Raw genomic sequence first — 72,089 nt, 5'->3', positions numbered from 1 at the left:
ACAAAAGTTTGTGTTTTTCATGGTAAAGCCGGGAGTCGCACCCTAAGAAATGCTAAGAAAAGGAAACAGGCAGTCTCATCCTGTGATTTCCAAATAAACTTTTAAAGACTTTGGAAGGTACAATTTTTAAAGGAAAGACTTTTCAGTTGCAATAGCCTGGGCCTTCTCAGCAGCAAGATTTGAGGTTCTGACTTTAAATGTTGATATAGAAGAATGTCTTTCAGATTACAATAATACCACTGATTGATCAAAACTAATTGTTCCTGCCTGAGCAGATCAGATAGGATCTTTCCAGCTGGGGAGAAGGGCAGTATATGTGGGAAAGGAAGAGAGATAAGACCTCTGGGAAGAGACCCCAAGATATGCCCCAGTTCTTTGGGTTTAGTTCTAAGATAAGTACTAATAGAACTCCCCCAAAAAGGTTGGGGGCTTTAAAATTGAGAGGACTTGCCTCAAAGAAGGACAAGTCTAATGGATTTCCAGGCAACCCTGAAATATAGCCATTATGTATACTAAAATGACCAAGGAAACCATGAAGTGATTGAATTTACCTGGAATACTATATATAGTTTTCTGTTATCAAGGGCAATAGGTCCTTGAGATAAAATCAATTTAGTTAGGTAAAAATAATTATACCTGATTATTTCAGTAAGTGCCTATTATAACTGATAAATGTCAAACTGGGCATATCAATTTATCAATCAGACTGTATTGTATATATTACATATGTCAATATTCATCAAATCTTAAATTTTATATAAAGTGTACATATATATACATATAAAATATATATGTATACGTATGTACATACATGTATGTATATATGTAAAATATAATCCCCTAGGGACTATACTGGGATTGGAATAATAAAGTGATAACAGCCTTTACTGTGTTAATGTCAGTGGCCATAGGATTTTGGATAAATCAGGATTGCCAAGGGTCACTTCAAAGTTAGAGAGCCTGGGAAAGAGGAAGTAATTCAAGTGAAGCAAGGAACATCCGATACCTAACTTAATGCCTTTTTAATGATTTATTCATTAATTATGTCTTTACTTCCAAAAACAGTATGAGTCATTTCACAATAGAGACACAGATTTTAAAAAGTTATCTCATTTTGATACAATAAATTTAAAAATCAAGACATTATGTGAAAATTTTTGTACGCTTTCCCTTTCCCCCACTACACCCCAACACGTGTGTGTACCCACGTACATGCACACATGCTCAGCCAAATCCTGGCAAAAGAAAATGAAAATATTTCACATGCACATTATTTCTGAAGTTCCCCCAAAATGATGAATATCGGAGCTTTCACTTCGTTAAAAATGTTAGCACTCCTGTTATGAGGGTATAAAATTTGTTTCTGAGCCCTAAACCTGGAAAGAATTTGTCCTTTGGTCTTTTAGATATACTGGACATTGACTAGCAATGAATAACATTTTTACCCTTCAAAAGATGGAAATATTCCTAATGTGATTGCTGCTTTATAGAGGTCATTAAACTGATGGCATAATCATAAATTGTTAATCTTTAAGGAAATTCTATGTGATCAGAGACAGAGAGATAAGATTAAGGTTTGTAGCTTCTGGGAGTATTAAAGATAACACTTGGAGACTGGAGAAGAGTGAATGGCTGACATATCTCTTCCAGTCCTGCTTTTCAAAGTGCTGTCTAGAGACTGGGAACATGGATGCTTAGGAACTAACTAGAAATGCAGGATCTCAGCCTCATCCTACACATACTGAAACAATCTTTCCTTTATTCTAATAAGATGTCCATTTAAACACAATAAAGTACGCACGTTTAAAATTCTAAATTTGATGAATATCGACATACCTATACACCCATGAAACCATCACCACTGTCAAGAGAGCGAACATATCCATCACCCCAAAAAGTTTCCTTGTGTCTTTTGCATTTTCCCCACTCCATGCACAGCAATAGTTACTTCATTTGTTTCCTTTTGCATTGCATGTACAAGGTCACTCATCGATAGACATTTGGATTGTTGTCAAGTTTTTTGCTATTGCGCAGGAAAACTAGTATGAACACTTCTGAACAAGTCTGTGTGTGGGTATATGTTTTAATTTCTCTTAGCTGTACACCTACAGCGGAATTACTGTGTTTATATGTTTTAAAGGTCAGATTCTTGACATCTAGTTTGCCTATAGAATAAATGACATGCATTTAAACTTTCCCTTTGAATCTATACGCTTTGATAAATGTAAATAATTGTATCATTACTACCACAAACAAAATATATAATATTTTTTGCCAAACTGAAAAAAAGTCCCCATGTGCCTTTTTCTAGTTAATCTTTTTTTTTCCTTATTCTAAACTCCTAGAAACCACAGATGTATCCTTTAGTTTTATCCTTTCCAGAATGTCATATGAATGGGATCATGCAGTATATTTTGAATCTGGCTTTTTTCATTTAGCATAATGCATTGGAGATTCACCTCTGTTGCCGTGTGCATCAGTAATTTATGTCTTACGATTGCTGAGATATATTCCATTGTATGAATATAAAACCACACTTGATTCATCCATTCAGCACATGATAGATCTTTTAGATGTTTCCAGTTTGGGGCAACTATGAATAAAGTGACTCTGAGTCGTCACCTACAGACGTTTGGGGAAACACACATTTTCATTTCTTTTGGGTAAATTCTTCGAAGTGGGATTGTGGGAATCTTCTGCAAAGTGCGTGTTTTGTAAAGTGGTCTTAATTGCTTCATGTTCCCACAATTTGGGCATGAGAGTTGAGTAACTCTACATTTTCATCGTAACACTCTGTGTCATCAGTCTTTTTAATTTGGGTGTTCTAATGTTCATACAGTGGCTCTCATGGTTTTGATTCACATGTCACTGAGGATTAATGTTATTCCTCTTCTCCTGTGCTTTTTCATTAGCATATCTGTTTTTCATTAATAGATCTTCTTTTATGAAGTGTTTGCTAAATCTGTTGCTTATTTTTTTTTATTGGATTGTTTGTCTTCTGATGATTATATTCAAATTTTTTTGATATATTTTGTAAAGTAGTTCTTTGTTTGATGTATATGTCCTGAATATTTTTTCTCAGGCTGTAGCCTTTTATTTTTGTTTAACAGCGTATTTCAATAAGCAAAAAGTTCAGTTTTGATCAAGTTCAATTTATCAAAGTTTTATTTCTTTGGTTTATGCTTTTCATGTGGTGTATAAGTAGTCTCAGCCTGCTCAAATCCAAAGGTTTTTTTCTCTATGCTCTCTTCTAGACATTTTGTAGTTTGTTTTACATTTATTTAGGTCTATGAACAACTTCAAGGTGACTTTTGTGTGTGGTATGATATTAGATTGAAATTGTTTTTCCCTTATATTCATCTGGTTGTCTGGACATCATTTGTTGTAAGGACTTTCCTATCCACAGTGAATTGCCTTGGCACCTTTGTAAAAAGTTAATTGGCCGTCTATGTATGTCTATTTCTAGTTGTCTATTCCATTTACGTACATCTTTTATTTCCCAAATACTGAACTCTTAATTACCATAGATTTATAATAAGTCTTAAAATTAGTAGGGGGGATTTCCAACTTGGTTCTTCTTTAGGGAAAAAAAAAACCTTTAGCCCTTGCAGGTCATTCATATTTCTGTATAAATTTTAGCGTCAACTTGTCAATTCCTACAAAACAGAAATAAGCAAAAGACTCCCAGAATTTTGACGGGGATTGCACTGATTCTACAGATAAACTTGGGGAGAATTGATATCTTATAAACGGCGAGCCTTCTGATTTATGAACAAGGTACATCTCCCTATTGATTAAGGAGTTTTACAATTTCTTCAGCAATGTTTTAATTTTCATTGTAGAGTTTGTGAACAAATTTTATTAGAGTAATATCTAAGTATTTTTTGGTACTATTGTAAATAATTATTTAGAAACTTTATTTTCTAAATATTTGCTGCTAGTATATATATAGATGTAACTGATTTGTTTATATTAACTTTGTATTTTGCAATCTTGACAAGTTCCCTTATTAATTCTGGAAGTTGAAACTGTAGTAGCTTTCAAATTTTCTATATTAACAATCATATTATCTGCAGTCAGGCCTGATTTACTTCTTCCTCTCTGAACTTCATGATTTCTTTTCTCATCTATGAATACAAGTAGCAAAAGTGGACATCCTTGCCTCAAATTCCAATTTTATGGAGAAATTATTCAGTTTTTCTTTATTAATTTTGATGTTAGATATCAGCTATAGGTTCTTCATTGATATTATTTTTTGAATTAAGTCCCCAATCCTATGTTACTGAGTTGTTTTTTTTAAATCGTGCTTAGGTGCATCTAGTAACAAGATCATATCATTCTCCTTTATTCTGTTATATGTAATTAATTTAAATTGATTAACTATTGAGTGTTAAGCTCACTTTGCATTACTGAGATAAAACACATTTAGTCATGTTGCATTATATTTTTATATATTGTATTTTATTTGTGCCTGTGTTCATGATTTCATTGGTTTGTTAAAGACAGTGTCTTTGATTTTGGAGACAGGTTGTGCTGGCTTAATAAAATGTTTTGGTTTTCATCCTTTTCTATTTTCTGAAGTTTTGTGTAAGAATTCTTCCTTGAACGTTTGGTAGAATTCACAAGTGAAATCATCCGGGTCTGGAATTTTGTATGTGTTAAGCTTTTGATAACTGATTATATTTCTTTACTAGATACATAAGATTTGCTATTCTTGTGTCATCTTCTGAATTTTGAATATTTCAAATAATTGGTACATTCACCAACACTTTTATTTTCTGGACTAAAATTATTTATAATATTAGTGTATTTTAGTATTTTTAAAATTTTATTTCAGGGAGAGAGAGAGAACACATGTGCAAGCAGGGGAGAGGGGCAGAGGAGCAGACGGGCGGGGGGGCGGGAGAGAGAGATACATAGAGAGAAAGAGAGAGAGAGAGAGAGAGAGAGAGAGAAAGAGAAAAAGAAAGAATCTAAAGCAGGCTCTGTGCTCGGCACAGAGCACTATGGGATGTAGATCCCATGACCCTGGGATCATGACCTGAACCAAAGTCAAGAGTCAGTTGCTCAACTGAATGAGCCACCTAGGTGCCCCCACTTCGTTTTAGTCTTGATCTCTAAAGATCTGTAGTGATTATCTAAAGTGATAGTAATGCCTTTATTTCTCATACTCCTGATTTGTGTTTTTTTTTTCTTTTTTAAAAATTTCTTTTAATGTTTATTTATTTTTGAGAGAGAGAGAGAGAGAGAGAGAGAGAGAGCGAGTGAGCATGAGCAGGGGAGGAGCAGAGAGAGGAGACACAGAATCCGAAGCAGGCTCCAGGCTCTGAGCTGTCAGCACAGAGCCCAACGCTGGGCTCGAACTCACAGACTGTGAGATCGTGACCTGAGCTGAAGTCCGACGCCTAACCGACTGAGCCTCCCAGGTGCCCCTGTGTTTTTTTCTTTTTATGGATCAATCTAGCTATGGGGTTTGTCAATTTTGTAGATCTTTGTAAAGGACCAGCTTTTGGTTTTATTAATTTTCTCCATTATTTGTCTCCTTTCTATTTTGTTAATTTATACTCTTTATTATTTCTTCCTACTTGTTTACTTTCCTCTTTGAAAAAAAATTAATGTTTATTTATTTTTGAGAGAGAGACAGTGTGAGCCAGGGAGTGTCAGAGAGAGAGAAAGAGAGAGAGGGAGAGAGAGGGAGAGGGAGACACAGAATCGAAACAGGCTCCAGGCTCTGAGCTGTCATCACAGAGCCCTGACGTGGGGCTCAAACCCACGAACTGTGAGATCATGACCTGAGCCGAAGTCGGATGCTTAACCGACTGAGTCACCCAAACGCCCCTCCCTGATCATTCTTACATCTCACGTTTTCTGGTTCACCTCTGTTGCTTATTTTTTCCTTGTAAAAGAATTGCGTTTTCCTGGTTATTATTATGATGTGTTATTTTGAGTTTTATCCTGGACAATATAAATGTTATGTTGTGTAGGCTCCCTGAGGATGGTTGATGATTTTGTTTTTGGTGTCAGTTAATCTGATCAGATTCAAACTAAGCTCTACCTCATCTCGATGGGCTGGTCAGTGGGTTCTTTAAGCCTTCCTTGTGCTGCTTTGAATCAGTCCTGAATGTACATTGTTGAGGGATTAATCTGAGACATGTGAATGTTTATACATAGTATTTTGGGTTCCCCTCTTACTTTCCAGAGGTTGGGCATGGTTACCCAGAGTCCTCATTTTAGTTTCTATAGCCAGAAAAATGACAGGGTTTCTATCAGTGTTTTAATAGCTGGTGCTGTGCTGTCTGATACTATGATGCATTCTTGGGGCAAAGCTGAAAAGAAAATTAAAAAAAAAAAAACTCACAATCCACTCTGTTGCTTCTTTCAGTTTTGACTTCCCCCCCTAATCTGCTTTTTTCTCTTCATCATCATCTGATAGTAGTATATTTTTATTGTCATTTTTTTGGTGTTTTGTGCAGTTCATGGCTATCTATGGAAAGATTAGTTTCTGGAAAGATTCAATTGTCATATCAAAACTAAAGTCTATCTTTTAATAAAGTCTCTAGTCATTTTATATATACATTAAAGTTTGAGAAGCACTTTGATTATATCAAGAATTATTAACCTTGGTTTCACATAAAAATCACCTAAGACCTTTTAAAAATTCTAATTCTCAGGACATAGATCAATTACATCAGAATTTGGGAGAGAGTTGTCTAATTATTGGTATAGTTTGAATATTCCCATGTGATTCCAATATATAGTCAAATTTGAGAGGCACTGCCTTATAGTATATTTATGTATCAGTTGCCTCAAGAGTTTCATGTGAAGGGGAACAAAAGTTGCCACCCCCAAAAATAATCGGTTTGGCATAAGAATTATTTTTAAGAAACAGTAAACATAGGAAAAGCCCTGAAAATTAAGTAGAAGTTACCCTTTTATAAGAGACATTCACATTTAAATCTCCATTTGTGGGGCGCCTGGGTGGCGCAGTCGGTTAAGCGTCCGACTTCAGCCAGGTCACGATCTCGCGGTCCGTGCGTTCGAGCCCCGCGTCGGGCTCTGGGCTGATGGCTCGGAGCCTGGAGCCTGTTTCCGATTCTGTGTCTCCCTCTCTCTCTGCCCCTCCCCCATTCATGCTCTGCCTCTCTCTGTCCCAAAAATAAATAAACGTTGAAAAAAAATTTAGAAAAAATAAATCTCCATTTGTAAGGGTGTCTCCCTTTCTGTACAAGGAGGGAGGGATGACTCTAAATCTCTAGAATCTCTTATCACGGAGAAGACCCCCCCAACTTAAATCTGCATAGCAACCTACCCTTGTTTACTCTGTTTTACCTGCTAGCCTCTCAAAACTAGCACCCCAAGTCCCCCAGATTTTTCTTTTGTCTTTAGCTATAGACGGTATTTAGGGTGGTGGCTTGGGTCACTTGGGGGATTTTTCAGTTTTCCTAGGTGTCTCCCATGCATGCAGGAGGTACACGTTGTTAAACTTGCTTGTTTCTGTCCTGTTCGTCTGTCTCCTTATTACATCTCATCTGTCTGAAATCTCAGCAAAGATCCTAGCAAAGTAGAGGGAAAATTATTTTTCTCATCTACATACAACAGAGTTCTATTTTAAGGTCAGAAGAAGTTATGTGAGAGTTAATCTGTCTAGATGTCTGGAAAGTAAATCTTAATCTAGAAGAGTGTTTCACAAATATTGTATGGCACGGTGGCCACTTGTGTAAGGAATCCCCCGTGCCTATAAATTCCAAATACTGGGGTGTTATCCCAAGCTAAAAAAATCAGAATATTTAGAGGTGGAGCCCAGGAAAGGACAGTTTAATAAGTTCTCCTAGGTAAATTATAGGCACATTAACGTCTGAGTGGTCAAGATTATGTCTTATTGTGAAAATAAATAGGCTTGAATTGTACTTTTATATTGCATGAGATCGATCTTAAATTTTTACCACACTGGGCAGCATTTTTACTTCGACAATTACCTCGTAGACTTATTGTGCAGCAAGTTGGGAATTGTGAGACTGCTCATACTGCTGGACTTGTCTGCAAGTTGTCATGCTGTGGTTTTTCCAATGATGTGCTCATCTGTTTGGTTACTGCTATCTTTTATCTGTAAGAGTATGCCAACTGGTTCTGACTAGGAAGTATTACATCAAATGCTTTGTGTATAAAGGTCATTCTATTAATGAAATTTAGTTGTGTTTATTAGCACTTTATATTTTGAATGTGAACATGTTCTGCAGAATTACTAGTATTTCAAATACTTCATGTAGAAATCGGGTACTTATTAATTTCAAATGTGATATATCAATTGGAGAATTTAGTTGCTTTCATTTTGACTCCAAGTACTGAGACAAATGGTGACTTTTACCTTTAACTATTTGTTCATTCATTCCATGAAATTTGATTTAGCAAATATTAAGAGTCAAGGGGCTACAAAGAAGAGAACAGATACAGAGTATTCCATCAGGGAACTTACTGTCCATCTTCCAACAAGCTTTTAAGCCCCAGAAAGATAGGAACTGTGATATTCACCAGCACTTGCATATTGCTTGATACATTGAGAGTGGTCAAGAAATGTTGCATAAATGGATGAACAGTAGTGAAAATAATATAGTTATAAATAATAATCATCATTTTTTTCTTTAAGTTTATTTATTTATTTGGAGAGAGAGAGGGAGCAAGGGAGGGACAAAGAGAGAGGGAGAGAGAGTCCCAAGTAGGCTCTTCGCTGTCAGCACGGAGCCCAATGTGGGGCTCTATCTCACAAACCATGAGATCATGAGCTGAGCAGAAATCAGGAGTCAGACACTTAACCAACTGAGCCACCCAGGTGCCCCTAGTTATCATTTCTTGAATAATGTGTCTATACTTTAAGAGAGCACACATACTGAGCAAGGAAGATTTAGAGAGGATAAAAATTACTTCTGAGTAGAAATGTCAGAAAACATTTTGTGAAGAGATAACCTAGAAACTAGAACTTGGAGGAAAATAGCCCTCTTTCCACCTACCCGTTCACTTATCCTTAAGGAAGGTGAGGTCACTTATCGTGAGTTTTTGGGATAAGGAGTAGGACATGTACAGATTTTACCCTTTCTCCTTAGCTTTGCTGGTAGCATAGAGGAGGAAACATAGTTTTTCCTCTACCCTTCGAGGTTCTTTCCTAAGACCCCCTGTAATAAAAGATGAGCAGGAAAGAAAGAAACAGAAGTTTAATAGCATGCATACTTCCTGTATACATGGGAGAGACCCAGGAAAACTGAGTAACTCTGAAATTGTCCAAGCCATCACCTTAAATACCTTCTTCAGCTAAAGGCATAAGATTTGGGGGGTTGGGAGAGGTCTGTTATTGGGAGATGACCAGGAAAACCATAGTGCATAAAGGTGAGGTTGTTATGTAAATTTAGGTTGGGGGCCTTCTCCATTGATAAAAGTTTCTGGAGATTTATAGTCATCTTTCTCTTTGTTTTTTTTTTTTCTTGTTGTTTATGGGTTTTTTTAAATTTTATTTTGGTTTTATTTTATTTTTTTTTTGAGAAAGTGAGAGAGAGGGTGCAAGTAAGCAAGGGACATAGAGAGAAGGAGAGAGAGAGAAGCGGGGCTCATCTGACACGAGGCTCCAGCTCACCCAGTGCAGGGCTTGAGCTCACCTGATGCAGGGCTGGAACTCACGAACCATGAGAACATGACCTGAGCCAAACAAAGTCTGATGTTTCACCAACTGAGCCACCCAGGTGACCCATCCTTGTCTTTCTGGTACAGAGAAGGAGATACTCTTAGAATGAAGATTTCCTTTATAAATATAAATTTCCCTTACAAAAAATAACTTCAGAGCTTTTCCTGTGTCTGTTCTTAAAAATAACCAGTTCAAGATAATGCTTAGGCCAAAGAGGCATATTTTACAGTGGCATATACTATTTCCCTATAGTAGTAAGGCTGATAATAGAGAGGGCAAATTATGTTGTGTTTTTTCATGCCATAAGCTTTACATGATGCCTTTGTTGGAATAAGCCTATGATTGTTCAAAGCTGCCTAGGACTGGCTAGGATTAAGTCTGCCTAATTCTAGAGCAGAGTATTAGGAAGCCTATTGTTCTCAGAAATCTAAGCTGCATTCTTGTATATTGGTATCATCAGTAATAAGGGACTTCTTTATTGTTCATCTACTGACTCCTTGGTCTCTTTCAGTTATTGGTTCAGTTACTGCATGTGTAAAGGAGTGCTATAGACTAGCACCCTAAAGCACCAAATAATTACTATTTATTGAGTGTCTACTATATGCCAGATATTGTGCTAGGTGATTAATGTATATTTTACTCAGTCTTTGTAACAATTCTATACGGGATGGGGGCCATTTACCAATGATCGCTTTTGTTTTACATGTGAAGAACTCGAATTTATAGGAGGTAGGCCACTTGTCCAAGGTCACATTTCCATATAAGTCATGAACCTGGGGCTAAGGCCTAAATCTGCCTGGCTCTATTAAATTATGCAGAAGAAGAGTAGAGGTGAACGGCACAGTGGATCACAGGCAAAGTTTCAGAAAAGTGGGCTGAATAGAGTATAGAGTAAGTATTTCAATTTTGTTGGTACACAAGATCTGGAAGGGTAGACTGTGGACATGTAGTTGAATTTTCATCATGATGTACACATAGGTGAACCTTAAGAAGAGGCTAAAAGTACAAAAACAAAAAAAAATTAAAATGATCAGCTGTGTACATAGAAAGTTTGAGTTAGATTTACTGCTCTTTGGTAGAGAATATGGGTTGGATGGATTGCTGATATGATGACATAGGAAGTAATCATAGTGTAAATTATTTCAGAATAGGGGCTGACTCTTCCATTTAGCTTTCAAATTGGAAGATGTTATCTTCCCTGATAAAGGAAAGGAAGGTCTATGAAACTTCTCCACTGCAGCAGTAGAAGATGATTTATGGTAAGGCCTATCTAGACAGTTAGAGGTAGCTTCATGAAATATTTTGCAGAATTGGAAGAAAATTCATTTGTACATTGGGATGTCAGTGAAGAATTTCTCAGAACGCTAAAATAAATTTTCTGCTGGGGATGAAATTAGGTAAGTTTCATATGATAGGAATATGAAAAATGACTTTTTTGATTAATCAGTGATACTGGCATATCAAAAGATAATGACTTAAAATATTGTAAAATGTAGAAGAATTAATCCAGGACTAGCATGGAAACATTTCTATACTCATTTTGGCTAAGGATTTTGCCCACACTTAGGAGTGGAGAACTTGGTGTTGAAGAGCAGAAGGCTTCATCCTTAGCTTAATCCTGATCACCCTTATTCTCCTTCTCAGGAGTGGATTCACGTTTCAAAAAATTACATATTTCTTATCTTTATTATCTCCCCAAAGGTTAGCATCCAAACAATAACAGTCAATTTCAAATACCTGAAATTGGGCGGGTATGGTAAATAATTAGAAATACTATCTTGTTATCAAGCATGGACAGACCAAGTGAGCTGAACCACTCCAGACTGGCAACATGACAGGACTTCTTCATGACAACTTGGTGCAAAATGTCTTAGAAGGTCTCCAGCTTTACAAAAGAGAATCATTGTCATACTCATAATTTAAGGAATGAAACAAGTATTTTAAGGTGTCTCATTTTATAAAGACAGCTTATTCTTAAGGTTTTGGTGTGGTAAATGACATGAATAATAGTACAATTGAAGCAGAAAAGTTTCCATATGAATATGGCATTTCTTGATTTTAATAAAGCTTCAGGTTATGTACATTCTAAAAATGGGCCATGAAAAGACATTGTGCCCTTTTTAGAGGCATGTAAATACATTTAATCATTTTTTTCTATTATTTCAGTCCCTGAATATAATAAATTCAAAATACATCCAATTACAGCATAATGGGATTAAATCCAGAAAGTTCCTATGATGCAGGATTTAATGTATCCACCCTATTAACTTACAGTTTTCAAAAACATAATAAATATTACCTGAAAGGAATGTTAGCGGTAGTAATTGGTGAAACATATTATGAGGACATTGCATTTTTATGAGTACATTTGTAAGATTTTAAATTTTAAGTCCAATACTGAAAAAATCCTAATGATTTCACTTGTAAGAAAAAAGATTACTTACTAAAATAATAACTGGAAATGTTTGAATTAACATATGGAAATGCTGCTGAGAGGTTGAGACCCCACCATATTTCTAAAGTTTCTACTGAGTTTAATAATACATAGGCCATCAGTTAATTTAGCAAGAACCATTGCAATGCAGTGAGTGTGCAGAAACCAAACTGAGTGGGTTGAGGCATAAATGGAAAGTGAAGAAGAGACGGAAAACCTGTCAATAAAGGAGAAGAGAGAGATAAGGTACTAGCTAGAGAATTTAAGTCAATGAGGAAAGTTTTTCTTTTTATCCTTTATTATTAATAAATTAGAGACTGAAATATATCCATTTATACAGGAAAATGAAGCCCTATCATAACGTGCATATTCATTACATGATAAACATTTGTGCCCCCCCATTGGTTATTATTAATAACTGTTATAAGTATTTGCATACGTGACTTTTTATGGGAATAGAGCTAGAAGAAATGTTCTTCTTGCCAATATTTCGCTGTCTTTTTTTTTAATAAAATGCTCCTTAGATTACTGCAAGCCTTTGGTTAATGTTGAGAATGATTTAAAGTTGACTATGTCAGATTATTTTGCCAGTGTACTTATTGCTTTTATAGAGGATTGGCCTTATGGAGTGTTGGCCATTTTTCTTGACTAGGTACTCCCTGGATTGCTGCAAGCATTTCATTACTTTCCAGAGTTCTGAAATTGTTGATGGTGATTTTTTTTTTTTGCCAGTTTTCTCACTGATTTTATGGAAGAGAGAATTTTTATAGGTTCTTTATTCGACTATTGTTTTTGCTAAAAACCTAGCCTTTACTTCTTTAAGTATTATTTTCTTCCCCTTATATTTTTCCATCTATACTCACACATACGTTAGACTTTACATCTCTGAGGCACTGTTCATATTTTTACAGCATCTTTTCTATCTGTGGCCTAGATTCAATAGTTTCTATTGTCATATCTGTAGGCTCAGTTACTTTTTTTCCTACAGTGTCTTATCTGTTGTTAAATCCAGGCAATGAAGTTTTCACTTCAAATACTTAATTTTGAGACTCTAGAAATTCAATTTTATTTACTTTAACATATTCTATTTCATTATTGTGTTTATGCCTTTCTTTAAATACTTGTACATTGTTGTAGTAGGTGTTTTAATCTACTTTTCTGCTATTTTTTATCATCTGGGTCTGTTTCTATTGACTTATTTTTCTCTTAGTCATGAGGCTATCTTTCTATTTCTTAACATGTGTAGAAACTTTTTACCGTATATTAGACTCAACATTTTACATTTTTGAGTGTCTGGATTTTGATGTCTTCCTAAAAGAATGCCGATGTCTACTTATTTTTTTGGCAACGATGTATGTTACTTACAGGTCTGATTGTCTTTCAGAGGCTGATATTTAGGCTTTCTTCCATCATATTTATAGTAACCTTTACTCTAGGGTTATTCTATGCCTACTTCGAAAACATGATTTTCTGGGGTCTCTACTTAATGCTCTGGGTGTTCAACATAGTCTCTCCATCCTGGCTGGTTAGAACTCAAAAATATCCATGTCCTATGTAAACTCTAGGAATTATTAAACTTATGAATCTGCAGGATATATTATTTTTCCTTTTGGAGTTTTATACTATACATGCATAGCATAGTATTCAGTGAAAATCTCAAGGGATCTCTGCAGAAATTTGCAGTTCTTGTTCTACATATCTCCTACCTCTCTAGTGATCTGCTGTATTATTTTTAGATGCTTCATCTTCTCCAAACTTACATCTTTGCTTTCTTAAATTAGCAAGATGATTCTGGCTTCATTTCTCCATACCTGTTCTGTGGTCTAGAAAGGCATATAGTTGTGGTGATCTCAGGGCTCAGTTCATTTACTTTTTTTGGAAAGAAATATTCACAGTCCTAAGCTGATTGTTGTCTACTGTCTGGAAACAATTGTGTCATATAATCTGTCCATTTTTCTAGTTTCACAGCAGGAGAGGAAGTCTAGTATCAGTTAATCTGTCATAGCAGGTAGAAAATAGAACCCTCTTTGTTATTGACTTGTCATTTCTTCCTGAATGCCCACATGTATCTTTCTTTGTCCTTCAAATTCAGTAACTTCTAGATGGGTTCTCATCGCTGAATGTTCTGTATACTTTTTTTTCCTGAGATACAGTATATCCTTTTTATCTCCACATTCAGGCTTTTCTCAGCCTTCATGTGTCTTGCTTTATTCTTCAGGAACACCAGTTCTGTGCGAGTTGGAAATCTTTTGTCTGGTTTTCAGGTATTGTTTTTAGTACTTTAAAATCTTGTTTGTCTTTTGCTTTTATTTAGTATAATTTATTCTTGCTTTTCCATTAAGCCCCACTATATTTTCAATAAAGCTCATGTATAATTGTGTTGTTTTTAATATGATCTTGTTTCTGTATGCTTTAGATCCTTCTTTTCCACTTATTTTCTGGGTCCTACTAGTTTTTTGTTTCCATCAGCATATAAGTTTTGAGCCTCTGTATTCTTATTGGAGTTGTTTTCTTTTGTTATCCAACTCATGCTATTTGTAATGATTTTGAGACTGTGAAGAAATAATTGTCTGAACCTATCTTCTGATTCTTTGGATAATTTTCTTTATGATGTGTGTTATTCTCTCTTCCTTTTTGCTTGTGTTTAATACCTTATTTTAATTAAAAATAACTTTTTTTCAATTTCTTTTGGATAATTTAATGCTTATTGCTTTGAGATTATTATCATCCTTTAATGGGATCAGCCATATTTTAGGGGTAGAGGCAGAGATAATGATGTGAAGATGCCAATGTCTTTGACATGGGTTATTTCCTGGGTCAACTTCTCACCACAGATGTCTGTCCCTTTTTCACTAGTGGCATGTCTTCTCTCAATTATTGGCATACAAGTGATTGGTCATTCACAGTAAATCCCTTAAGATGTGGGTTCTCCATTGTATGCTATAGTGATTATTGTTTCTTTTCTATCATTTATTCCACTTTACCTCTGGCAGTCCCAGCTGGATATAAGGTTAGATCATGACAAACATGTATTTCAGTATGATTTCTTCCTCAAGTCCATATCTTGTGCCATTTTGCAGTGCCAATCTGAGTTTCTGCAGAGATATTCTCGGTTTCCCTAGTTGTCTCCCAATTCTTCTAAATCTAATTACTTAAAATGATTATTGACTATAACACTAAGGATAGCACTAATTATTTTGGAGGAACTCAATCCTTTTCAAAGCGTAAAGAAGTATGTGCTTTATGTTTGAATCTTGTCCCTCTCTTTGATTCATATTTCATAGTGTTTTGTAGAAATGCTTTAAAATTTGTGGATTGAGATTATGATTATTTCCTCATGATTTTGAAGACAAATCCACCCCCCCACACATAAGCGTACATGCGCGCACACGTGTGCACACACGTGTGCGTGCGCACACACACACACGCTACCCTGTTCTTTCTATGCTATTGGGTGATTTTGAGAGAAGGGAGTAGAACAGTAAAATAACATTGCTCTTTAATTTTTAACTGGAGATTTTGTATTAGTTTTAATAGAATTTCAAGTAGAATCAATAGCATATTAGTTAGGGAGAATAAATTGTTGCCCATTTTGTAGAAGAAACAGAATATACATTCATACTATTCTATCACTGAAACAATAACCAAAAGTCATTTATGTAGATGATCTTCAAGAGCTTGGTTTCCGCACCAATAACTAAACTCTTTTGGCAAAAGTCCATACCCCCCCCCCCCCCCGCCACCTTCCCAGGCCATGTTTGGTTAAAATAAATTAATTAGATGTCCCATAACCCCTTGCTACTTATGTGATTCTTGGGCCAACAGCATAGACTTCACTGAGGAAAGTATAAAAACATATATAATCACAGACCTATTGAATGAGGATTTGCATTTTAACAAGATCTTTTGGTGATTTCTATTCACATTAAGTGTGGGAAGCACTGATATTACCAAACGTGTTCCCAGATCTTAGAAAAAGTTTTCCACACCATCTCAGGCCTAGAAGGGATTTGTGCCTTCACCTTTCTTCTTTCAATAGCTGTAAAGTAACTGTGACCAATAACCAGTTGTGTGGTGGTGACTTTCTGGGAAAAAAAAAAGAAGCCCTGATGCCTATAGTTTACCTATTTCCTTGGTGTGAATACTCCCACCATGGCTGACTTCAGCATATCACTGGTAAGAATCTGTTTATTGCTGTTGCTATTATATAAACACAAGTTCTCTTACCAAGTTTCATGATATTTGAAGGCTTTTTGGATATCCTTCTTTTGCTAGTGAGTACCTTGGTAAAATGAATTAAAATGAAATATTAAGATGAAATTGAAACGAAAAACTCTTATGTCTCCTTATGCTTTTAATATATTAAAAATTTTTTTTATTCTATAAGCCAAAGTGTTTTCATATGTCTAGATTTTTGTATTACATATAATATACAATATTTTGGTCTTCAAAATAAACAATGATTTTCTTTTTCTTCTAATACATTTTAACATTTTCTTACTTTGCGTTATCATTTGAATGTTCTTGTGGAACAGTGTGAACATTTTAAAAAGAAAATGGTTGACTTGGACAAGGTCACAAAACAAATACAGGGGCAAAACAAACGAGAAGCCTTAAGTCCAGTTTTTCTGCATCCCAGTCATGGCAGTCATTTGTGTCAAAGAAATTTTATGTAGCAAATGATAGAAGGGTTTCTCGGAAACTGTAGTTGACCCTATCATGGATCTAGAATTCTTGGCCATTGTGAAAGAGTTTAAGTGGCAAGTAACTTTATGCCTTATTGGACCTGACTGAGAGAGGTTTAGGTGATCAAGCTTATCACTGACTTCTCCGCCTTCCTCTTTAGGCAATTAAAAAAAAATTATTCCATAATGACCATTTTAGTATTTTTCCCTTTTATACTCATCAGCAGCTTTATCTATTATGCAAATGATGAAGTTAAATAGAGTGCTAACAGATAAGTTAAGTAGAGTGCTCAAATATATACAGATATTTTATTAATTGCAGAGCCAGGTTAAAGATAGTTCCATCTGAATCCCAAACCCTTGTTTTACCTTATTGTCTTGTTTATTATTCTTTATTTCTTATATTGAATATGAATATCTTTCTCTAAGAATTTTATAGTATAAGTATTCATGCTTAGTCTTGACAAAGTTTTGGAAATAAATAGTAGTAATGGTTGTATAACACCGTGAATGTAATTAATGCCTATGAATTGTTAAATGGTTAAAATGGAAATTTTAATGTTATGTATATTTTACGATTAAAAAACTATTAAAAACAGACACAAAGCCTCAGAAAAACAAAAATTCACGTGGTCATCATGGTACCTGCTTTGGCAGAGAATAAATTCCCCTTTGGAAATGCTCCAAACTACTTTTTTATAAGCTAGAGATTCTAAGAAAAGGGTTTTTGTTTTGTTTTGTTTTGTTTTTGCCAACAAAGCTAATCCTGATAAGAATTTCTATATTTGAATGGAATTTTTATAAATAAAGGGAAACTATATTAACTTACAATGAGAATATTAACCATGTAAGGGGACCTTTTGACTGATATCAACCAATGCATTCATTTTCCACCAAAGCCAAATTGTAACCGGAATCCCGAGGTGGGTAAGATTATTATAATGAAAAGAATACTAATGAGTAGGCATAGTCTTTAACTTGCAGTTACTTTGTAGTTCTTCCCTGAGACCTTATAATATCTTCTTTTTTAATATGTGTGGAATTCATTAGTTTTATCCCTACGTCTTAGATTTAAACATTTTTATCCCAAAGAAGACTTTCATGATTTCCACAATCCAGGTTTGGCACTCTCTGTTATTTTATGCCCCCAAAGTGCCCTGTAACTCTCCATTATAGTACCTGGCTGACGTATTTATGATTATCAGTAATTATCTGTTTAATATTTGTAATCCCTGCAGGACTATGTGTTCCATAAGGATAAGGATGGATCTTTATTCACTATTGTATTCTTTTAGTTTTCATTTTTACTGGTCATTATTCTCTTCATCCAGAAAGACACCTTGTTTTTTCATCTCTCAGGGCTGCTTCATACCTAACCTGTTTTCACCTTATCATTCATGTTTCACCCCTGCAATATCCAGAGAGTTCTTTCCTGACTATTCTGATTAGATTCCCATTCAATTCACTATTTCTGTACCCTCTTATTTCCTCCAATTAACTTATTGTGACTTTATTTCTATATTAATCTATTTGTGTATTTTAAATTTTCTCTCTCTCTCTCTCTCAAGTGATTGTAAACTTAGTGACAGGAAAGACCATATTTGTTTTATTAGCCATTGCCTTGATAACACCTGGTCTAGGACTAAGCACATAGCTAATACTCAATAAACATGTATTATCTACCTGACTATCTACTTAGGATTCTTTTTAGAAGAAGATGTGGGCATAAATAATAAACAAAATTAACATCATATAGAAAATCTACATGGATAATGCTTATATATATTTTTTCTTATTGTGACATGGCTGAATGGTGTTATGTAGACAGACACTAGTTTAAAGTGAACTATAATATACAGTAAAAAAAAAAGGTTCCCTATTGAGAAAATTTACCATGTACAGCTTCTTAAAATGGTACTTTAAAAGGGTTGATAAATAGATCTCAACATCCCTCTGCATTTTCTAAGGGCTGAGAACTCCCTGAAGTTATTGGAGCAATAAATGGATACTCCTCTACTGGCCAATGAATATTCTGGAAAGATGCCTGTATATTAATTAGTATTTTTGAATTTTTATTCCTTTGCATGTTCAAAGTCAATATGTTTGGCTTGAAATATTGATTTTTCATTATGCATCTCTTGCAAAAGGTTTACTTCTGACCTTGAGATTTTCTTGCTTAAAGCATTCATCTAAAGTATATTTTTTACTTAAGGTTTTTACTGTAAGTGATAATACAACACACCTAGTAAATGGAACCTTCTGTCTCCGTGGAATAGACATTAGGTTTCAGGGAGCAGTGACACACTTGTGGTGGACTGAGCTGAGTGCTCATTTTTCTAAGTCTTTGTTTTTTGAATTTGTTCAGATAAAATGTTTGGTATGAATACATTGAAAAAAATTTTAAAGTAGATCAATGCCTTTAGAGATTCATTTCTCTTTAATAATTTCCTGAACTCTAAGAAATTGCCCCATTTTTGAATCCTTAAAAGTCTAAAATAATTTGAATGGGATCAAAGCAAGTCTCAATAAGCTGCTGGCTGGCAATAGAAGAGGGCAGGGTTAAGATGTTAAAATACACACAGCACAGTGGCTAGAATGTAAAGAGCTCACAGAGCTCATCTTGTCAAACTGATCCCTGCGTATAGAGGGTAGGCACTTGCTTAAATCGCTTGCCTAAAATCACACAGTGAGTGAATAGCAAAGCCAGTCCTTGAGCCCAGTAAACTTAGTCCCCATTACAGGTTCTCCTCCTATGTGCCCACATAGATGTAAAATCATCACTGGGCTTGTTCCATTTATTTTTTTTAAATTTTTTAATATGAAATTTATTGTCAAATTAGTTTCCATACAACACCCAGTGCTCATCCCAACAGGTGCCCTCCTCAATGCCCATCACCCACCCTCCCTTCCCTCCTACCCCCCCATCAACCCTCCGTTTATTCTCAGTTTTTAAGAGTCTCATGGTTTGGCTCTCTCCCTCTCTTTTTTTTTTTTCCTACCCCTCCCCCATGATCTTCTGTTAAGTTTCTCAGGATCCACATAAGAGTGAAAACATATGGTATCTGTCTTTCTCTGTATGACTTATTTCACAGAAATGGTAATAAGGGATACAGGTCTGGGTAAAGCATTTAACATTAAACAGGATGCTTTTAGCAGACAGAATCAATAGCTTAAATCACAAGATCACTTTCGTCTTAAAGTTTTTCCTTATTGTATCTGTTATTTGATGATCAAAATGACCAAAAGTAATAATAACAAACATGCATCCTTTATCATAGTTGAACAAGAATCACTGAGTTTCAAAAGCTTTGTTGTTTTTTTTTAAATTTCCACGTGATAGATAATAGTTGACTCGTGTTTCTATAGTTTTTTAGGCTTACAAAATGTTCTTATGTTTGTAATCTCTATGAATTCTCATGACAAGCCTGCCTGCAGTGTAGATGTTAATTTTCCTTTAGAGATGGTGAGCTTGATACTCCATAAATTTGGGATTCCTATGTTACTTATCTTGGTGATGACAGAGGCAGGATTCAAACTTTTGTCTTCAATCTTTAGTATACATCAGAACCCCATGCAGGTCTTCTCCAAGCAGCCTTCTGGGCCAGAGTTTCTGATTCAGTAGATTGAGGTAGAACCCTAATAATTTTCATTTCTAACAACGTCTCAAGTGAAATTTACATTGCTCATCCCCAACTGCTGGTGTAATCAGTCCTAAACCCAGTCTATCTGAATTCTCATGTGACCTTTCTTATAGAATGGGTATGTTTCAGAAGCACATGGTTTGCCTGATCCCTTTTCACAAATTTATTAGTAAGTCCTTTTTACATTTAGCAAGTTGTTAAAGTAGTATTTTGTATTTTTATTTGCCCGCATTAGTAATATTTTAAATAGAAAATAGATATCAACATGTGTGTATTATACATTGAAAGAGGTATATATCATTTTGTTACGTTAAAGTAAGTTTCATCAATAATTTTTAAATACATTTTGTTTTATGGTTAGCTCTATCTTGTCTGCTGATATCCCATTTATAATTCTGTTGATGATTAAGTGAGGTTGATACTCTTATTTCCTGAATCTACTCCCAAATATACTAAACACTAAATAGGATGAAAACCTGAAGTAAATTGCTTCTGGAAACTACAGTGCTTCAGTGGGTGATTAATTACCATGGGGCTGTCAGCTGCCCGCTTCAGATCCTCTGTCCTCTTCTCTCTCTGCCTCTTCCCCCACCCTCTCTCTCAAAAATAAATAAACATTAAAAAAATAAAATAGAAGTTAGTAACTATAATCCTATTTTTGTTAGGTGACTACAAAATGAATTAAAAAAAATAACATCTAAGCAGGTTTGTAACCATTAGTTATGTTTTATTAGTATTTTTACTTTTCTTGTTTTTTTAAATGTTTATTGTCAGAGGGTGAGAGAGACAGAGAGAGAGAGAGAGAGAGAGAGAGAGAGAGCATATGTATGTGTGTGTGAGTGGGAGAGGAGCAGAGAGAGGGAGAGGGAGAGAGAAAATCCCAAGCAGGCTCCATGCTGTCAACACAGAGCCCAACGCAGGGCTCGATCTCAAGAAGCGTGAGATCATGACCTGAGCTGAAATCAAGAGTCGGATACTTAACCGACTGAGCCACCCAGGCACTGCGCTTTTTATTTTAAAGATGTTTGCATTCTCAACAGTCTGGACTGGTCTCAGGTTCCCAGATAAAATACAGGATACCCAGCTAAATTTGGATTGCATAGAAACAAGGGGGAGGCATTTTTTAGTATGTCCCAAGTATTTCATACTTATACTAAAAATAATTGTTCATTTGAAATTCAAATTTAATTTGGATTCCTTTTCTTTTCCTGATAAATCTGACAATGCTAGATTTGTCACAAATCTAGCATTTGTGACATGCATGTAGTTTTGTTTTGACTATTGAATGAAACCATAAGGAGCGTGTACAAGCACCTCCATTTAATCTTAGCAGTTATATGAATAGTAAAATTCAGAGATTCAGAATATGTGCATTGTGTTAGCATCATATACTCATACCTAATTTCATTGGTATCTGCCATATATATGACACTGTAGATAGATAGATAGATAGATAGATAGATAGATAGATAGATAGAATGAGATATATTTTATTAGTCATGATGTCAGGATAGTAAATTTAACTATGTATTGGAATCACTGTGTCTTCAGTGTGTTAAAATCTTCAAATATCAGCATGCTTAATCAAATACTTTCTAAGCACTCAGGATGAGTCAGAATTCACTGTGTCCAAATGTAAGATTAAATAGATTAACAAATCATTGTCCACTGTCCTCTTCCAATGAATTAAATGCCAAGAAAAGGGCATGAAAAACCACTGTAGCTAAAACAGCAGTTCTCAACCTTGGTTTCACCTTGGAATCATCCTGACCACTTTAAATTATATGCCTGGGTCCCTGTCTCATATGTTATTTGATTGGTCTGAGGTCTATCCTGAGAACTGGGGATTTTTAAAAACTCCCTCAAGTGGTTCTAATTTGTAGCCAAGCTTTCCTAAATTAGTGTTTCTCAAACTTGTTTGCACATTTAAAGATCTAGGGAGCCATTAAGTAAATACCTGGATGACCAGACATACCCCAGACTGATTACATTTTAAAAGGGAAGGAGGTTGAGACTCAGGCTTTAGTGCTTTTAAAACTCCCCAGATTTATTCTAATATGCAGCGAAGTTGGAGAACCACTCACTGTTCTACAGGATTTATATGCTCTTTACACATCTTTCTCCTGAGGTATGAACTAGACGTTGACGTTGAGTATTTGCCTTGTGAGAATCTAAGACAAATAAAAGACAAAGCTAGAGGAGGTAATGGCACCATTGGTTCTTCCAAGGAGTGAGGAGCTCTCTGCTGCATGGTCATCAGATGGAAAAGAGAAGATAATAGGAAAGGCAGTGACAGAACATCAAGCATGTACTTGAGACTTGCTTGTGGAATGCTCTGCCAAAGCTTGGAATGCATATGGCTTTTTGATTCCATTTTGGCATATATATATTTTCTGTACCAGGATAACTAAAAATTGCACACTGAACAAAGTTTTGGAAGTGAAAATGTAAAAACCTGCTGCTTTGCTGAGTCCTGAAAACCCTGCTGTTAGTTTTTTTTCTGTATGCATGGCTGAACTGGCCGTATGAGCCAGTCAGGTGTGCTTAACAAGCCATGCAAAGTTGTGGAAGCACTCAAGTGGGTCTTCTGCATCGTTAAGATGCATGGGTTGAAATGGATGGATTTGTTTTATCTTGACCCATTATGTCAAGTACCATCAATTCCTTGATTTAATTAGTTCTCATTTATACATATTAATGCCTATTGATTTCTTACTTCACTTCCACCTATATGACCAGATAAAACCTTTCTTTTTTTCTCTTCCTTCCGGTGGTAGCAGTGGGTAGGGTGCCAGGGACTGTGGTGAGAATGTGAGTAGAATGGAAAGAGTCCTAGACAAACATTCAAGAAAAGGCATTTAGTTCTTGCTCTGCCCAATATTATATATTTCACTTAATTTTCAGAGCCTCAGCTTCGTTATTGTTCCAATGAATATAGTGTAACACTTGGCTCAAGGTCTCACAGAGTTGCTGTGAGAATCAAACTAGTTTAGTATGTCATCTTCTGTGAGGGAGCTGAAAATGAAGGACCAATGGCAGCAGTAGGAACAAATGGAGAATTCCTGGAATTAGACATGGCCATTGAAGTGGTGTAAGTGCTATGGGAATAACCCATACCCCTAAAGGGGTCATTCGTTAGCAGGGGTTAGGGGCTGGGGTTACAGAAGGGCCTGGAAGTTTAGGGAGAATAGAAACATTGGATCATCTTTCCCTGATCTCTAGGAATGAAAGAGTTTTTTTGGTAGAGTTACTAGATAAAATAGAAGACACTGTTGGCTTATGACATTGGGAGTTCCCCAGGTACAATTCAAAACGGGACCCTGTACAGGAGGCAAGGAGAGACCAAAGAAACAGGCAGACTGTTCCAGATTGGTGGGTGACAGTTTTAATAAGGGAACTTATATATGAGGGTTATCTTGGGTGGCTGCAAGATGAGTAGATTTCTGTACCCGATTGCCAGAATCTTAAGTGTTTATGTAGAGGCCTAAACAGGGTTCAGTCACATGCACCATCCAGATGGTCTCAATACCACATTACTATCTCAAGGCTATGTCCTTGGGGCAGCTTCCGAGAGCAGGGAAGGCAAGGAAATTACATGTTCCAAGGACAAGGGAGGAGGTATGAACCTCAGATTGTCTGGGTCTAGCTTGTAGGTCTACCAGCAGCCTCATTTTCTCAATGACCTCCTGTAACAGATACACAGTTAATTTGAATTTGATACAAATAGAATAAAAAGTATTGTAAGTCCCAAATATTGTATGGGAAATACTTTTACTAAAAATCCATTGTTTAGCCGAAATTCAAATTTAACTCTATATCCTGTATTTGCATTTGTTAAATCTAGCAGCCCTAATCTTGGGGATCTTAGGGTTGTCAGCTTTGGTTGCTCCTTCTCTCCCTTATTATTGTAGAGGAGAATGTTTAGAGTATCAGTTCCTTGTCACCTGCCTCAAGATATTGTTGATTGACAGATGATACTTTAATCTAGATAGCACTTTGGAGTTTAGAATGTAGATTTATATATCTTGCATGGTCTTTACAAGGTGCTTCTAGATTGGGAATTTTCATCCCCACTTTACAGATTAGAAAACTAAAAATCAGAGTGATTAGGATGCTTTTCCAAGTTTATATGGCTAGTTACTGGAATATTAGGTAATTAGATGCAATCTTTGATTCCATGTGTAATCGTATTTTAACTATGCCCAAGCTGTCTCTTGGACTGATTAGATATCAGCATTTTATGTTTTACCAGGAAAAGATTTTCTTCCGTTTTCCATTATCTAAAACTAGTCCCAGCAGGCATTTCTCCTAATCCAGTTGTTTTGCTTGTGTGATTCCATTAGAGATTTAATATTAATAAGATTGCTATGACAAAAATATATAGCACATTGAATGTGTCATTGTGGTTTCTTTAACCAAATGAGTTGGACAAATGTAGTGTTAAAAGAATTTACATTTTCTACCCAGTTGGAAACTCAACAATTTATTTGTGCCTTAGTTTTAAATAGTTATTTTCTACAAACAGTGTCACAAATTGACTTGAAATAACATGATTATCGTTCAATATGTTCTTCTAAGATCTTCTCTTGATTGATATGGCTATTGCATACCAAATTGTAACTAAATTTCTCCAGTGCAGCATATTTCAAAGAGAACAATATCAGGAAGTATTTAATGGCAGAAACACACATATAGTGACACTATAGAGCAGTGGTTCTGAGTGTGGACCCCAGGACTAGCAGCTCCAGCATTCTCCGGACTACGTTATTGAGATGCATAGTCCTAGTTCTACACTTAGACCTACAGAACCAGAACTCTGGGTGCGTGGCCCAGCATCTCTGTTGACGTCCTTCAGGGGACACTGATGCATGATAAACTTTGAGAATCACTGCTAGTTTAGCATTCTGCTCTATACGTTCTGAGGGTGAAGAGGATGCTGACTTTGAAAAGCTGTATTTATATATATTTCTCTTCCAACAGTGCAGCTGTAGATAGCATTCCACGATAAGTCTACTCCTTTGTTATAGTTTCTATAATTCTTACACTTTAGAACTTGCTCAGCAAGCAGGGGGAGGACACTGCCAAAATAATGGAAAGAGAGTTATGAAGCTGAGTGAACAGAATTGTTAGGTGCAGCTGTAAGTGTTCACCCTTTCTGGGTGGGGAAACTTACATTTACTAACGTCTTGTTCTATACCAGGCACTATGGTCACCATTTTGCATGCATGTCTTATTTATTTCTCCCATCCATTCTGCCTCGAAGTTTTGTTATGACCACTTAATAGATGACAGAACTCTCTGAGATATTGCTTAAAGTTACACTGCTGGTCATTGACCAATGTTTGCTTTATAATCTAGGTATAGCTTATATTCTTTATGAGGAGCCTGGGCCTCCCAACAGTATAATGAGAATTTGCTATTATTGCCTACCCTGAACTAGTTCTCATCATTCTACGATGTAGTTTGCTATTAACTTGATAGTTATCTTGAAACCAGAGGGTGACTATAGAAAAATAATCCAAAGGACAACTGAAGCATTGTAGTTTCTCCATCCTGGCCCATAGAGACAGACTTTTTAGGAATTCTCCATTATAAAGCAGATACATATATTAATATCACAATTATACAGTTTACAAAAGTGAATGTACCAATAACTCATGTAAGTCAACTTGTTATATGCCAGAGGTAGTAGTAGAGATTATCAGGGAAACATGTGGTGCTTAAACATGTGGTGCTTAGACAATTAGTTACCAGATAAGTGAAAAACATAAGCCCTAAAATTAGATCCTCACTTTGCACCATACACAAAAATAAATTCCAACTGGATTAAAGACCTACATGTGAACCAAAAAAAAAAAAACTTTAGACATGTTTAAATATATATGAGAAAATATTCTCATGATTTTGTGGATAAAGAGGATTTCTTTTACAATATTTATTTAAAACGAAACTGAGGACGCCAAAATTTAAAGCATGTGACCCCCAAAAAGATACCATGAAAAAGCTAAAATACAACAGATTAGGAGAAAATATTTCCAACATACCCAATGGAGAAAGGATTAGAATCCAAAACATATGAAGATATTATACAAGTGAGTAAAGAGAGTGTGAACAATCCAGGAGAAAAATAGGCAATAAATACAAATAGGTAATTCACAGTAGAGAAAATTGAATGACAAAATTGAATGACAAATATGAAAAACTGCTATACCTCCATAGTAATCAGGGGAATATAAATAAAAAAATCAGTGAAATACCATTTCACACTCTTCAGACTGACAAAAACTATAAAACCTGGCAATAACAAGTATATACTTCTGCTGGTGAGTATGTAAATTAAGACAACAATTTTACAGAAGGCAATTAGAAAATAGCTAGCAAATCTGAATTTGTGCATATACGAAACCTCAGCAGTTCCACTTCTAGATATAAGTCCTGGGAAACTCTCCTATTTGAGTGCAAAGAAGCATGTACCATTAAGTCAGTGCAGCACAGTTTGTGATAAAGATTAGAAATAAATGTGCATCAGTAGAAAAATGGACAAATAAAGTGTAGTATATTCGTGAAGTCTGATATTATATAGCAGTTAAAAATAATGAACTAGATTTCTATGCATCAACATGATAGATTTTCAAAATCTAATGTGGAAGAAACAAGTAATTTGTAGGAAGATACACATAGTATGGATACCATTTATGTAATTTAAAAATAAATAACAGTAATATATAGTATTTATAGAGATAAATATATATTATATAATAAATATTTATAAACTATGGATTGGTAGAATAAACACAAAATGCATGATTTCCTTGTGGAGGGGCTAAGGTAGGAGAATAGGATTGAAGAGGAAATCCTAGGGACAAAAGTTATCAGGGAAGTTGCTTATATTTTAAAAGCATGAGCATAGCAAAATAATAATATTTGTCACATTCTAGGCAGTGGGTAAATAGATGTTTGCTATGAAAGTCTCTGTATTTTTGCACTGTTAATCTTTTTCCCCATCTTGAAAAAATATCCTGAAGCTCAGAGTGAATTGCATGACAGCAAACGTAAAGAAATATATGACTGTGTAAAGGTGAATTCACATGTAATTGAAAGGCTAATTGCACTGACAGAAGAGTGAAGTATTTCAAATGGGCCCAAAGAGATTTTCAAGTCCTTCTCTTCATGAAACATTGATTAATCCTTGCAGTGGCAGGAAGGGTTTTATTAGAGGCAATTGTTTTCACTGACATTTTTTTCCATCTCTGAATTCCAAAATCCATGTCGGAGCGCTATCCCCTGTGTATCTGTAGATTGATAACTATCTTACAGCTGACATTAACATATGACTTTCACCATCTTCACAATATTACCAGATGGTGACCTGTGCTCAAAAAAGATGTGATGTGGCTAATTAGTGCTTTTTCTCCTATTTTTTAGAATTGATTATTGTAATTCACTGCACCCTGGTCTTCTGGGGATCTGGTGGTACGAGATTCCAGATGATCGAGGATCCTTCTATTTAAGTTCTTAAGGAGGGCTTTTCATGACAGCCCCTCTCCCCTCTGCCCTAGATTTAAATGAACTGTGTTAAACATAATGCTTAATATTCACTAAAGATTTTAAAGTTTTTGAAAATATCAACTCATGAATATAATTCAAGACATCTCAGGAGGGAAGACTGGATTTAACGCTGAGTGTTAGAAAAAAATACCAGCAATACTAGGTTGGGTGTAAGGTGATGACGTGAGTGTTAACACTAGGTCTGCTTCTAACTAGCTCTAAGACTCAAACTCTTATTTCTGGGCTTCAGTTTCTTTATCTGTATATTGACAGGGATGAACTAATGAGAGATCACAAGATGACATAAAGTGAGCAAAATTGAGCTTGTAGACACATTTTATTTGATGTAGGTATCAGCAGCATTTGTCACAGGTGATCACTTCTAGAGAATACTTTCTTACCTGAAACTTCTAAGGCACCGCATTCTTAGTTTTCCCTTGTTTCCCTGGCCTCTCTTTGTCTTCTTTGGAGTCACCCAGACTAGTCCTTGGATCTTTTATCTATTTACATAGTATAAATTCCACTCACCCCCTTGTAAGTGTCATCCAGCCTAACAGGTTTATTTATTTTTTAATCTTTCTTTCTTTCGTTCTTTCGTTCTTTCGTTCTTTCTTTCTTTCTGTCTTTTGAGAGAGAGTGCACAAGTGTGAGTGGGAGAGGGGCACAGAGAAAGAGAGGTAGAATCCCAAGCAGGCTCTGTGCTGTCAGTGCAGAGCCCAATGTGGGGCTCTATCTCATGAGCCGTGAGACCATGACCTGAGCCGAAATCAAGAGTTGGGCGCTTAACCGACTCTGCCACCCAGGCGCCTCTAGTCTCATGGTTTTAAAACCGTGTATTTATTGACAGTCCCCAAATATATATCTTCAGCCTTGACAGCTTCCCTAAATTCCAGATGCAACTGCCTATTTGGTATTCCCACTTTTATATTTAATGTTTTGCTTAAAATTAACATGCCTAAACCTGAACTCTCAATCCCCACCCCTCGTGCATTTCAATCTGCTCTTCAATCCATCTCCGCCATATCCATTAAAGGAAACTATCCTTCCACTGCTCAGGCCAAATAAATACCCTGGAGTTATCATTGATCCATTTTTTCTTACACTCCACTTAATGATTAGCAAATCTTGTTGGCTGTAATTCAAAAATACATTCTTAATGTACAATCGGTACAAACCCTGTACTAAAGTGCCATCCCTGGGAGTAGAATCCCAATTCAGTAAAACTGGGATAATTGGGGGCAGGCAAAGGAAAGAGGTAGTTTATATAATAGTGGGGAAAGAGAGCCAGGAGATTGCCGAAAATGCATAGTCATTCACTGCAAAAATCAAAGAAAGGGAACTTCACAGCCATGGAGTAAGAAAAGCTATACTAACTCACTCCATGCCCCCCAAAAGTGTGAGACTTTTCCTCTTAAGAAAATGAGTTTCACATAAAAACCATCAAAGCATTATCATGAAAGAATACTATATACCAATGTATAATTTTTTAAAATAGAATAAGGAGCAGAATAGTATCACTACAGGCAATAAAAGCATTTGTAGACAGACACATCCACAAAACAAATGTTATCTAATATTTCAAAACGAGTTAAAAGGAATTAATGAAATAATAGAAGATATGAAAGAACAATGTAAATTTGGATTAGAAAAACTCAGGATGATGTGATTATGCCCAGAAAGTAATTACAAATAAAAGTCACTTCATAAATAAAGATTAGAAGGATTATAAGTGCAAATAAGCCTGACAGATGATACTTCTTAAGAAGTAAAATATGGAAAGGATAAACTTAAAGAAATAAAGAAGAATTCAAGAGGAATTTCATCTGGTTTATATTGAAGGTTCATAGGACCCAGACTATTCTATTCTTTTCAGACCCTACAACAGGCTTCTTGCATCCAGCCACAAAACGGATTGTGCAAAAATCCTGTAGGGGAGAAAAAAAATTCTCTTTACCCTTCTAGATTCTTCTGGCTGGTTCAATAATTAAATTGAGATAAAACTGATGAACAGGAGAAGGCCAAATTTTATTATGTACTACAGGGGCCACATAAGAGTATGAGAACCACCCATAAGCAATTGAGGCTTATATGCCATCCTGAACCAAGGAGAAGCGGGTAAGGCTGTGGGACTTCGAAGATGAGGAAGACAATTCACAAGGAGATGATGAGAACAAATGTTTAGTAAGCAAATGTTTGCCATGCCATGCAGAGAAGTCTTTGTCATGTGTAAAAAAAAAAAAAGTTAACTTTGGTAATAACTCTCTTCCTGGTACAGACTTCCTATCTATCTAAGTTCTTTTAGGCAGTTATCAGGAGAGGTTAAAAGCCTTTCTTGAGTCTGTGGGAACTTTATTGTCTTCAGCTCAAAATAGTGCACATGCTGAAGTGGCAAATTCTGAGTCAAATGGCCCTGAACTCCATCAATTTCTTCTAGTTTCAGCTGCTGTTCTCAAGTAGGCCCTGCATATTTTCCATGAAATTGTAGATTTGCCTATTCCTACATACACTTAGCTATTCTTAGCAAGGGAACCCCTCAATTTCTTCTGTTTCCTCTTGGCTTGATACAAAATTCTTTCCTCATATTTCTTTTCTTGAGTTTTAAAAATTAATTTTGCCATTGTCTTGTGGCATAAAATACTGCTCTTGACAATGTTCATAAAATGGGGTTTCCAAAGAAAAAATTAGGGCAATAAAAAAGAATAAATTCTTAGACATGTAATTCAATAAAACTTGTATGAAATAAAAAGACCTTAATGCTGTATTGGGAAGGGTATAACACAGACCTGGGAAAAGTAACCCATAACAATAAACATAATGGTATAGCAACTAAAACTCTCGAATTTTTTTTCAAGAGGAAAAATAAAAATAATCTCTTGGTTATCTAGGCGGAACTGTCAGGTTTCTTAAGAAAGAAGGAAAATTAGGTTCTCATCAGACTTTTCAAGCCAAACTTACCTTGAAAACTTTGAGAATGAAAGAAAGCGTTGTCAAAAAGCAAGAGAAAACAGGGGCGCCTGGGTGGCGCAGTCGGTTAAGCGTCCGACTTCAGCCAGGTCACGATCTCGCGGTCCGTGAGTTCGAGCCCCGTGTCAGGCTCTGGGCTGATGGCTCGGAGCCTGGAGCCTGTTCCCGATTCTGTGTCTCCTCTCTCTCTGCCCCTCCCCCGTTCATGCTCTGTCTCTCTCTGTCCCAAAAATAAATAAACGTTGAAAAAAGAAAAAAAAAAGCAAGAGAAAACAAAAAACATTGGATCATCAGGGCATCCAGAGAAAAATACAAAGCTGTTCCTCTGAATTTTCTGTCCCATGACTGACAGGGAGAAGCATTTGAACATAGGTTCCTATCACTCATTGTTTGAGGGTTGTCTTCAGGGAGTAATAATTATTCTGAATTTCTGGGGTACACATTCACACATGACCAGTAGGCTCTAACAGTTGTCTCAACCCATGGCCTTACAGGGCAGAAGAAAAAAGATTAATGGTGTGCTTGATGAAGTGTCAAGATGAATTGACTAGAGGAACCCAGAACTGAATTTTCCACCTTGAAGATGTGTTGTGTCAAGGAGCTATTCTCCTCTGCAGCCTGGATAAAACACCCCAACACTCAGAAGAATCTGGATTGCAGACTATTATCGATAGATTCCTCTTCTTTCCACTCTTTTGTACTCGTACAAAAAGAGATTCTTTTTGCCATCTCTGGTCCATTCCTCATTCGGCTCTACCTATGTTACTATTGCCCTCATTATGCTCTGTTTTCCTTCCTTGGGAAGAGGTGTTACAGTATAACATTTAAGTTTATCGATGCTGAATTAAGACAGATCGGCATTCCCCTCCCACTTCACCATTTACTTAGCAGCAGACTTTGGCAAATTACTTAACCTGTCTGTCCCAGTTGGTTATTCCGTAAAATGAGAATATGATAGAGTTGTTGGGAGGAATAAGTGAGAACACTTTAAGACCTCATCTTAATTGACCTTTCATCAAAAGTTTCACTATTCAAAATCTTGGCATCTGTAACCGGCACGTTAGTTGTCACTTCTGTTTGCCTTTCTGGGTACTCTCTCTGTTTATAGGATCACCTTTCACTTCCTGCTACTTAAATGTTAACGTTCCTTCAAGCTCTGTTCTAGCCCCTCTAGGTACTCCACTCTCTTCCTAGGTAATCTCACCTGGGAATTGCCTTCTTGCAAAATACCTTCGAATAAAGATTTCTAGGCCAGACTGATGCTTATTACATACTTTCATTTAGATATCTCAGACACTCCCACCTAAACATGTCTAAGATTGAACCAATCTTTCCACCAAATATCTACATTTCTGCAAACGTGACCACTACTTAAGTCAGAAGCCTAAATGTCCTCTTGATCCATCCCTCTCCCTTTATCCCTACATATCATCCATAACAATATCCTGTCTGTATTGCATCCAAAATAACTAGAATACGACCACCCTGTGGAATCTGCTACCACCTTAATTCAAGCCACCATCATTGCTGATTTACATGTTTCCAGTAGCCTCCTACCGGGTCTTTGTTCATCCATACATATCGCTTTTTTACGGTCTAATCTCACATGCAATTTATTTCATTCCATTTTGTAAAAAATCTACAAGTTTTGCATTGACCTAAAATTCTCGGCATCAGTTGGACCTTCCTTGCATCTTCAGATTCTTTTCTTGCTTCTCTTCCCCTTTGTCACTTGCCTCTTTAACTTCATTAAATGTTCCCTGCTTCTTTTTGACTTCTGTACCTTTACAGATGATTTTTACTCTGCCTTGAATGTTTTATTCACTCTTATGCTACCCTGGTTCGCTTAACGGCTCACCCTTGAGTTCTGGAAAGTTACTTTTAAAGGAAAGCCTTTGACCTTTCAGACTAGAGTAGCTCCCTTGATTTTGCACTTCCATAAAACCTTAAATTTAATTTACAATATCATCTTTACAATTGAAATCAAATTAAAAAATTTTTTATTTAAGTATAGTTGATACACATTGCTATATTAATTTCAGGTGTGCAACATAGTGATTTGACAATTCTATGTAGTGCTATGCTCACAAGTGTGGCTACCATCTGTCACCATCCAATGCTATTACAGTACCATTGACTATATTCCCTATGTTGTACCTTTTATTTCTGTGACTTATTCATTCCATAATTGGAAATGAATTATTTATGTAAGGTTACTTGTTTGATGAATCTAGAGCCTGACAACTAGTAGTTACCAAATTATACTTATCATCATCATTATTATATTCCATTGTAAATCAATAGTTTAGGTTCAGACTCCTAGGAACTAAATACTTGTTAGCTATTAGTAGTTCTTGACTTTACAGGAGAGAGGAAAATATCATGGGTAAGGGGACCCATAGGCATGTTGAATTGAGGAAAAGTTTCTAACCACAGCCTTGTTCAGGACGTGCACATCATCACTACTGTAACCTCTATGTTTACTGGTATATATTAAAACATTTAATAGGTAAACTAGAGGCAGTCAGCTCCAACTTTGTCATTATCTTCAAAGAAAATATATTAGTTTTCTGCTCTGCAAAGCCTTACAGTGTGAAGGTTAAAAAGAGCAGTGATCAAAATAATTACATTAGTCTTTTGAGTGTCTATATGTGAATATGAGCTTCTATACACTCCAAGAATAATTATTTTCAAACTTTGTTTTGATTTTGACTAAACAGCCCTAAAGGCCATCATATGAAATGGATCTGATGATTTCACTGTCATGTCCAGTAAACCCAGAATGTGTGTTTCCTCTTTGTAGATTGATTGCAAAGCCTACAAAATTGTCATGGGACTGTAGAGCCAAGCCTCATCAGACAAGCCCTGCTCATCTCCATGGTAGTGTAGAAAAACTCTCCAGCTGTGAACAAAGAAGTTGAGACCAAAGGCTGAAAATCTAAACACTATAACAATGAGGGCCTTGACAAAGCTAATGCACTTTTCTTTTGTTTCCTTCTGCTGCTGTTCATTAACAAGTCCTTTATAGCTCATAAAAATTTCATTTTCATTTTTGAAAACATTTATATAGATTAAAAGTGAATTTAATTCTAAGTAAGCTTAATGCAAACCAAAAATTACTTTCTAAAAACCAAATTAAAAAAAACAAAAATGCCTATTGTAGATTATTAAAATCAACTACCATTATTTTTCCCATTTCTATATGATCTATCTGGCTCTGCAATGCTATAGCACTGGGTCCGTGATGCAATGAATCTTCAACACAAGATATCTTGTGAAATTTTCTATCACTCTGTGCATATGTTTAGAGAAAGGACACCACGTCTGCTGTTCCTGGCCTGTATAGCATGAGGTACTGCTAAAGTGCTTTTTTACAATGAAATTTTTATTGAGATCTTTGTACATCCATGTACAGTTGTGAGAAATAAGACAGAGATCCCTGTACAATTTGCTCAGTTTCTCTAAGTAGTAACATTCTACGAAATTACAGTATAATGAAACAACTAGGAAATTGATATTGAGAGAGTCCACAGATCTTGTTCAGATATCCTGTTTTACTTGTACTTGTGTGTGTGTGTGTGTGTGTGTGTGTGTGTGTGTGTGAAGTTCTGTACAATTCTATTACTTGGATAGCTCCATATATCCACCACCATAGTCAAGACCCTGAATGGTTCCATATCACAAAAATGTCCTTTATTGCCCTTTTATAATCACACTCACCACCCTCTTGAGTCTCATTCCTGAACCTAATCCCTAACCCTAATTCCTAATCCCACCTGCTAATCTGTCTTCTGTCATCTTATGTGTAGCCTTTGGGAATTGGTTTTTATTCACTCAGCATAACTCCCTTGAACATTCATCTAAGCTGTTGTGTAGATCAGTAGTTTAGTCCTTTCTACTGCAGAGTAGTATTCCATGGCATGGATGTACTACAGTTTGTTTAACCAGTCATCTGTTGAAAGGATTTCTAGAATGATTCCAGTTTTCATCTATTACAAATAAAGTTGCTGCGTGTAATGGGTTTTTGTGTGAATATGTTTTTATTTCTCCGGTATAAATACCAAGAGCACAATTTCTGGATTGTATTGTACTACATATTTAGTTTTAAAAGAAATTGACAAACTGCTTTCCAGAATGGATATACCATTTTATATCCCACAAGCAATGTACAAATGACCCAGATTTGTCCATATCCTTGCTGGCATTTGGTGGTGTCACTACTTTTTTCAAGGCCTTCTGATAAGTGTGTTGTCATATCTCACTATTTTATTTTGCAATCCCCTAACAGCTAATGATGTTGGACATCTTTTCATATGCTTATTTGACATCCATATATCCTCTGTGGTATAATGTCTGTTTATATATGTTTCACATTTTTTGATATTTTTTTTCTGTTGAATTTTGAGAGTTCATATATCTTATATATGAGTGTTTTCTTAAATATGTAGTATGCAAATGTTTTTTCCCAATTTATACCTTGTATTTTAATCCTCCTCAAACAAACTTTGAGGGGTGTCTGGGTGACTTGGTTAAGCAACTGACTCTTGATTTTGGCTCAGGTCATGACCCCAGGATCATGGGATCAAGCCCCATGTCAGGCCCCAGGGTGAGCATGGAACCTGCCTAAGTTTCTCTCTCTTTCAGTCTCTCTCTCTCTCTCTCTGCCTCTCTCCTCTGCTCACACATGCTGTCTTTCTCTCTCTCTCCCCAAAAAGCCTTTAAAACCCTTGAAAAAAAGAACAAATTTTGATTTTTAAAAAATTTTGGATGAGGTAAAATTTGTTGATTTTTCCTTTTAGGTATTGTGCTTTTTTGATATCACGCTTAAGAACTGTTTGCTATACCCTAAATCCCAAAGATTTTCTCCTATGCCATTTTTTTTCCTTGAAAGTGTTATAGTTTTACATTTCACATTTAATTTGTGTGACACATAGGTCAATTTTTTTGGTCAATGTTTGTCCAATAGCTCCAGCACTGTTTGTTGAAAAGACTATCCTTTCTCATTTGAATTACTTTTGCAATTTTGTCTAAAACTAATTGGGCATATTTTTGTGGGTCTATTTTTAGGTTCTCTGTTGTATTCCATTGATATATATGTCTATCCCTCTGCCAATTCCATGCAGTTTTGTCTGATGTAGCTACATAGTAAGGGTTAGTATATGGTAGGCTGATTCTTCCCAGTTTATTCTTCTTTATCAAAACTGTGTTGACTGTTCAAGAGCCTGTGCCTTTCTGCAAAAATTATAGAAAAGCTTGTGTGTACTTGTCTACCAAGAACCTTTCTTTGGTAGGAATTGCACTAAGCCTATAAATAAGTTTGGGGAAATGTGATATCTTTAATTATGTTGCCTTCCAATCCATAAACATATTCTAAGTTTATTTATTCAGGTTTTCTTCTATTTATTCCATTAACATTTGTGATGTTCAGCATCCAGATGTTGTGTATGTTTTATTAAGTATCATTGTAAATGACATTGTGTTGTTTATTTCAGTTCATTGTTAGTGTATGGAAATATGATTGATTTTTATATGTTGATCTTGTTTTCTGAAACTCTGCTGAACTCATTTTTTTTACCTCTAGGAGTTTTGGGTTTTTTTGTTTTTGTTTTTGTTTTTGTTTTGTTTGGTTTTTTTTTAGATTACTTGGAAATTTCTATGTTGACAATCATGTCATCTGCAAATAGATTATATTTCATTTCTTCCTTTCCAATACCTATGTCTTTTGTTTAATTTTTGCATATTTTTGTGGCTAGACTTTCAGTATTATGTTGAGTAAAAGTGGTGAGAGCTGACATCTTTGCTTTGTTCCTAATTTTTAGTGAAAAGTATTCAGTGTCTTAACACTGAGTATTATATTACTGCAAGTTTTTTGTAGATGCTCTTTATCAAGTGGTGCTAAATTCCCTATATTCCTGACTTGATGAGAGTCTTTATCATGAATGGGTTTTAGATTTTTTATATGTTTTTTTCTGTATCAGTTGATATGATATCATGATTTTTCTTTTCTTTCTTGATGATATAGTAGATTATATCAATTTTTAAATGTTGAACCCGACTTGTAAACCTGGAATAAATCCATTTTGTCATAGTCATGTTGTATAATTATTATCATACATTGCTAGATTGAATTTGCTAATATTTTGTTGAGGGTTTTTGAATCTAAGTTCATGAGGTATATTGGTATGTTGTATGTATGTATGTATGTATGTATGTATGTATTTGTACTATCTTTAGTTGGCTTTTGTATCAAATGAGTTAGGAAGAGAAATACCTTTTTAAAGATGGAAAATGGTATAATCTGATCTTTGAAATAGCAGTTCTGGAGGTTGTCTGGGTGGCTCAGTCAGTTGAGGGTCTGACTTCGGCTCAGGTCATGATCTCCCAGTTTGTGAGTTTGAGCTGCACATCAGGCTCGCTGCTGTCAGTGCAGAGCTCGCTTGGGATTCTCTGTCCCCCCACCCTCTCTACACTTGCCCCGCTCATGCTCGCTCTCTCTCTCTCTCTCTCAAAAATAAACAATAAAAAACAATAAATAAAAAAATGAAATAGCAGTTCTAAAAACAGAGTGGCAGACAAAAATGGGGAGATGTTATGGAACTTAATTGGAATCTATTACGTGAAAGCAAGAGATGATAGCTTTATAAGAAAGTACCCATAGAAATTAGGAAGAGAATACTAGGAGACCTGAGGTGTATAATTTTGGAGTGAATTTAAAGAGAGGATGGAGAAAAGTAGATTCAGCTGAGAACACTCAAATGGAACCACTTGGTCTTAGTTATCTATTGTCGTGTAGCAGTATTACCACAAATTAGTGGCTTAAAAGCACACATTTATTGTCTCACTACTTCTGTGAGTCAGAAATCTGGGCACAGCGCAGCTGGACCCTCTGTTTTAGAGTTTCACAAAGCTGGCATCAGGGTTTCAGCTGGGACTGTGATCTTATCTGAGGCTCAGCTGGGGAAGGATCTATCTTGAAGCTCATGTGGTTGTTGACAGAATTTAGTTTCCTGTAAATATTATTGGACTGAAGGCCTCTTTTTCTTGAGGGCTGCTAGCTGGAAGTCACCCATAGTTGCTTGACATTTGGTATTCCCACCATAGCCACTTGCTCTGTCAAAGCTAGCAAGAGAAGCTTTTAGTGAGACACATGGCATATTCCTATCTAGTTGTGTAATCCCAGAAGTGGAATACCATCACTTTTGCTATAGTCAGAATCAAGTCACGTGTGTTACACACACTCAGAAGGAAGAAGTCACAAAGGGGCATGGCTACCAAAGAATGGATCAGCTGGGGTCATCCTTGGTTCTGTCTACCACAGTTAGTTGCATAGAAAATCAAGAGGGTTTAATCTGGTAGTCAGTGTTGGTTCCATGATTCAGACAGTGGCACAGAAGAGTTAAACAGTGATAAACTATAAGGAGATGCCTGGGAATGTCACAATAACACAACTCCTTCATATGCCACTGGAAGATCAAACTCAACAAAGCATTTAGTGGGATGGTGTGGTACATGGAAGATTACACATATAAATGCTTAGGGCCGGGCCTGAACATAGTAGGTTTTCAGTAAATATTTGACTCAGAAATTGATGAAAACAAATCAGTGAATAAGCAAATGACTACAATTATAGGAGTCAGAGTTCAGGCAAGAAGTAGAACTGGTGTACATCAGTCAAAATATCTGAGAGTCAAGTAGGTGGCATATTGCATTAAAATATTGCCGAAAATGTTCTTCAAGACAAATATTTTTTTTATCTTCATAAGAGAACTATTTTTTTTCTGACAGTCAAGTAACCGAAGGATAAGATCTACTAAAATAAAAAAAAGTTATCAAATACACATTCAGTTGGAAATATATGAACATAGAGATTCCATATTCATGGGGTGATTAAGAATTTCTCACTAACTAGAGGCAATACATTGCAATTTCCTGCGTAATTCCAAGGAATAAGATGAACATTCCCTATATCAAAATAGAGATTTATTCTCAGCTGTAATCCAGCCTATTCTAGATGCTAAGATTTGATTGGTGCTGATCCGAAGACCTTTGTTAAATTTTGTGTAAATTTATTAGTACATTTAGACTTTTTTTCAAAAAAAAAAAAAAAAAACCATTAACACCCTGACTTCCTAACTTTCTCTCTTCTATTGTAGGAAAAAGCCAACTCTTGCTAAGATTCCTGTGGCTTCTCTGACTGGCTTATCCATATACTACAAAATAGACACATGAGCCATATCATTGATCACATTGAGTTGCTTCTCATTTCATCAAATCAACAAATAGTGAGAGTCTATCATGTGCAATGTACTGTAATGGCTTTGAGTAAATTTTCCTTCAATTCTGTAATACTCTCCTCTCTTCTGAAGAGCATTTAAGTTTGATTTGGGGAAACTTAGCAAGACAAATAAGACTTTATATAAAGCTTTGAGCTAATTTGCATATATCTACAACACTGTTCCCATGGTATGCCTCAAAAAGGATTTACAATCTCCTTTAAAAAAATAGAGAAAATAAAGTTTACCATATGATACATGCTATAAATCAGGTATCTAGAGATAATTCCCATTGCTGCTATATATCTGCATAAAGTATATAACAAAACAAGAACAACTGCAGATGAAAATAACCTAAATTTAAATGATAATATTTAGAGTGGTAATATTTAGAGAATAATCCCTCCATTCACATTGTCAGTATATTTTTTATCTGCATATATGTCATGACATTGGCTATGTGTTTATTTGTGTCAGTGAATTATAACAGAAATGAATTTCAGACAATACAATCATAAACATCTGGGCTTTGCAACACATGGTCTGCTGAGTTTTGAATATGAAATAGTTTTGATTTCATTTCTAATAGTAAAAGGAAGTAGGATATCATGAGGTAATTTATGGTATTGTGCTGCTGAGAAGGAAATAGTCTCATTTACACTATTGTTTACAATCTCCTTTATATCCATATGCTGTTCCATGTCTAAGGGTAGATGATGTGATGAACTTGAAATTGGAGTTCTATTAGTTTTCAGGACAATGCTTGGGATATGATAGGCGCTCAAGAATATTTGATGAGTGGGTGAATAAATTGCAATGAGTAAAGTTTTATGAGCAAATTTGGGAACCCATTTCAGGCAAATACTGAGTTTTTATCAACATCATTTTAACATAATCTTATTAGGCACAGACTTGTAACATCTTTAAACTGACAAAACCATAATCAAAACCAGCCCTTACCCACACACAGTTACAGACTAGCCAGTGTAAAAAAAAAAAAAAAAAAAAAAAAAAGCTGACTGCAATTCTAGCGCTAAGGGTGGTGAATGAGAAGGCCCAGACCATGATGGTATAATCTGCATCTACTTCGACCAGCCATGACAGTACTGGGACAGAAGATGGCAGAGTAGAAGAGACAGGTTCCCTGTTCTCCCAAAGCTTAGGGTCTGGTAGAGGACACATACAAAGCAATCCCAATGGATAACGGTTTCAAGAACCCACACTGCCATATGCAATTTGCACAGCCCTGCTGTATCACCAGTGCCTTGCCTTAGTGTAGACACTCAATAAATGTTTGCTAAAAAAATAAATCAGAGAAGTCTGAGAGAAGTGGATGATCTTATCAAGGTCAAGGCTAACAATGGCAGGAATCCTAGATTTTAAGGATGGCCAAAAAACTTGGTGTAACACAACTGGAATGCAGAAATGAGCTCACAGAAAGTATACTGAAGGACTAAAGGGCATAGGAAGTGGATCTCTGGCAAACATAAGGAGAAGTTTCATGGAGAGGACCAAAGTCAGCACACTGTTGGGGTACCAGTGAAGTGAGGAGAAAATTAGGAGGTCTGAATTGCAAAAGAGCCTACAGTTCCATATTTGGCTAGTAGATGGTCTGGAAATATTTGGCACACAGAGGTCTACCAGGAATTCTCTGTGCCTGTTTACAATTTCAGTGCTTCATGCTAAATTGTGTCATATAATATATATTATCAATTAAAATTCTAAATATAGCATTGTAATAAGAGAACTTTTTCTGTGTTTTTACATAGCACTAAAAGCTCCGGAAAATGGATATATGAGCCCCTGATGCAAATTACCCGGGAAAATTCGTAGAAAAAAAGACACAAGTGGAGCTACAACGTATGTATATTCCCATTATTTATTTATTTTTTTTTTCAATATATGAAATTTATTGTCAAATTGGTTTCCATACAACACCCAGTGCTCATCCCAACAGGTGCCCTCCTGAATACCCATCACCCACCCTCCCCTCCCTCCCACCCCCCATCAACCCTCAGTTTGTTCTCAGTTTTGAAGAGTCTCTTATGCTTTGGCTCTCTCCCACTCTAACCTCTTTTTTTTTCCTTCCCCTCCTCCATGGGTTTCTGTTAAGTTTCTCAGGATCCACATAAGAGTGAAACCATATGGTATCTGTCTTTCTCTGTATGGCTTATTTCACTTAGCATCACACTCTCCAGTTCCATCCACGTTGCTACAAAGGGCCATATTTCGTTCTTCCCATTATTTATTTATTCACTCTGAACCTAAGTAGTTGTCTATTCAGAAAATGTTTTGAGATTTCTCACTTTAGTAGTTACACACACATTTTAGAAAATAGACAATACCGTACAATTCGATGGGATTTTGACCAGACAGACTAGGGTTTAAATCTCTACTCTGCCACTTACCTGATGTAGGATGGTGAATAAGTTTCGGTGCTTCCCTGAGCTTCAGTTTCCTCACTGGAAGTGGCATCGCTAATAAATAGTATCTATAATATGAGATTGTTTGACCTTTCATCTACTATGTCTTAGAGTGGACACTCAGGAGTATGCTGAGACATTTTGCAGTAGATACTTGCCTAATCAGAGTCTGTAGTTACCAGGGAACAGGAGTTATAATGTTCTCCATCTTTCTTGAGAGTTCTGATAAGATCCTTGCTGCCCCACCTCACTTCTGATGAGGCAGTACCTTTAGCAGCTGATGACTCCCTTAGGGACTTTAAAACAAGGAAATTGTTTCATTCTGGCTGGAAATAGGCTACCAGATCCTCTGGGTTCTCTGTTCTGTGTAGGAAAATGAATTAGTTTACTTACGCTACATAAACTGAGACCTGTATATGTTGGTACCATTCCATCAGACACGGTCACCCATGCAAGAACTGTATTCTCTGCAGTTTTTTTTCACCTCTGCAACTTTGTAAGAGCACATGGAAATGGAGGAAAAACTAACCACCATGTGAAAAGCAATCTTTCTTAAGTCATATGTACATCCACAAAGAAGAAAATGTACTTTCTGTAAACACGAAAATGATTTATGATTGTGCAGGCATAGAATCAGGGGCTATCTTGTACTTTCTAAACCTGTTGTGATAAATTATTGAAAGGAGATCACATGAGTTGATCACTTCTCTGGTGTCAGCTCTGTGAGGGACAGGACGTGTTGGAATAATTTTATTAACTCAATACAGATAGGACTTCAGAATACTTAAATCACCTTATTCTAGCTAAAACCCCTCCCAACCTTAAGTCACTATATTGAATGTCACAAATCACATACTATACAATGGCATTTTTACACACTCTGAGGCTGAAATGAAATCTTATATGTGGAGAAAAAAATCACTTTTTTGCTAAAATAGATAAAACTCTCCTCTTCTCCTGGGTTTTGATCATTCAAAATAATATACATATAAACAAAAACAATATTTCAATATGTATTCAAATTTTGTGTATATAGATGTACAAGAAGAAAGAAAACCCTAGATGTCGGAACATGTGACTCTGAGACATAACCAGATGAGTTACGCCAATAGATTTTCAAGGTAATATTAGTGGTAGGTTGTTGTGGACTTATTTCTTGAATTAAAATGCCAGGATTTCAATGGGATAGAAAAGGGCTCAGGGTAGTGTGAATAATGCCCATATAGTCTCCTAGAGGATAACTGGTGAAGAATTCCCTCATCCTGTATTTCTTTTGATTCTACATCTCTAGTTTTCTTATCATACCTGCATCTCCATAGTGTCTATTACTTATTGAGCCCATATTTTGTATCAAACACTGTAATAGGCACTTTTTGTGAACCATATAGCATTTAATATTATCACAGAAAAAAGAAAACTAATAACTCTCCTTTATTCTTGTTACAGTAAAAAATCAATTTATTCCATCATTTTTGCCTTACAATTTTATTTAATATTATTATCAATGTAATATAGGTGGTCATAGTTTAAAAAGCTGTCATTATTCTCTCTTTCTTGAAAACTACTCTAGTTTTTATTTTTATTCAGAGAGCTCTACCTTTATTGAAGCCTTCAACAGTTAAATGCAAAGAAAATTGTTATTAAATCAAGTCTCTCCACTCATGAGGTAGGTGTACATTACAAAGCTATTAAATATTTCAGTGGAAGAAAACCCTGGCAAAGGGTTTGATGTGGCAAAAACTTTGATGAAATTATACGAAAATGTCCTGATGATTTTATAACGTAACTATTTTGAAAAGTTTCTGTTATTCTTTGTTTTAATTACTGCTCTTGTAGAATATTAATATTTAACAGATTGAAGTTCATTAAATCAATTTAATGTAAAGGGTAAAACAATCATGTAGATATAGCTCTATCATGAGTTTTATAAGCCTCCTTTGAAATTATAGAATTATATTAGTTTTACATAAAAGTCATAAAAGGAGCATTTAAATTACCATTTTTCTTTAATGCATGAGTTCAAAGTCAGGTAAACACTAGGCTCAGCTTTATGTCTCCCTATACATATGAATAAATGCCAATAATTTTAATTTAATTGGGTCCTACTGAAAGTCAGAAGTCTATCGCTTTTGACTAAAGGCTAGTATACGGCTTACAAAGTGAACAGTATTTCCGGGAAGTGTTTATAAGGCATAAAGTGAACAAAATAAGTTTAGATTTTTTCCCCAAATGTACAAACAGAAAATTTGTAGATTAATTTCATAGAAGGTATAATAAGAGTATATCCTGATTCAGACTAAAGCATAATGGCTATAATATCCTAAATATTGCCCCCTTTCGTATGTTATGGTAAATGGCCTTTTTTCCCCATTTCCAACTGTTCATTGCTAGTATAGAGGAGTGCAAATGATTTCCCTTTATATCCTGAAAATTTTCTAATAAACTCACTTGTTCTAGTAGTTTTTTTGCTAAGTTCCTTGGCGTTTTCTACACAGATTATCATGCCATGTGCAAATAAAGGCAATTTGACTTCCTTCACCATCTGTGTGCATTCATTAGTAAATTTATTTATTTTGCTTATTACTTTTCCAGGGCCTCTAGTATAACTTTGAATGTAATTAATGAGAGCAGATATCTTTTCTTTCTCCCCAATATTAAAGAACATTCGTGTTTTTCTACCACATTATGATATTTATGTGTGTGTTTTTTTATTATTGTTGATTTTTTCTTTTTTTTTTTTTTTTTTTTTTTTTTTTGTGGTTGCCCCTTATCAGGATGAAGTTCCATTCTGTTCATAGTTTGCTGAGGAATTTATCACAACTAGGGGCTAATTTTTTCAAATACTTCTCTGTGTTAATTGAAATGATTATCTGGTTTTTCTCATGTATTATTTTTTTCGTGAAGCAAATTACGTCCATACTTGAATGTTATTTTGTTTTGATGGTTACGAGAAATATTGGTTCATAGTTTACTTTTCTTCTGACACACAGGTTTGGATTTAGAACCAGGATAATGGTGGCTTCAAAAATAAATCGAGGATGTTATTTCCCCTTATATTCTCTAAGAGATTGTATGGAATTGGCATTAACTCTTTCTTTAATGGTAGGTGGAATGTGTCAATGGAGCCATCTGTATCATCAGGAGATGTATATTAGAAGATTTGTTGCAGGGAATATTAGTTGATATAAATATAAAATCACAATATATGTAATATAAGATGCTAATATATAATATATAATGAATATAAATAAGTATACTAATATAATTATATAGTAATATAACTTTATATACTATGCAGCTAATATACAAATAATAATATTATTTTTATATAGCAAAATGGAATCGATCAACGAGTGAACTGAAGATGAAATTGAATACACAAATACACACACATGTGAAAGGAAGAAAGGGAGGGAGGAAGGGAGATTTAGTAAGTTTAAAATAAACCTAGTGGCTTATGCTCAGTCACCTGAACAGTAATCTCTGACTTCAGGCTGCTCCTTCTCCCAGCTGGAGGGGTTGCACCCATGTTCAGGGCTGAATGGGGAAGGGAAACTGTATCGCCCCAGGGAGCCCAAGTTCTTCTGACTCTGGATCTCTGGAATTCCCATCTAGCTCCTGTATAAAGCTGGCACCTAAAAACAGAGGGCCTCGTGCCTAGGAGTCTATTTGTATTTCATCTGGCAAGATCACATTCTCACACGTGCCTATAAGAAGGCGTAGCGATGGGAGTTCTCTCTATTTTAACTTAGCTCATGCTGGGGGGCAAACAGATTCAGACACTGACCCATTTTTCTGGGGGATAATGGAATAATGGAGGGCTTGTGCCTTCTCATTTCTTGTTGATTCAGTTCTTGCAATTTTCCCTTCTCCTCAATAAAGTCTATTCCTTAACTCATGCCATTTGGTATTGTGGAATTCCTCCTGAACTCTCTTAAATGACAGGGGATGACTACAAATGAAACAAACAGGCTGTTCTCTGCATTCCCTACCATCAAATGACTCTTTTTCTTTCCTTTTGGGAGGTTTTTGCACTCATTGATCCTATATCCTCCCTTCCTCTTTTCTCTTTGTTATACTGCAAGAAGCTTCTTCTCTTTACCCTAAAACAGCTTTCATGAAGGTCATCAACGACCAAAAGATACACTGATTCTTTTGATAAACAAATAACAGGTTTAAGGAGCCGGGAAATCCTGTTGGTACTAGTCTTTTAGAGATCTAAAAGTTTATGGCCAATGTATAATATGCATCATTGAGGAACAGATTACTTGTATAGCTCCTGAAATCAAATTGAGATGATGGTATGACAATTTTCAAATGAAATTACCAAAATCCTCTGTCTAACATTATGTATTAGCTGTAGATAATACAACTGGATACTGCCAAATATGCAAGGCCATGTTTTGTCTGATTTCTCATTCTGCACGTGTCAGTACATTTCATCCTTACCGATTCCCAGCATAATTTCTGGCTCATTATACAACAATTAAAAATCAAGCTTAATGATCCAAATTTAGTGAGTTCTGTAAAACCTCCTGACCTCAGATTGGCTATAGAAATACATAATCAGGGAAAGTGACATGTGAGTTAATGTAATAAAGTTTGGTATGTGCATCTTCATTACCGATGAGTTATCAAATGACCCATTCCAGTCCTCATATTGAGTGGTTGTATACCAATACTATGATTTAAGAAGCTGCAACATCACAGCTGTTTCTCCAGCTTATGTGAAGTGACTATTTTTCATACTATTTCACTGTATAACTGGCTAAGCTTATTCATATGATTTTTTAACTCTCATGCTCAGCGTTCATAATCACTTGTTAACAATAGTATTGGTGTAAACATAATGTCAATTATATTATAAAAGATGATTTTGGTCATGATTCATTCGCTGTTACCCCAAAGGAGAGAACTTGACCTTGTGGCTAAAATGCAAAGCTACTTATTTTTGTATTCCATTTGTATTTGCTTGCAATGTGATTTAAATCATTGTGTCCTGAGCTTCAGGGCCTGCGTAACATATTCACAATTTTGTCAATTCATATTTTATCTCTACTATTATTTAATTCTTATGTAATTTTATTTTTTTTAATTTTATGTATTTGAGAGAGAGAGAGAGAGAGAGAGAGAGAGAGAGAGAACACAGGGGAGAAGAACAGAGGGGGAGAGAGAGAGAGAGAGTGAGAGACAGCGAGAATCCCAAGCAGGCTCCACACTTAGTGTGGCTCTATCCCACAACCCTGGGATCATGACCTGAGCTGAAATTTAGCATTGGATGCTCAATCAACTGAGCCACCCAGACACTCCTCTTATATCCTTTATATTAAATTATTTTTGTATTTGGCTTCTTTCTGAGAAATAATATCCCTGAAGCCAATTATTCTATTTATTAGTTTCTTCTAATATACATTCAAATAAAACAGTTAGATTACAGTGCTTGTCAACATGCCAATTGAAATAATCTCAGACACGCCCAATGATAAATTAAGTATTACTTTGAAAAAACAGGTTATGAAACCACTGTCAGGTTTAGCTATATCTCTTTCACACACATGTATGCACACACACATACACAGACACTCAACTGGATGTAAATGCAGCATACCTTCACTTGATAATTTTATTTTCATGTTTGTGTTTCAATTTGGGTTTTATTTAGGAATTCAGAACTAAAGTAGGCACTTTCAATTAAAAATGGTGAAAATATGGTGGTATTGATGTTAAAGGACTTGATTTATAAAAATACTTTTTAACAGAATTATGCAAATGAAAATTACTACCCCTGTTGCAATTGCAATCACTAATTTTCAATTTGCTAATGAATTAGTCCTTTTTGTTAGCAGGTGTTCATTTGTAACTAAAATGAAAATTCATGAGATCCTTGAGTCCGCTAGAGTCAGTATCTGTGATTTCTATCCGAGAAATCTTTCCACGTGATGACTTTTTATGAAAGGTTATTGATGGGTGTGGAGAGTAAATTCCTGTTTCTGTAATTTCTGAACTGTAATTTCCAATTTTTTACTTTACTGTGGAGTCATATGGTATCTGCATGAGAAACATTAATCTTCAGGGACAAATCAAAGCTTGATTTCTAACAATGAATAATTTCAGCAGTTGTGCTGGTCTACTAGTACACTTCTGCAATTACCACTGACATACCACAGACTTAAAAAGATCAATTCCTGTTTATAATCATATAATTTCACACTAAATGAAAGTAGAGTCAATTGGAAGGTAAGCAAAAAGAGGTTCAAAGTAATTTGAATCAGAATAGTAAGCCGATATCTTATAGAGACTGGGGAATAAGAATCTTATGAATCAGGTGGTGGTAGGCTGGTCAGGGACTGTGAATACTCCTTTTTTTTGTAGTCCCAATAGTTAACTTTTGCTTTCATTTCCCTTGCCTCAATAGACATATCTAGAAAAAAATTGCTATGGCTGATGTCAAAGAGGTTACTGCCTATGTTCTCTTCTAGGGTTTTTATGGTTTCAGGTCGCATATTTATGTATTGAATCCATTTTGAATTTATTTTTGTGCGTGCTGTTAGAAAGCAGTCCAGTTTCTTTTGTGTGTTACTGTCCAGTTTTCCCAACACCATTTGTTGAAGAGATTGTCTTTTTCCATTTCTTATTCTTTCCTGCTTTGCCAAAGATTAATTGACCATATATTTGTGGGTTTATTTCTGGGCTTTCCTTTCTGTTCCATTGATCTCTGTGTCTATTTTTGTGCCAGTTCCATACTGTTTTGATAATTATAGCTTCATAATATGACTTGAAGACCAGAATTGTAATGTGTCCACTTTGCTTTTATTTCTCAAGGTTGCTTTGGCTATTTGTAGTCTTTCCATAAAAATTCTAGAATTTTGTTTTCGAGTTCTATGAAAAATGCTGTTGGTATTTTGATAGGAATTGCATTAAATGTGTAGATTGCATTGGGTAGTATAGACATCTTAAGAATATTTGTTTTTCCAATTCATGACTATAGAATCTCTTTCCATTTCCTTATGTGATCTTCAATTTATTTCATCACTATTTTATTCAGAGTACAGGTCTTTTACCTCTTTGGTTAAGTTTATTGCTGGGTATCTTATTATTTTGGGTGCAATTGTAAATGGGAATGTTTTCTTAATTTCTCTTTCTGCTGCTTCATTATTAGTGTATGGAAATACAGGGTGCCTGAGTGGTTCAGTTAGTTAAGCGTCTGAGTCTTGATTTTGGCTCAGGTCGTGATCTCACAAACATGAGTTCGAGCCCCACGTCAGGCTCCATGCTGAGTGTGGAGCCTGCTTTGGTACTCTCTCTCTCCCCCTCTCTCTGCTCCTCCCCATCTCTTTCTTTAAAGTGAATTAAAAAAAACATTAAAAAAAGAAATGCAACAGATTTCCTTACATTGATTTTGTGTCTGGAGACCTTACTGAATTTGCATATCTGTTCTGGCAGTGTTTTCAGGTTTTCTGTACATGTAGTATCATGTCACCTGCAAATAGTGAAAGCTTGACTTCTTCCTTACTGATTTGGATGCCTTTCATTTCTTTGTGTTGTCTGATTGTTGTGGCTGGACTTCCAGAACTATGTTGAATAAAAGTGGTGAAAGTAGACATCCTTGTCTTATTCCTGACCTTAAGAGAAAAGCTCTGGGTTTTTCTCCACTAAGGATGATGTTGTTACCTGTGGGTTTTTCATATATTTATTATATTGAAGTATGTTCTCTTTATTATATTGAAGTATGTTCCCTCTAAACCTACCTTGTTCAGGGTTTTCATCATGAGTGGATATTGTACTTTGTTAAATATTTTTTCTGTGTCTATTGAAATGATCATATGACTCTTACCCTTTCTCTTATTGATGTGATGTATCATATCAGTTGATGTGATATCGATCGATTTGTGAATACAAATCACACTTGCAATCCAGGAATAAATCCCACTTGATCATGGTGAATGATTTTTTAATATATTGTTGAAGTCTGTTGAAGATTTTTGCATGTGTGTTCATCAGGGATATTGGCCTGTTGTTCTCTTTTTTAGTGGTGTCTTTATCTGGTGTTGATGTCAGGGTAATGCTTGCTTCATAGAATGAATTTGTAAGTTTTTGTACCTTTTCTATTTTTCAAAATAGTTTTAAGAATAAGAAGTATTAATTCTAATCTTTGGTCAGACCATTTATTTCCTAATAATATCTTGTGATGAAGACAGAATTTAATTTGATGAACACTTTTTAATCATTATTTTATCTTAGGTTTAGTGCCTTTATGTACTAAGAAACTTTGTCTACTCCAAGGTCATGGTGATATTTGCTATGTTTTTTAGAAGCTTTATAGTTTTACTTTAATGTTTAGGTGCATGACTCTCCTTGCAAGCAGACAAGGTTTATACTGTCCCTGAAGATATCCAGAACTTACATCAACATTTACTGAAAAGACTTTTCTTTTTACCATTAGCTAGCCTTCCTCCTTTTGTCAAAATCAATTGGGCATATAACTGTGGGTTTATTTCTAAACTCTCCATGTTTTTCCATTGATGAATTTCAGTATTCTTCTGGAATACTTTAGCTTTACTGTAAGCCTTGAAATTGAATAGTGTGATACCTATAAGTGTGTTATAGTTTTTCAAGATAGTTCTGGCCATATTTTGTTTTCATATGAATTAGATTGATTTCCATATAAATTTAAGAATCAACTGGTAAATTACTACAAAAAACAACTGGCAAATTTGACTCACATTTCTTTGAATCTATAGACAACATTGGGGAAAATCGCTATCTGAATAATATTGAGTCTCACAATCTTAATTTTTTAAATAATATCACTTATTTTTTTAAATAAGTATTTTGGAATAATTTCAGATTTACAGAAAAGTTACAAAGGTAGTAGAGAGTTTCCATATACTCCTCACTCAGTTTCAGTTTCCTTTTAATGTTACTAGCTTATACTACTGTGATACATTATTCGAAACGAAGACGCTGACATTAATATATTGCAATTAATTAAACTCCACACTATTCTGACTTCACTAGTTCTCCCCCCATTAAGGTCCCTTTCCTGTTCCAGTATCCAATCCAGCATATCACCTTGTGTTTAGCCTTCATATCCTGTCTCCTTCAATCTGTGACAGTTTCTCAGTGTTTTCTTGTTTTTTATGACCCTCATAATATTAAGGAATACTATTAATGTACATTTTTGACTATCCCCCAGACCTTGAATTGGTCTATGTTTTTTTCCCCTCAAGATTAGACTGAGTGTATTGAGTTTCAGAAAAAAGTCCACAGAGGTGAAGTACCCTTCTAATCATATCACATCTGGTGGTCTATGACATATACATAACACCATTGATGATAGTAGCCTTGATCACTTGGTCATGTTACTGTTTGTCAGATGTCTCCGCGGAAAAGTTGATACACTTTACCTTTGCATACTTTATTATTGAAAGCTGATTACAAAGCAAAACCGACACTCAGGAATAGCAGGAGCAGAGGAAAAGGGGGATTAAGTGCCACCTCTTGGAAGGGCATTGTATGCATGTATTATTTGGAATTATTCTATAAAGAAGATTTGTATCTTCTCCCTTATTTATTTATTTTATCATTTATTTGTATCAATATGGACTCAAGTATATCTGCTTTGTACTTTGGATTATAATTGAATACCGCATCGTTCATTCCGTTGCTACTCTTATTCCAGATTTGGCCACCGGGAGCTCTTTCAGGTTGGTTCCTATGTCCTCGTGACATGTCCCCATTGTTTTTGTGTTTTGAGAACTGTATAACTTTCTGGCACTGTCAGATCATCCAGACTTGTCTTGTAATTTCCCTGCCCCATTCCTAGATTTAGCCATTTATCCCAGGATCTCTAATCCCTTTTTGTGGGAGAATATCAAGAGTCCAATGTGGAGTGGAGTCATTACCCCCTCTTGACATCAAGGAAGCAGAATGAGGTGGGCAGAGGCAGAGCTAGTTGGCACTCTGAAAGTGAGGCCCGATGGAGAGCTAATTTTATACTCCCTCACGGAGGTAATTAGGCCATGTGAGTTGGTGTCCCACTTTTTCCGGGATAATGTCAGTGGGGCCGAGGTAGGGGGAGTTGTACTTCTGCCCACCACGTGTCTACACAGGGGCAATGTGAGTCACTGCCCCACTTTTGCTAGCGTGTTGTCACTGGGGCTCAGCGGGAAGCTAAGCATACATACTTACGCCGTCTTCAACAGAAAGACCGCTTGCCTGACAACAAAAAAGCAAATGTGATAAGATGGCTCATTATATGACTAAAATTCCAAATGTCAGGGCTTTTTTTATTAAATATAAAATCCATTGTCATACCAAAAACCAGGAAAATAACAACATGAATGAGAAAAGACAACCAACAAACTGAACAGACACCAACAATGAAATGAATCAGATGTTACCTGAGGGTTAGTGGGTACTATGTATACATTTATATAATGTTGTATCTGGAATTGCTATATTCTTTAAAGTTCTCTTTACTTTGTACTAGCCATTACTCATTACTCTAATCTTCTGGTTTACTTAATAACTCATTTTTATTTTATATTCTTTATTCAAATTACTGTGTTGTTTCTCCATTCTGTTGGGACCCTGAGTATTAACGAGTAGGTCCTTCTCTGAGTCCTTAGATTCAGCTAAATCTGATATGTGATGGGCTGTGGCCATCAGTTTGAAGTTGCTATGAAAGAGGAGACGGAGGAAGGAATAGAAGAAATGGCATTTGGCCTCATAGTTGACAAATAGGGATATATATTTTGGTGTAAGGTATTTGGTTTCCATTGTAGTGATTGAAGTGCCAATTCAGGGAAGCATTTTGGTATGTGAAAGAAGTATAAAGAAAGGGAAGGTGGTAGGGGCACCTGGGTGGCTGTTGGTTAAGTGTCTGACTCTTGGTTTTGGCTCAGGTCATGATCTCATGGTTGGTGGGATCAGGCTCCACATGAGGCTCTGCACTGATGGCATAGAGCCTTGCTTGGATTCTCTCTCTCTCTAAAAATAAATAAATAAACTTTTTAAGAAAGGGAAGGTGGTATATGTAAATGTTGCAGTGGAATATAACTTTACTGCCTTTTGTTGATGTCAATAAATTCAAGAGAAAGACCTGAGGTATTTTGAGCAGTTTTGATGGATAGACGATGTTTCCTTGACCATGATCCAGTTCCAAAACTAAGTACTGTGGTGAAAGTATCACAGCAGCCTGTTAGACTCATCACAACTGGGCATAGGAAACAGTAGGAGGAAGAAACTGCCTTGTTCTCCTAAATGAAGTACATGACTACTTCTTGTACTGAAGTACCTTGTCCTTGACCAGAGGATGCCCATGTCAGACTCATGTGGTAGTATAAGGAAGACTCAAGTTGGAAAAACAGTTCTGTCCGGTTCTCTTCCAATTAGAGCTTTATCTGGCCTGCAATATCTAGATGTGATAGGTGAATGGAGTGATTCTTTCTACTTAGCAACTGACTTCTAGGGAATGCAAACTAGATTTTCATGTGCCAACTGTATTAAGTTGAAACTCAGCAGAATAATGTAGGCGAATATTCTAAGTCTCAAAGGAGGAAAGGAGGGGAGGCTCATTCTCTCTCAGTCCTAAAACTTGTCCCATTAAAAGCACAGTAAGTGAGGGAATATACACTCAAAAGGGTGAAAGACAGAAGGGAGTAGAGTGGTTGTTTTCCATGTTTTGGGTTACATTCTTTAAATCTCTCATTGGACTGATTATGTTTGCGGTATTGATTGAAATGGCATGTTGAGGGGCATTTGAGTTTGGGTAGGATTGCCAACTTCAGCAATTCTATGTGCAGTACCCCATTCCAGGAAGTGCCATCCATGTGGCTAAAAATATGTTTGGCACCTCTTAGATTGAAGTAATCCATAACAAGTACACATAGATAGTCGTCATAGAGGAGGGGGTATGGCTGTTTGAGTCCTTCCTTGAGCCAAGGCACCATTCTTTTAATGCAGGGCCATAGCAGGGAAACCTAGTACATACCTTCTAAGGAATAAGACAGGGAATGAGGGCCCCTAGCAAACTCTTCATATGTTTGTTCTTATGGGATGTAAAACTTTGTTTAAAAGGGGCTTGTGCATGTGGGACCACAACATGAAGTGTAGTAATGACGCCTTCTGTCTCTCCATTGATTTTCCTCTCTGCAGAACTAAATCTCTTCTTCTTTTTTTTTTTTAATTTTTAATTGTTTATTTATTTTAGAGACAGAGAGACAGAGCACAAGCAGGAGAGAGGGGCAGGGAAAGCCAGAGACAGAATCTGAAACAAGCTGCAGGCTCTGAGCTGTCAGCACAGAGCCCGACGTGGGGCTCGAACCCACGAGCCATGAGACCATGACCTGAGCTGAAGTCGGACACTTAACTGTCTGAGCCACCCAGGCGCCCCCTAAATCTCTTCTTTTTAAATTAATTTTTAGTCATATTTGAAGTTACCAAAGTATCAGGGCTTAAGTATGGATGAGGCTCTGTCAGTCTATTATACATTTTTTTAATTCTTATTTATTGATGTATTATGTATATTATTGTTCACCTATCTTTTAGTTATATTGTGAAAGATGTGTGGGCAAGGAGAAACCACAGTTCAGAACTCTTGGTAATGATAAAATATTGACTTTTTTTCTCGTATTTACCTTTGGATTTCTCTTCTTAATGCTGTGCACTAAAGGAGAGAGAGAAGACAGCCAGTAGCTGGAGACCATGTACAGAAGTGGAGCACTGCTTAGGAAGCAATGAACTTTACATTCTTGTGAAGGAACAGAAGCAGAATCTTGATTCTTTTGCAAAAGTAAGCCCTATTTAACAAAATCATTGGTTATGGAAAACCAGGGGTTTTGGTATCCCTGCATCTCAAGCAGTCAAAACTGTTTCAATTGAAACCCCACTATAATCTTTGGCAAAAAATTTAGTTTGTGACCAAAGGAAGGAAATTTCTCTATTTTGTCTCCTAACATTATTACCCATGTACAAGCCATGTCTACTGCTCGTGGAGTCTCCCCCTGCCTTCTTCACATAATCTAAGGATTTCCCTCCACAAAATGTCTCACTACTCCACATATGTGTAGGCAGTGACTATGATATCATTGGAGACTGTTCTCAGATTTAATTGTGTGTTTATTTGTGAGAAGGTGTGAGAGGTTGTGTGTGAGTGTGTTTGTGTATGATTGTTCTGGAATATGTAGGAATTTTTGTTTGATGCTGGGGTGGCCTTGGATGGTTTTCAGGAGGAAGATATGTAGAGAAAGGTAACATAAATGATATATCCATCCCAAACATGGCTGTAGTACAGCCTTTAAGTAGAATATGTTCCATGGAATATGATATTCCTGCTGAGCATTGTTTATGGACTTTGTCATGGCGCAAGATGCCTTAGAAATGGTCTCAATTTCATTGAAAGTCGGTCCTGAAGGAAATAACCTGTTTCAAAGGATTCATTGTATAAAGGAAGTTGTTACAAATATTTAAATGAATATTTTAGAGACATAGGTATATAAATGATAAACCCTGTGATTCAACATTTGAATAACAAAAGCACTTAAGGGCAGCAGAGGAAACATTTGAGAGGAAGAATGAGTGAGCACAGAGCAAAGGGATAGCGAATGGACTTCATGAGTGAGAGGAAAAATGTGAATGTGTGCTCAGAAGAATTCTATTTCCTCATACACTGACCATATCATAAAGATATGAAATCACAAATGTGAAATAAAACAGACATAGTCTGGTTCTTGTAGATAACATTTCAGAAACATCAAAGATTGGGAGGTTGGAGTAAGTACTGTTGATGTCACAAAGAGAAGGGGACTAATCCACCCAGGAACTTGGCAACCTGGGAATATATTACTTTAGTCTTTCCATATTTCTAGCAGGACTAAAACACTCAAGTTTGCTACACACTCAAGTTCAGTAGTGAACTGCCCATTTCTTGTTTTTAATTATATTATTATTATTATTATTATTGTAATATTTATATTTGAGAGGCAGAGTATTATGATTATTTTAATGTTTATTCTTGAGAGAGAGAGAGACACAGAGCCTGAATGGGGGAGAGGCAGAGAGAGAGAGGGAGACACAGAGTCTGAAGCAGGCTCCAGGCTCTGAGCTGTCAGCACAGAGCCCGACACGGAACTCAAACCCACAAGCTGTGGGATCATGACCTGAGCTGAAATCAGATGCTTAACTGACTGAGTCACCCAGGCACCCCTTGAACTGTCCATTTCAAAGACCTCTCTGAATTCTTCCTCTTCTGAGTAAAGACAAACACAAGGGATGCAGCTGATTTTATTTTGTTCTCCAGGAGGAAGCACCCTCTCTGCCCTATTACACTTCCTTATACAGTGGTAATCAGCCACAGGGCATAGCTAAGGTAGAAATAAATACCACTCAAAAGACTGTCAGAGTTGAAAGAGGCCATGAGGACTTTGTCCGTAAACAAACTTATCACAGACCAGATACTTGGGTCACAACACAGATGGTTCAGATCTATTTATCGAAGATGTGAAAGTTCTAACAAACAATTTTGTGAAATGGGAACTTGATTTACTTTTCAATCTACTGAAAGAAAAAAAAAAGACATGGGAAAGTCCAGTTTAAATGTCTCTTCTGAGTCCTTTTTCCCTCTCTCTATGGCAAGTAACTTATCCAGATGTATGTTTCCAAATCCTCTTTCCTCTCTGCAGGATTTATGTAACATGGCTTCCATTCTCTTAGACTATGCCTTCTGCGTGGTCCCCTATCAACTTTACATGCTATCTTTCATCTTCTATCAGGTTCTGGTGATCATCGGAAAGTCAGAGTGCTGGGTGCACAGAATGGAAAAGTGGGAAAATATGCAGGCAAGAAACAACCAGACCTCTACTCAAGGGCCAAGCTAATCTAGAGGTGAGAGGAAGGAAAGAGGACATCTCTGGGATTTAAGTTCATGTCTCTTGGAATTGAACAATGATAAGTTAAATTGTTAGTTCCTCTCAAGAAATACAGGAAATGAGGGGCGCCTGGGTGGCGCAGTCGGTTAAGCGTCCGACTTCAGCCAGGTCACAATCTCGCGGTCCGTGAGTTCGAGCCCCGCGTCAGGCTCTGGGCTGATGGCTCAGAGCCTGGAGCCTGTTTCCGATTCTGTGTCTCCCTCTCTCTCTGCCCCTTCCCCGTTCATGCTCTGTCTCTCTCTGTCCCAAAAATAAATAAACGTTGAAACAAAAAATTAAAAAAAAAAAGAAATACAGGAAACGAGCTGTCTGCCATCTCAATATTTTCACCCCTTGATTGATCTCCCCTTTCCTTCCTAAGGGTCTTCATGTGTTTTTGCTAATATTATGTGGATTTGAAAGGAAGAAATTTGGGGGTACCAAAGAGTGTGGGGTTTAGTAAATATTTTGTTGTTATTTTTTCTGAGTTTGGTTTGGTTTACTTTGAGGAAAGCAAATATTTTCAATACTTAGTTCCTAACAACTTGAAAACCAACAGGGTAGAGAGAATAAAGATTTATTAAGTGATAAAGAAAAAACAGGAAGAGGCTTATTCTGTTTTGGGCATAAAAAACATCCAAAAATACATAGAGCATACTTCCTCAGGGAGAAATGAAAGTCGGAGGGCAGTAAGGTGGGTGTGCCAAGTTCTTGTGGAACAATGATTAATGTCATGCTGTGGTTGTGGGGATTGGGCAGATATGAAAAGAGCTACTTGGAATACGATGGATTGGACAGAGAAGCCACCTTCAGCCATGTTGTGTGCAGTGCCCTATTTAGGGAGATGCTATTCATATATACTATATTATGAAGTGCATCTTCCTGAATAGAGTAATGTGCAACAAATACAACTTCTGTTGTAGCTGAAGTCCCTGAGGAAAATTGGACAGATTGCAGTCAAACTCTCTGATAACAGAGCTCATCACATCTGCAGGATCAATAGGACATTGAACCTTTTCTACTATAATTTACTTTATCTCTCATGAGTACAGAGACATAAAGTGGCCAGTAGGCCTCAAAGACATTGAGTTTTGAAGAGGAGTATGGGGGCTAATAATGTTGAGAATTTAAGTCTCCTTGGAAATACTGGCATATTTTGGTAAAATGTGGCGCTTTCTGCAGCTTTGAATATAGACCACAAATTTTTACTGTTAAAGAAGGAAGACTCCAAGACTTTCAGATGTCAAGATGATTTCCTTTATCTCAGTCTTCACTGGTGTTTCAATAACAACTTATAAACTAGGTATGATGTTTCCCAAACCTGCCTGCCTCTCTATTTAAAAGGCCTTTCAGACCCTAGTTGTTAAGTTATAGAACAAATTCCAATTTAAGACTGGGAATCTTCTTGGGACGCCTAGGTGGCTCTGTTGGTTGGGCATCCAACTTTGGCTCAGGTCATGACCTCATGGTCCATGACTTTGAGCCCCAAATCTAGCTCTCTGCTGTCATCACGGAGTGTTAAGCCTGCTTCAGATTCTGTGTGTGTGTGTCTCTCTCTCTGTTCCTCTCCTGCTCATGCTGTCTCTCTCTCAAGAATAAATAAACATTAAAAAATAAAAAAAAAAAAAGACTGGGAATCTTCTCACCTAAACTGTCTTCCAGTATTCTCAGGCCAGTTTTTAATATGTATAGTTTAATATTTCATTTATATATAGTAGCTTAGCTTTTTAGTGAAAACTTATGTGAGTTTGTGAGTTTATATAAATATGAAGATTGTGTAAGAGTGAGAAAATCCAAGATACAGAATAGTACTACCATACAAAAAATAAATCCTACCAGTTTAGTCAAAACTTCCCTCGATTCCTAGTCCCTGGGATACATTCACCATATTTGTTTTCCCATCTTTTGGTATCCCAGACTGTGTATTTCCAGAGAGACACAGGAACCCAGTAGCATGTGTCTTAGATTTTAAAAATGCAAAAACATGCTCAAAGAGATGTTACAGTTTAAGGCCCAGAAGACCCAGGTGCTGACAAGAATATCAGAGCATCCCTAGGCCCTAAGCTCCTATATGTCTTACAGATCACTATTGATAAGTAAAAGAATATTTTTAGTCCAGAGTGTGAGAAAAAAAAGATTTATATTCTCTCCATCCCACCAACAACTGATCATTCTCTCTACTTTGCTTTCAGAATCTTGTGTGTTTTCACTGCTTATTCTGTGGTTCTCAAGTTGAGATGGCTAACTCAGGTAGAAAGCCTTAGATCTTTGAGTGATAAGGCTGGAGTGGGTGTGATGGAGTGTATTTTCTGCTTATTTGTATCTGAGGAATACAAACCACTTATTGAATGCTTTATTAGAAGAATGGGGCAAGGAGCAAGTTAAGGCATGCAAGGATATTATCTTCCATGAGCAAGAAAACCTGGGTAAATGGTATAAGGTTTTTCAGTTCTGGAAACTGCCATGGAAAACCTGCAGCAGGTGAGAGGATAGCACTCATGGGGGACAGATGAGGGCGGGGGTGGGTGCTGCACTTGTCCTTTGTATAAATCACGGCCCAAAACTCACAACCTGAAAACATCGTGTGATTGTTTCGGAAATGCATAAGTGGATAGTTAGGCAGGACTGTCAACCTGGATATTCTTTCTGTGGTACCCTACTCCAGAGGTTGGCAATCACAGGTACTTAAATGTGATTGACACCTCTGTGAGTGGAGTAACACTTGACATGTACAACATAGATGATGGCACTGTGGGTGCATTGGGAGTGTTTGGTTACATGCAGAAGGGATGCTTTTCCTCGAGTGCAAGTCTGCCCCCACCACCATCCTACCCACTAGAGCTGGCGTCCATCAAGTGAACTCTCTTAGGTACCTTTTCAGAAATAAGATGGTGGGGTGGGAGGGAGGGCAGGGTAGGTGATGGGCATTGAAGAGGGCATCTTTTGGGATGAGCACTGGGTGTTGTATGGAAACCAATTTGACAATAGATTTCATCTATTAAAAAAAAAAGAAATAAGACCTAGGAAATGAGGATCCCATGAAAACTCCTCCCATTGTTTCTTCTGGGATTCATATCCCTTTTCCCAAAGTTGCCTGACAAATTGGAAACAAAACTTTCACTGTGGTCATGAACTTCCTCACTGCCTGTGGAGTTATTTTTCCTTTTTGTAGAAGTTTTTCCCTGCACCATCTGAAATCCTTTAACCTGTTCTTTCCTATTATCTCTCCTCACTATTTTTAAGTTTCTCCTTTAGGCCTCCCTAAATTCCCCACTTATTTTCTATGCTACTGAACCTCAAATTGTTTGATTCTCAAGTATTAAAGCTTGCCCTTTCTTCATGGGCCCAGAAGACCTTCATTCTTTCAGAAATACCTTTGACTCCTCTATAAGTTATTGATTTTTTAGGGGTTGCATATAATACCCAGAAAATTTTGTTCGATGATACAATTTTATTTTATGATTTTTTAAAAGTTATGTGTCTTTTGTTATTGTGTAGAGGAAGGGATTGGGTGCTATCCTCTGCACTGGACAGGTGTCTGTGAAGCAAGACAAATATTTTACTTCCTTGTGTTGGACAAAGGAAGATAAGCTGGAGTCTCCTTCCTCTAATCTGATCAGAGAGTTGAAGTAGAAATGGATCATTATGGTATTTTATCTGTATTAATAAGCCATGTAGCTTGCCATGCTTTAATTCTTTGTAAAAAGTTTAAAGAGGGGAAAAGTTGTTCTCTTGTCTCTTACCATCATGAGCACTCTACAAATGCCTACTGACCCTGATCACAGTTTTTTTGTGGTTTGATTTCATGTTTTTTATTTTATTTTCTGTCTTTTGGTTTAGGTCTTGACGTGTGTTTTTGGAGACAGTCTCTTTTGGATGTTTTATATATGGGATTTGGATGTGAATTTTTCTACGTGTTTTCTTGTTTTCATGTGAATCGTTGTCTATTTTTATTGCTAACTAGTATTACAGTTAAATGTGAAGTAAATCTGTTATTTCCAGTTTCTGGTGATTATGAATAAACCTACTGTAGACTTTTGCATGTAAAAGTATGTGTGAAGACAAGTTTCATTTCACTATAAATAGTATGAAAAGCTAGGGTGGTATTAGTATGTCTATGCAAAGTTTATGTTTAAACTGCTAAGAAACTGAAAATTAATCCTGTTTTTCAGAAAGAATTTACCACATTTTGTGATTCAATGAGAGACACAGTTGCCAAAATCATCACCAACACTTGGAATTAACAATTTTTAAACATTCTATGTTTGTACATTTATTACATTTTAAACTTTTATTTCCTTATTGACTAACTATATTGAGCATCTTTTTATGTACTTACTTGCCATCCATAATCTTCTGTGGTGAAACATCTGTTATTTTCCCATTTAATTGGTTTTTTAAATTATTGTGAAAATTTCAGAGTTTATTACATATTCTGATCATAGTTCTTTTAACAGAAATGTGATTTGCATATAGTTTCTCTCAATCTGCGGTTTATTGATTTAGTTCTCTTCACTTAAAATTTTGATATTGTGATTTCAATGCAGTGCCTAAGCACTTTTAGTCTTAGATATATCAATCTTGATAAATAGATTTTCTTTCAGCATTTTGAATATGTCATCCCACCGTCTTCTCACCTACATGGTTTCTGGCGAAAGTCAGCTGTTAATCTTATTGAGGCTCCCTGGTATGCAATGAGTTGGTCTGCCTTTGCAGCTTTAAAAATTCCCTAAAGAGGGGCGCCTGGGTGGCACAGTCAGTTAAGCGTCCGACTTCAACCAGGTCACGATCTCGCGGTCCGTGAGTTCGAGCCCCGCGTCAGGCTCTGGGCTGATGGCTCGGAGCCTGGAGCCTGTTTCTGATTCTGTGTCTCCCTCTCTCTCTGCCCCTCCCCCGTTCATGCTCTGTCTCTCTCTGTCCCAAAAAAATAAATAAACGTTGAAAAATTCCCTAAAGAAATTTCATCTTTCTCAGTCTTTCCTTCTCTCCTTCCAACCTCCCTCCCTCCCTCCATCCATCTCTTTCTTTCTCTTTCTCTTTTATCTCAGCACCAAGATGGAACATAATGTCTTTCAGTCCAAATTTCTTTGTGTCTTACTTTGGATCTGTCACATATTTTTATTGTGTATAGATTCATGATTTTTTTCTGATTGTTTCCTTTCTCCTCTCCTTCCGGTATTTGCATTATGCATATTTTATTGTGTCCTCTGATGTACCTTTCTCTGACGCTCTACTTATTTTTCTGCATTCATTTTATTCTTTGTAAGGTTTTATCACTATCAACCTGTTTTCAAGTTACTGATTCTCTCTTCTGCTAATTCAGATCTACTGTTGAGCCCCTCTATTGATTCTTTTACTTGAGATATTGTGCTTTTAAACTCCAGAATATTTTTTCCTTAAAATTTTTTCTACCTATATTTGGTATACATGTTTGATGAGATGTACATGTTGATATACATATCATCATAACTTTATTTCTCAAGTAATTGTTTATTTTTGGAAAATATTTATGTTTACCTCAAAGTCTATCTATTAAAATGGTATTTGCAACCTCTATACAGGAAGATTCTCTTGTTTGCTTCTCTCCTATGTGCAGGATACATTGTCCTTTCCTTTGCATGTCTCGAAGACAGCGGAAGGCCTTGCCCAAGGAAACGTGTTAACCTGAGATAGAATGACAGCAATAATAATCCTGGTAAAAAACAGATATTTGCACCATGCTCCATGTCCTTCACTTCATGCTTACTGTATGTCAGGAATATTTCTAAGCTCTTAATACTCGTGAATTTAGCTAATCTTTACAAGAGCCCCATAAAGTACGAGCTGGTATAACCCCCCCCCCTTTAATTTTCTAATGAGAAAAGAGAAGAAAAGGAAGTTTACTAACTTCCTTAAGATCATACATCTGGCAAGGGGCAGAACTATTATTTGAACCCAGGCAGTCATTCTCCAGTGTCCCAGCTTTAAGTCAACATATGTCCCTACCTCAAGTCTTTTGACTCTAGATCTAGCACTAGTATGTATTGAACATCTGAGGCAAGTATGGTCTCTTATGGAGAGTTTGAATAATGGCCCTGCTCGCAAGGTGAAGGAGCTCTGAGAAAACTCACAAAGACTCATACCTGAGGCCGAAATGATCTAGATTGGAATGGGATGCATTTGCATCCAGGATCTTCAAGCCTCATCTGAGGACACTAGGGTATCTTATTATGTTTTCTTTAGCAGCTTCTCCTTGAGATTGAGTTATTGGGTGTGATGGAATTAGAGGAAGAAGTTGACATTTTTGAACATTACACATATCACTTAAAGTAAAATCCTTTCCATAAGGGTTTTCAACAAAATAACAACAAAAAAGTTTTTGAGATACTTAAATTATGTTGGTTTACTGGACAGTATCTTTGAAAAGATCCAGATTTGAAGCTGAAGTATGTTCCCATCATAACTTAGTGGATTTTGATGTGGGTTAAAACTAGAATAACATTCTTGTTGTTGGCTGACATTCAGGCATTGGCAGTCCAGGTCTCAACAAATAGAAAACACTCACCTTTCCCTGGGTTGCTAGAGAGGGAGGCCTACTACCTTCATCCCTGCCTCTTTTCCTTTTACAGTGGGTAATGGTAGATATAAAGAGGTATAAATTACTGAAACCACCGTACTCTCCTTATTTATTTATAAAATGATAGACAAAGACAAATCCACAGCTTTTGTTTTTGTTTTTTTTTCTTGTTAAGTATTCAGTACTGTTTCTGGTAAATTAGATGACAAAGCTAAGCCCACATGTGAATGCAAAGAAGGGCTGAGTAAGGTGGATGGGAGAGATTGACGTTAAATTTTCTGCCTGGAATCTCTCTCAGACTTTCAGAGTCTATAGATATTGGGGAAGTTTCTTGTCTACTCTATTTAATCTGATAATATTCCAAATAGGAATAATGGAGAAGGGCTTCTGACCACAAACAGGAGTCAACTTAGGGACCAGAGATGACCTAGGGAAATCCAGTTTAAGTGTCCCTGACCTTTTAACTTACTATCTGTCCTCATAGTAAATAACACAGGTATGTACTTTTCCAAATTTTTCAACTTCCTAATACACAAGCTTTTTAATAACCTTGTCTTCATGCTCTTAAACAAAAAAATGGTTTTTTGGTCTTGAAATCTATGTGCTTACTTCCTTATATGTTATCTTAGGATGTTTGTTTAGGCCAGAAAAATACATACATGTGGAGGCCTGTGGCTCAAAATGGAAAATTTGGAAAAGATCCTCTCTATAACAAGACCTCTGATAAAAAGCTGAGAATTTCAGGGATGAGAAGAGGAACAGGGCATTTCTGGGTTTTAAGCTCATTTTCTTTCTTGGAAATCCATCCAGGTAAGTTTTATATTTTGTTTCCTCTCTGGGGTAAGAGGAGAAAAAGAGATTGCTACTTTATACTTGCTGGCAACTATAGATGCCTCTCTTCTTGTCTCCCGTGATATTATCTATGCATATATTCTCTGCTTCTTTTGTGGTTTTGTCACTAAGATTTGGAACTCTAAATAAGGGTGTATTAATTTTCAATTGCTGCATAACAAATTACTCCAAATTAACAGCTTAAGATAATACATATTTATTATCCTACATCTTCTGTGGGTTAGGAGTCTATCCAAAGTTTAACTGGGTCCATGGCTCAAGGTCTAACAAGGCTGACATCAAAGTCTCAACCAGAATTGTGATCTCATCTGAGGTTCAAGTCTTCTCTTTCAAAACTGGCAACATTCACTTCCTTTCAGCTGTAGAATTGAGGCTCTAACTTTTTAGAGACCCTCTACTGTTCTTTGCCATTTGACTCTGTCCAAAAATTGTCCCCAGGCAATTTTCCCTCTTAAGGCTGCTCTCTCTAGTCTCTAGACTCTTATATTTTTTCTTTTGAGGTGGATGGTATTGCCTTTTCAGAGGAAATGTTGATGAACCAATGCCTGAGTCATTTTCAACAGGGCTGAGGAAAACATTCAGACAACCTATTAGATTCTTTCGTGTCACATATAATGATTTCATCAAAATGGAGGTGGAAAGGGGGTGATTATACACAAATTTTCACCCTGGTGTTAACCCAAACATATATTTTTAAGCTCAAGACATTGATAACATTGGCAAGTTCTTGTCCCCACTTATGTGAACCATACCAGCCACTCAGAATATCCTAATGGTAATGAGCATGTTCACAGAAAGAGGATGGTGAGGAGATACTATATCTTCTTTTTAAGTTTATTTTTATTTATTTTGAGAGAGAGAGATAGTGGGGGAGGGGCAGAGAGAGAGGGAGACAGAATCTCAAGCAGGCTTCATGCTGTCAGCACAGAGCCCAATGTGGAGCTCAAACTCAAAAACCGTGAGATCATGACCTGAGCTGAAATCTAGAGTTGGATGCTTAACCAACTGAGCCACCCAGGTGCCCCACCACTATATCCCCTTTTAAAGAGCTTAACTAATTAGGTCAGGTCTATTCAGAATAACCCACCCTTTGATTAAATCAAATTCAAAAGATTGGTGACCTTAATTACATTTCTAACATCCATTTGGTTATAAAACATCTATAATCATGGGAATGATATCCTATAAAATTCAAAAGTTCTGGACACACAGAAGGGGAGGAGAGTATGTAGGGCATGTGCATAGGGACTCATCTTGAGACTATCTTAGAATTCTGCCTTCCACTAAGGTACTTGGAAGTCTGAGGTTGAAGTTTGGGATGGAGGAGAATGTGGTGGGTGTGTTGATGGGAACTCCAACTTTGGAGGAAAAAGAATCCTTCATAAAGCATAATTTCTAATGACTTATAATTTAACAGATTAACACAAATGAGGATATATCTTATCTGCGTGAGAGAAGAAAGAAGAAAGGATCATTCTCAGCCCAAAAATCTGCAAATCAAGCATACAACAAGTGAGAGGATACTAATGCAGAGAGAAATGGAAGAGGGAGGGCATCGGGGTAGGTGTTTCATAGACCTTTTGCATAAATCCTGGGTGCCACGCAAGGGCTAGAAGCATCAGGTATTATGAAGGTTAAGATGGCTGGGGAGCATTTGGGCAGGGCTGCCACATTTAACGATGCTTTGTGCAGTGCCCCACTCAAAAAGGTGCCATTCAGTTACACTAAACTATGATTGGCACTTTTTTTGAGTGTGGTAATTCACAACACCTACAACCACATGTGGTAACCCTAGAAGAGATGGTGTCTCTCTGCACAGCTGCAATCACTTTGGACAAATCACTATCCTCTCATAAGACTCTTACATGTCTCTGGAAGAACGGACCTAGGATCTAAGGGCCCTTGAGAAAAGTTCCGTGCAATTTCTCCAATGATTTCCATACCTTTGTCCAAAAAGGGGCCTGAGACATTGGCAGATTTGGGTTGGGTTCGTCATTTTCCTTCTCTTTTGATGTTTCATCTTGTGCACTAAAGCCACTTTTCTTAGGAAGTTAGAAGCTCTTCCTCCTTCAATATTTACTCTGATATTTGTGTATCAGTAGCAGTTCAGATGGTGACCAGAACTTTCATTCAGTTGGTCTCTTTACACATTTCATTTTAATTTCTTTTTGTGTTTTGTGTGAAATGATAAACATTTATTGAAATGATAAGAGGCTTTCCTTCTCATACCTTTGGAGCTGAAGGCATATTGCATAGAGTTTTCTTTCTATTCTTATGAGGGGGCGTCCTATCTTAACCAAGTGTCTTCGAAGAGAGACTAGAAGACTAGAGAAACAAACAGGTAAAAGACGACAAGCAATACAGTCCTGGAGAGCATTTCAGAACTGCAGCAATTCGTGGGAAGCGCTTTGTCTACCATACATTCCTGTGTTGGGAAATTCATATATCCTGACGGCCTCAGGCTTTGAATTACAACAGCGCATTGAGTTGGCAATTGATGTTTGTCAATATTGCTGTCTGTTTCCCAATAGCCATCTGTCTTTACCTCACGCTGTGGTGGAGATTTAGGTTTCAATGAGGAAAATGGAAATTGCTCTTAATATGTGTCTGCTGTTCAGTGTTTGCTCCATTCTTGCCTGCGCTGAGTCTCAGCTATTCTTGATTTGAGCTAGACTGTGAAAGTGACTAACTGATATTTGTTCCCAAACTTTGGGTGTATTTGGAAGGGTGTATGTGTACATATGCTTTGGAACTCTTGCATTTGTGAGGGTACACTGTATTGTTCACTTTTGTGTTTTTGATTTATGGATTTTTTTCTTGTTCGGTCTTGATGTGTTTGTTCACTTATTTTTTGGTTTGTATGTTTGTTTTTTGTTGTCTTGCTCTTTTAGGGCTTTGTATGTGTGAATTTATATTTGGATCTTTTAAAGATTTTTAAGTAATCTCTACACCCAACATGGTGCTCAAACTCACAACCCCAAGATTGAGAGTCACATGCTCCACCCACTGAGCCAGTCAGGCACCCCTATATTTGGATTTTTTATGTTCCTTGCTATTAATGATCTTATTTGTGGTGTGTGTGTGTGTGTGTGTGTGTGTGTGTGTGTGTTTAATAATTTGCAATATTTTGGGGGCTCCTGGGTGGCCCAGTTGGTTGAGCATCTGACTTCAACTCAGGTCATGATCTCATGGTTGGTGAGTTTGGGCCCTGCATCGGGCTTGCTTCTGTCAGCACAGAGCCTGCTTTGGATCCTCCGTCCCCCTCTCTCTGCCCCTCCCCTGCTTAAGGTCTCTCTCTCAAAAATTAAAAAAAAAAAGATTTTGCAATTCGTTTTCCTTATTATTGTCATTTTAATTGGATTTATTCTGTGAGTATGTGTGATTATCTGAGTCATGATTTGTTTTTGCATTTCTGTTTGTTGGAATTATCTTTATATGTGGTGGGGATTCGTTTGCTTATATTTGGGTTTGGGTTCATTACTTGTATTGTTTTTTTGTCATTGTTTGCTTGTTTGGTGAGTTTTGTTTATGGTTTCTCTTGGCAGTTAGTCTCAGATTATCCCTGAAATATATAAAGCTGTTGAAATGAATACTTTGAGGTTACTGAGAGAGAGAGGATGGGGGAAAGCAGAAGAAATGGCACTGGATGAAGAGCAGTATTCCTATTTTGGGGGGCCCAAGGAGTTTTCTTTATCAGCTTTATGGAAGTAAGATTTACATATGATAAAATTCATAAGGTTTGGCCGTACAAGTTCATGAGCTTTTAAAAACATATTTGATGGTGTAGCTAACACCCCAAAATTTCTGTCAGCCCCTCAAGTTCCTTTATGTCCATTTGCAGTCAGTCCCCTTCCCTTTGGACCCTAGAAACCACTGATCCATATTCTATCACTATAGTTTTGTTTTTCCATAATTTCAGATAAAGAAATCGTATCGAGTGTGGTCTTTTTATGCTTGGCTACTTTCACTTATCGTGGTACACTTACTATTCATGAAGTTGTGTGTGCTCCCTTTTATTGCTAAGTAGTATTCCATGGTATAGATGTACCACGGTGTTTTTAATCCATTTACCTTTGAAGGATACTTCATTTCTTTTCAGTTTGGGGCACTTAAGAATAGAACTGCTATAAACACCTGAATACAGCTTTTTTTGTGAGAATGAAAGTTTTCATTTCTCTGGAGTAAATACCTAGCAGTGGGATTGCTGAGCCATATAGAAATGTATGTTCATACCACCAGAAATGTGTGATATCTCCAGCTGACCCACATCTTAACTTTTAATTTCATTTATATGGATCTGTTTCTGAACTCTCTGTTCTGTTCCAGTGCTCTATTCATCTGTTCTTTCACCAATACCATACTCTCTTGATTTCTGAGACTTTATATAGTAAGTGTTGAAACTGGACAGTGTTAGCCCTCCAACCTTGTACCTGTTTTTTAAAATTGATTTGGCTATTCCAGTTCTTTCATGCTCCCTGTAAAATTTATATTAAAATTGTTGATAGTTACCAAAATTCCCCTGGGGGATTTTGATTAGAATTGTGTCGAATGTATAGCTCCAGGTGGGAAAGATTGGACATCTTGCCACACCTGACTTCCAAATCCATGGGAACAGCATATGTGTTTACTTATTTGTAGCTAAGTGTATAATGTTTGTTGCAGATTAAGTCGTACCATGTAAAGTGTTTAAATGATAATCGTTCATTGCCAGTAGATAGAGATTTATTTATGGTTTGCTGTCCATCTCTCAGGGATCACTGTCTTTCACTGCCTGATTTTTGGTAACTTATAAACTATCGCTTCCTATATTTTGGCAATTTTTTCACTGTCTCGGGTGGGAGGATAAAGTCATTTCCTGCAACATCATCTTGGCTGGAAATGCACACCGTGCGCGCGCAACATACGCACACATAGTGTCTCTAAAATTGGCAAGTGTCTGTTAGCATTCAGAGAGCTGCTTTCTTTGGAGTCTAGGTACCTTTTCCCCTCTTCAGTACTGGGTGCCTCAGGGAAGGTTCTTGAGAACCTCCTGAAGTACAAAAGGTAGAAACCTAGATTCCAGGAGAGAAGCTACCCATGGAGATTATTCAGTCCTTTTCTGTTCTGTAGTACAGAATTTTCTCCCCAACTCTTAACCTTTTTTCATCAATTCCCTTCACTGTTTTCAAAACTTTTCCTTTCTTGCTCCCCAAATTCTCTTCTGCTTCTGTTTCCCCCACAGTCGGACCAAAACCTTACTGAATCCCACCAATTGAAGCTACTTCTTTCTTTATGGAATTGAAAGTCTTTCCAAACTTGTGGATATAGTTTTGCCTATTATATGGCATTACCAAATGATCCAAAATTCCCCAAAACTTTTACTGCCTTTAGACTCTTTTATTCTTGTCATTTCCCCCCCCCCCTCAAATGTGTATATGCGACAGGAGGAAGGGCAAGGAGAAACTACTACTTAGATAGTCTTATATGATGAAATATTAAGTTGGTTTTTATATCCCACTTTTGATATCCCTTCTTAACCTAGTACATGGGCGTGGTGGGGTGGGTGGCAGAGAGAGAGAGAGGGAGGGAAAGAAAGAGACTGAGAGCTCTATAAGCCTGAAAGCCTCAGGATTGGAGCAGCGTATCAGAATCGGGTTGCACATGTTGCCTACCTACGTGGGGAAATGGGGCTTTCTGATGTTCATCTCCTTTCATCCACACTGAAGGTTGAATTGACAACTTCTTTTTAGGGAAATGTGCTGCCTACCTTCAAGAAGGGAATTTAGGTCGGGGAGGAAAGAAGAGGAAAAACACTCCATTTTATGTGCTAGCATTGCCAACAGTGAACAATGTGTGTGTACTTAGAGTGCTTTTATTTTGTTTTGAGGTTATATGGTCTTTTAAATACTTGTTAGTTTTGGTATGTGGTTTTTGGCAAGATGTTTATGTTTTTGCGGCTCTTAAATTTGGGGGGATTTTTTGGAAGGGAATTTTCAAATTGTGGCTAAATACATGTATAACGTGAATTTCCACCCCTTTTAAGTGTACAATCCAGTGGCATTAAGTACATTCAGAACTTTTCAGTCATCCCAAATGGAAACTCTATTTGCATTAAAGAGCAATTCTCCGTTACCCCCTCACCCCCAGCCCTTGGTAACCTCTAGTCTACTTTTTATCTCTCCGAATTTGCCCATACTAGGTACCTCATATAACTGGAATCATACATTATTTGTCCTTCTGTGTCTGGCTTCTTTCACTTACCATAATATCTTCCAGGTTCATTCTTATTATAGCATGTGTCAGAATTCCTTCCTTTTTAAGGCAGAGTATTCCATTGTGTTATATACCACATTTTGTATATCCATTCATCTGCCGGTGGACATAGGAATTGTTTCCACTTTTGGCTATTGGGAGTAATGCCGCTAGGAATGTGGGGGTACAAATATCTGTTCTAGTGTCTCTGCTTTCATTTATTTTGTCTATAAACCCAGGATTGGAACTTGTACACCATATGGTAATTCTTTTTTTTCTCTTTAAGAGCTGCCATACTGGTTTTCACAGAAGCTCTACCATTTTACAATCCCACTAGCAATGCACGAAGGTTCCAATTTCTCCACATCCTGTCAACACTTGTTATTGTCTTTCTTTTGTTTGTTTGTTTTTTTATAATAGACATCCTAACTAGTGTGAAATAGCATCTCATTGTGATTTCCACTGCATTTGTCTAATGGTTAGCGATCTTGAGAATCTTGTGCTAATTGACTGGAAATTTAAAAACTATTTTTCATTTCAGTTTTGACTTATCAATGTACAGATGTGGATTTGAGACGTAGACTTGAGTCATTTTAGTCTATTGAGTAAATAGAATATTAGTCTGAATGTTCAGGTACTTGGGTCCATCAGGGTTAATTGTCCCCCTACCTCATTCTCCATGGCAAGTCATTACATGGCAAGTAATTTAGCTAATTGTGTATTTTGTTTAATACACCTATCACCCTCTCTAGAGACTCTTATATAACTCACCTCTCCAGCTCTTATAGTATAATGGGTTTGGGGTGTGTGGATTTCTTTCCTGTACTTCCGCTCTAGGCCTCAGGGTTTTTTTAGAGGGAAAGACGGACCCCTGGGGGCCTGTTCCTCCAAATGAAAAGATTGGAAAAGATCCTCTCAACAGCAGGGACTCTAGGAAAAATGGAGAAAAGCCAGGGCTGGGAAGAAAAAATGGTACACTCCTCGGCCATAAGCCTATCTTCTGTCTTGATTCCAGGCAAGGTAAATGAACTTGGTGTTCTCCAGGAATGATGGAGAAAATGGGATTTCTGTCCGGTGAATCCTAGCACCACCTCTAAGTTGTCTCCTCCTCTCTTGAGTTTCCTGCATGTCTACCTTGCTTCTTCTGGGGTTTTGGAGATAAGTTATAGGACTCTGAACAAAGGACTAGGAAGGTTGGGGCACAAAGGGATGTGGTGGGTATGTTGGGGGAAGATTTCGCTTTGGTGGAAAGAAAACCATTTTTAATACACCGTTTCTAACAACCTGAAATTCAACAGGAAAATGTTGATGCGGTTATCTCTTACCTGAGGAAGAGAAAAAGGGAAGAAGGCTTCTTCTGTCTCAGGCCTCAAAAACAGTACCTTAAATACACAGCAAGTAAGGGGATACTCACTCAAAGGAGGGTAAGGGGACAGCGGTGTAGTGCCCTACTTGAGAAGGTTTCAATCACATAGACTGAAAATTGATTGTCACCTTTTCGAGTAGAGTAATGCACATTGTGTACAATATGTGTGGAAGCTGCCCTTCTTTGCGTCCAAGCACCATCCTCCCGCTGCTGGGACTCTCGTAAGCAGGTCTTGAGGAGCAAAACCTAGGGACTGAGGACTCCTAGGGAAAGTCCCCCATGGAGGTTTTCCAGGTATTTGTATACCCTTATCCAAAAGAGGTGTGTCCAAACAGGTGTAAAGTTCATAGTGAGATGTGGCTTTCCCTCTTTGTGCATTCAGAGCTTCTGCTGTTTGCACAACTCATATCCTCTTTATGCCCCCTTGATTTTCCCTAGCAACATTCCATACCTTTCCAAGCCTTTCCCTTTTCCTTTGGGGCTTCTAAAATTCTGTCCTGCCTCAGAAGCTTCCTTTTATACCCCAAATTTCTTTAC

The 72,089-nt window shown here is 36.6% G+C and overlaps 1 long non-coding RNA gene across 3 annotated transcripts; it reads left to right on the top strand.

The window, feature by feature from the left end:
• The first annotated feature begins 37,399 nt into the window (after positions 1-37,399).
• LOC123383424 lies at positions 37,400-65,614 on the top strand. Of its 3 annotated transcripts, none has more exons than XR_006593135.1 (9): positions 37,400-39,224; positions 40,985-41,075; positions 42,675-42,759; positions 43,226-43,304; positions 44,629-44,740; positions 54,315-54,434; positions 56,413-56,524; positions 62,144-63,913; positions 65,373-65,614. It is a non-coding gene; the product is annotated as an uncharacterized LOC123383424 (long non-coding RNA). The 3 variants fall into 3 exon arrangements; XR_006593136.1 differs by having other exon boundaries at positions 37,402-41,075; positions 62,144-62,242; positions 63,733-63,913; XR_006593134.1 differs by having other exon boundaries at positions 37,400-41,075.
• The last annotated feature ends 6,475 nt before the right edge of the window (positions 65,615-72,089 follow it).

This window comes from Felis catus, chromosome X, assembly GCF_018350175.1.
Source record: "Felis catus isolate Fca126 chromosome X, F.catus_Fca126_mat1.0, whole genome shotgun sequence".
NCBI classification, from domain to species: domain Eukaryota; kingdom Metazoa; phylum Chordata; class Mammalia; order Carnivora; family Felidae; genus Felis; species Felis catus.
The sequence above is the reverse complement of the archived record's forward strand: the minus strand, read 5'-3'. Positions and strand labels throughout refer to the sequence as shown.